The following is a 72,089-nucleotide window of genomic DNA, read 5'->3' as shown; positions in this document are numbered from 1 at the left end:
TTCGAGGGAGGCTGAGATTGCTGGGGATCACCGGAAAACCGATTAGCTGCTGGTGCAAAATTGGGCGCGGATTGAACGCCGAGGAAGATCGGCATTAACGAGGTGTTTTGGCGGCTACTAGGTGATTCTCTGGCCACTTAGACTTTGTGGATTGGTTGAGGAAGGCGACTAAATTGATTGAGACACTAGAAGACGGCTGCGGATTGCCGGAATGGTGATTAAGATTCGCTGAATTGGTTACTGGCGTGAAAACCGATATTAAGCTGATCTGGTTTCGTGTCTGGACGAGGTCACCAAAGCATCGAGCGTCTATGGCAGGAGAGGAGAGGGACTAGCGGAGCTTGTGGACGGTGGCGCTTGGCTAGCGGAGGCTTCGACTAGTAGTTGAGGGCCCAGCGAATGGTGGAGGACGATGAGGCGGTTGGGCGCGAGAAGAGAGAGAGAGAGAGAGAGAGAGAGATTTTGAGAGATTTTCTCTCCAATTCAGATCTTTTTTTTTATAATAAATTATGCCCCCTACTTAGGGCTAAAAATGAGAATTCATATTTTGGCACGCTCGATGTCAAAATTGATTGAATGAGTGAATGGTTAATGACCTTCAGATCAAATGTTGTAAAAGGAACTAAACCTAATAATGACTAGAATAAAAATAATTTTATTTTTAGCCAATTTTAAATCTAAAATAAAAAATTCAGAAAATGAGGTTCTTAATAGATTTACGCAATTTTTTTTATGCTAAAGTCAAATTGGGACTAAAAGGAATCTTTTTGTGTGAAAAGTCAAATTTTAATTCAAGGGTTTGACTTTGGTTCAAAGGATTAACCAAAAATCAATTTGAAAGTCAATCGTTTGACTTTTCAGGTTTTTGGTAAAAACGGTTAGAAATTGCTTGAAAATGATAGGCCAAAGAAAAAGAAATAACAATACACTTTTGTTTGAAAACGGATCTTGTCACGATCAAAAACCCTAATATCGAGTTTTCTACCTTTATCGATATGTCGACTAAAAATCATGTATCAACAATATTTAAAAGAGAGCTTGATCAAAGTGCCGTTAATTCTGCACCCAAGTTCTCATAGAACACCTAAAGGTATTTCACAACTTTAACAAAGTTAATGACTTTTTGTGAAATTTTTCCAAACTCAAAAGTTTTAGACATTGTTCTAAGCTTTCTTTTGATGTCAAGTTTGTTAAAATCAAGTCATGTTCAATAGCTCAAAGGGCCCAATCAATGTGCACCATCATCTGCACCATCCTAGAATTCATTTCCTAAGAACATCAAAATTGTCTCACAAGTCTAGCAACTTAATGTCCTTGTTTGGTATCATTTGTAACTTGAAATTTTTTCTAAGGACACAATTATAATTTTTCAAAACTTGTGTCATTGATTGCAATTTCTCAAAACTTGTGTCATCGCTTGCAAATCTGTGAAAGTTTAGCCTTATGGTTTTATTTCTTTAAGATCTCATTAGATGCTTATTTGAATGATTGGATTTCCCTTATTATGCAAGTGACCCATTTTGGTTCACTTTCATTGGTTGACTAATTGAGAACTAAGGTTTTATTCTGACATACCAGATTTTCAATCCTGTTTTCAATTAAATTAATTGAGCCTTTCATCGACGCACCTATAGGGCTGTTCTCAGAGCTGATTACTCTCGAGATAACTAGACTATCCAGGGAAGCCATTAGGGAATTTTAATGCAATAGACTTAAGAATTCAACTAGGAATTGGCTATTTGACCGTGCTCATCTTTAGATGCCATTGCAGCATAGTTAAAAATTGATCAGGGATCAGAGATAGGTTGGTTTGACCGAGATGTGTGGCTAATCATGGGTGACTCCACTTAATTGGAAAATTCTAATCGACCGGTAGTAGACTAATTTTTTTTTATTGTTTTGGTACTTTTGTGTCAATAATTGAATTCTCGAGATTTTCACGACAACCGAGAGTCGCTAATGTGTCGAGTGGGTTCATTGTGGCTCGAAGAAAATCGACCACGGGTCATTTACACTAAAAATTTCTGAAAGCTACCTAGTAGCCTAAGCCACGCTAAAAACACGCTAGAGTGAAATTAACCACCAATTTGAATTTGATTTCAGAAATTGAAAGTTTTGTCATGTCACAAGTCATTCTAGGAACGTCGACTTAGTCTGAGAAGATTTTTTTGCAAACCGAAACTTTTCGGGAAAAAAATTGGCATAGGGTTTTTTTGTCTAGAAAAAGACGGTGATCGTTTTTGGTCACAAAATTGGGAAATATGTAGGATCAATTGGTGAGGAAAAATACCAATTAGATCGGTGAGGTGTCGATTGAATTTATTGAGGCCGAATTGTGTTGAATTGAGTAAGAACAAGTGTCCAATTGGTGAGGAATTAAGTTGATCGATGATTCGATATGGTTGAATAATTGTTTGAATTATATTGTCTGACAAAAAGGAACTGAGGCCAAGGTAAGTCTTCTAACCCGTGGTGTGCTTAGGCAGCCCTGAAGGCATATTTTCTTCCTAATTGAGTCTTAGAAGGGTAGAACTCGCTAAGATGTAGTCTCGCCCCATTGTGGGATAACATTTCAGGTCCATAGATGGTAACACCTCCACCTCCTCCCGAGCATTTTGGTATACCAAAGGAAATCACTAACATAGGTTATCATATTCCGATACACCATTACCCTGAAGAATTGGAATATATACTGGTGAATCTACCGTTTGGGTTGATGTGGGTGAACCCCAAAAGGTGCCCCACAAATACTGATTGTGGTATCGCCATTACAATAATGGACGAAGGGTGAGCCCTATATCGGAAACTGATGTACCTCTATACATTTTAGAGGCAGCATTCGAGAAGGGGACAACAGATCCTAGGGGTGGATCGGTGGTGGATACGAAGGATCCCAAGCTGGGTGATGATCTTGACTCTCCGGAGTGCTCAGCAGTGGGCTCCAACTGGAGCATGGAAGAAGGAGAGATCGTCGAGGAAGAAGAGGACCCGGAGGAGGATCCAGAGGAGAATTGAAACCCCACCCCTGTCTGTAGACTTTGTTTTGTGAACTTGTTGTTTAGGACCTAGCTGAATAGTTTACCTTGTATATATTTGCACTATGGTTTGCAATGTATATAAGTGTGTGGGTTTTTTAGGTTTGAGATTTTTAGTCCTACTTTCCTAACCCATTACTTTATTGTCTGTGGATTATTTATATGCTTATGCATGCGTACTAAAATGAAATGGGTAGGCGATGCGTCCTGGGACGTTGTTATTTAATCGACTAGTGAGAGATGGACGCGCGCTCGAGGATCGGGGTGTGACATCCCCATTTAAGTGGTATCGGAGTGAAGTTTAAGATTAGAGTGATAAGGTGCGATGGATATTAGATAGTAAGTAGAATCGGCTTTTAAATTCATGCTGGTGCATGTCTATGATAGTTGATTGTTAGAATTGTTTGTTGTTTAGATCACTCTATTTCTAATTCGATGTGGAATTGGAAACAGGCTTCGGTAGAGAAAGCTGAACCATGAGTGATCAAAAGCTAAGAACTCCTAGCAAGAGGACTGTTAGGGCTGTGACCTAAGTACCACGGACACACTCCGGAACCCTCCATGTCGTGTCCGACACTTTGACACGTGTACGACACGCTTCGACACGCGATCAACGGGTGTCGGGAAAATCGACACGCGGTCAACCTTTTCCAACACGCTCCGACACATGAGTTGGAATTTCTGACACGTTACTCCGACACGCACGGGGTTATTTTTATAAATTTCTAAAACTTTGGGGACTAAATATAAATATATGAAAAAAAAAAATAAAAGTTAAAACTTCAGACTTCAGTCACACGACTCACACACGGTTCTAGACTCTCTTCGGTCTTCAGTCGAACACGCCTGAGTAGTGAGCAGAGCACTCTAGTTCTCTTCTTTCGTTGTGAGTGTCGCTGGAGTTGCTTTGCCGACCGCGCGGCCCATCCCACCAGTCTCCGACTCGCCATAGCCCCCCACGCCTCAGCCCCACCGTCGCCATAGTCGCCTCCGACCTCACCTTCGTCTCTCGCAAGCATCAAGTCGTCGTCCTGACGGCGAGCCATCGCCTCTGCCACTCACAGGCGTTGTTGCGTTGCTCTTCTTCATCTTGCGATTTCATCTTTTTTCTCATCTCAGGTTAGCATTTTGGATTTCTTTATAATCCGATTTGGGATTTTTTGGCAAACCCTAGAGTTAGATCGGGGAAAGGGGGATTTCTTTGGAGATCTAAAATCTTGTGGTAGAATTCTTGAGATGCGGCTTGTGCGGTGATCGTCTTGTTGGGAAAGAGGGAATTTTTTTGAACTGGGCTACTCGAGAGCTCTTCAAGATTGGAGATTTATGGGTTTTGGGTACTGTGTTTGGTGCAATTGGAGTTGGAGTGGCTGTCTTGTTCCTATTTTCGCCATTTCTCGTTTGAACTCGGAATTTTTATGATGAGGGTAGTGCATTCCTTGTAGTCTAATTCTTGAACTCCGTGGCTTTTGGCCTTAGCTGAAAAGGGATCAGTTTCGAACTACATTGGAGTTTGTTTTTCTGAGTGATCCATTGAGTTAAAAAATGGGATGGTGTATTGCAATCCCAAGTGATTCTTAATAATCACCTTTAAGTCCACTGCGTGAAGTCACCTAGAGGATTTATGTTTTGAGTGCTATCTGGTGGGCAGAGTCGGTTGGACTATGGAAACATTTTTTAGCAGAATCAAGAGTAATGGAAATTCTGAAACCTAACAATGATTCAGAGATTAAAATGATTTGCTAGGCATCATAAAAATGATTTCAGAGGGGAAGATTTCTTATTTGCTGCTCTGCACCAAGTAGGATTTACCCTGAGTGAACGGACTGATTTTTGTCATTTTATGTATTGAGCGCTCTATTTTGAATAAGTCATCTATGAAGTAAGTGGCATCGAAATTGAAAACCAAAAGAGCATATCGATTTTGCTATGATTTTTCTCTATTTGTATTTCCTTTCCACTTTTGTATTGTGAATACTCATAATGACTTTGGTCGTGTATGTGATGATCTGGAATTGATGATGGAAGTTTGGCTGCTGCTGTTTGCTGCTATTTGCTGCTGTTCGCTGCCATATTGCGGGGTTGGCTGCTGCTGTTTGCTGCTGTTCGCTGCTATTTGCTGTTGTTCGCTGCCGTATTGTGGGGTTGGCTGCTGCTGTTTGCTGCCATATTGCTGTATAGCTGCTGTATTGCTGCTGTTCGCTGCTATATTATTGCTATTCATAGCAGCTCACTGATGTCTGCTACTGCTTGCTGTCATTTATTATTGTTCGTTGTTGTCCATCACTATTTTGCTACTGTCTACTGCTGCTTACCGCTTCCCGCAACGTGCTTTCGGTTGGTATTCAATCTTCCTTAGTTAACTTTAACTAAGAAATCTTATAGCAATTGATAATAACATGTTTATTTATTTATTTTATTTTTTGTAGAATGTTTTCAAGTTCTAACATGGCTAGTAGTACTTCAAGCACACAACAACCTACCTCTAGCAATGAAGTTGTAAAACAATAGTTATGGAGGTATGTTACTAAGTTAATTAATCATACTGATGCGGGGAAAATTTGTCTTGGAAATGCAACTTTTGTCAAAAAGATTATAAGAGTTCATACACGAGAGTGAGGGGCCATTTGATGATGATAAGTGGAAAAGGAATTGGAAAGTGCACAAAAGTAGCAAAAAAAAAAAGATCTTTTGGAGATGGAAAAATTAGAGGAAGATGTAACTACTCTATTAATGAGTATTGCAACTAGAAATGTACCTTTTCCTCTTGCTAGTTATTCACTTAGTGGTGGTGGTGGTGACATAATGGATTTATCATTGAACTCCAAAAAAAGGAAAGGTGGAAGTGGGAGTGGAAAATCACTTGAAAATGCATTTATTATGACTCAACAGGAACGTCTAGATTGTGAGATTGCTAGGATGTTTTATTCAGCGGGCTTGCCGTTTAACCTAGCAAGGAATCCTTATTTTCAATCCGCTTGCACTTATGCCGCTAATCATAATATTGTGAGTTATGTACCACCGAAATATAATTTGTTGAGGACTACTTTGTTGCAAAAAGAGAATGCAAATATTGATAGGTTGTGTGCACCTATCAAAATCATGTGGAAGGAGAATGGTGTAAGTATTGTGAGTGATAGATGGAGCGACTCACAAGGAAGACCGCTTATTAATTTCATGGCGGTATCAGATGGAGAACAAATGTTTATAAAATCGGTTGATTGCTTAGGAAAAACAAAAGATATGCATTTCATTTTTAACTTGTTGAAAGGAGTTATCAATGAAATTGTGCATGAGAATGTGGTCCAAGTAATTATGGATAATGCTTCAAATTGTAAGAGCGTGGGACAACCCATTGAGCAAGAATTTCCATCCATTATGCGGACGCCTTGTTGGTGCACACTCTTAATCTAGCTTTAAAGAACATTTGTGCTGCGAAAAATATGGAGAGCAATCAAATAGTTTATGAGGAATGTAGTTAGATTTCAGATATTGTTAAGAAAGTTATGCAAATCAAACATTTCATCATGAACCATTCTATGAGATTAGCAATATACCATGAGTTTGTTAGCTTGGAGTTGCTTTTTGTAGTGGATACACGTTTTGCTTCGATGATTGTGATGCTTAGGAGATTCAAGTTGATAAAAAGTGGTCTTCAAAGCATGATGATTTGTGACAAATGGAATAACTATCGAGATGTTAATCAAGAAAAAGCTAAGTTTGTCAAGGAGAAGGTGTTGGATGATTTTTGGTGGGATTTGATTGATTATATACTTTCATTCACGGCTCATATTTATGATATGCTTAGAATTTGTGACACTGATAAGCATTGTCTTCACTTAGTTTATGATATGTGGGGTTCGATGATTGAAAAAGTGAAGAAAGCTATATATGCACATGGAGTGAAGAGGCTAGATGAGAAGTCCACATTTTATGAGGTGATTCACACAATTCTTGTTGATCGTTGGACAAAGAACAACACTCCACTTCATTGCTTGGCATATGTCTTAAATCCCAGGTAAGTTCTAAAATTATATGAGATGATTACTTTAGTAGTTATTCTTTCTTTAACATGATAATATAATACTCATCTTATTTATTATTGTTTTCTAATTTTATTTTATTTTATTAAATAAATGTACTATAGTGATCAATGGCTTGATGAAGATCATACTCGAATTTCTCCATACAATAATAAGGAGATCAACCAAGAAAGACTTAAATGCTTCAAGAGATACTTTCCTAACTTGGATGAACGCAACAAGGTGAATTTAGAGTATGTAGATTTTGCAAGTAAAAATGGGGATTTTAGAGATTTTGATTCCATTCAAAATCGATATTCAATGGATCTTAGGGCTTGGTGGGTTAATCATGGTGCATGTGCACCGATGCTTCAAAGCATAGCCTTAAAGCTTCTTGTATAACCTTCTTTTTCATCATGTGCTGAGAGAAATTGGAGTACTTAGTCATTTGTGCATTCGGTGAGAAGAAATAAGATGACCCCAAAACGTGCAGAAGATTTGGTTTTTATTCATAGCAATCTTCGTCTTCTATAAAGAAAAAGCCCACAATATGTAGAATGAGAGACTAAAATGTGGGATATTGGCGGAGATGCATTTGACTCGTTTGAAGATGTTGGGGTGCTTGAAGTTGCAAATCTTTCACTTGATGAGCTGGAGATGGAGTCTTTTTTTTTTTTTTTTTTTCAGAAGAAATGGATAATGTGGATGAATGACTTTTTGTTATATTACTTGATGGAATATTGATTGTTTTTTTGCTTATTGTTAAATTTTAAATTTAATAGTGGAATATGGATTTCTTGTCTTTTCATTTAAGTTTTATGGATTATTACAATGAAATGTAGTTGAATTTGTCAAATTAAAAAAAATGAATGGTATTAACAAATGGAGCATAAATTTTTTCTTTTTATAGATTAATTCTAGGCTCTTTTATTATTATTATTATTTAATTATTTATGCATTTACATATAAAAATATTTATTTAATATTTAACGTGTTGGAACGTGTCGGAATTCTCTACTTTTTGAGAAATGACGTGTCGCGTGTCGTGTCGTGTCGTGTCGTGTCGAGTGTCGGTGCTACCTAGGCCGTGACTCGGGGTAGAACACCGATCAGGGTCGGTACTTGAGGAGGTCGAGGTTGAGTGCTAGCATAGGCTAGCGTGAGTGGAGTGGCACCATCTCCCGTTGGTGCCGGGGTAGTAGCCCTTAGTGATCCCAGAATTGAAGTAATCATGCAAGCGCTAGAAGCCATGAGAGACGTGATGGCACAACAGGCACATAATCAAGCCGTTGTTGCTGTACCATCTATGGCTGCATCTGTTGCCACGCTTGTCGAGATTCAACCTAAGAACGTAGTGGTACAGAGAGAGAGGTCGATACACAAGCTAGTGGAGCAGTTTTTGAAGCTGAGCCCGCCAAGATTTTCGGGTACCAGAGACCCCGAGGTTGCGTCTCTCTGGATACAAGATTTGGAGAAGGCCTTTGCACTCTTGATGTGCACTGAGGCAGAGAAGCTAACCTTGGCAGTATATCAGTTGCAAGGCAATGCCAACACCTGGTGGAGAGCCGCGGAGAGACAGTGTTTCTAGAAGGAGTGGTCCCACTGTGGGATGCATTCCTCCAGGTGTTCAATGATCAATACTTCTCTAAGAACGCAAGAGAGCAGAAGATAGAAGAATTTCCGTGACTCCGTCAGGGGTTAATGACTGTTGACCAATATGGGTTCTAGTTTGCAGATCTATCTTAGTATGCTTCGAGACTGATTGAAGACCCTGCGGAAAAGGCTTGAAGGTTCAAGAATGGCCTTCGACAAGAGTTGAAACAGCCGCTGGTGCCGTTCAACTTGGTTGATTACCGAGAAATCTATCGTCAAGCACAGCTGCTTGAAAGAAGCTTGAATGAGCAAGTCATCTCGTATGGATCGAGGTTTACTTCGCATCGAGAAGGAATTCATCACGGAAAGAGGCCCATGCTTGGAGGAAGATTCTAGGTTCCACCCAACAGGAAAGGTCGAATCGAAAAATTAGGGCCGAGTTAGAATGGCCTGTGTCGCTTCTTTGGAATGCGACATGGTACAGCGCCATGTCCTCGAAGGTTGGGTGTTTGTTTTGGATGTGGCCAACAGGGCCACATGATCAGAGATTTTCCTAACCAACCAAGAGGACAACCGCAGTTGCTACCGCCGCCACCTATGGGACAAATTAGAGGGTATGCACCTTAGAACGCGCTACAAGGAGGACAGCTGAGACCACCAATCCAAGGCATGGTGTACGCCATTATGCAGGGTCAGGCAAAAATTGCGCCTGACGTGATCACAGGTATGGTATCACTGAACCACCATTCTGCTTATTCGACTTAGGAGTAACCCATTCCTTTATTGCCGAACAATATGTTAAGTTGATAGGAATTAGTCTCGTATTATTGGAGTCAGCATTTAGTATATCTACACCATTGAAGGATAAAGTGATAGCTACTTTGCGTTATTCTGGTTGCAAGTTAGCGATTGGTGAACGAGTGAAGAAAATAGACTTGTTAGTCCTAGCCATGTATAACTTTGATTTAATTATTGGCATGGACTGGCTCACCAAGCAACGAGCTATAATGGACTACTATCGTAAGGCGATTCAGTTTGACCCTTTATAGGGTGAGAGCTTCGAGTTTGTTGGAAATCGAGGAGGACCTTCGATTGTCTTGATCTCATCGCAAGAGGCAACTCGTTTGTTAGATGAGGGTTGTCAAGGTTACTTGGTAACTGTCGTGGATACGACAGTTGAGGAACTGAAGATGGAAAACGTTACTATGGTACAAGAATTTCCAGATTGCTTTCCAAAAGAATTGGTAAGGTTGCCACTAGAGAGAGAAATTGAGTTCGTGATCGAGCTAACACTCGGGATAGAGTTGATCTCTAAGGCTCCTTATGTGTTATCTGAGTTGAAGGAACTGAAGTTGCAAATGCAAGAGCTACCGGATAAGGGATTAATATGTCCTAGCGTATCACCTTGGGGAGCACCGGTTCTATTCGTGAAGAAGAAAGATGGTTCATTGCGTTTGTGCATCGACTATCGGCAACTTAATCAGGTAACGATCAAGAACAAGTATCCACTTCCAAGGATCGATGACTTGTTTGATCAGCTGCAAGGAGCGTCGATATTCTCGAAGATCGACTTGAGGACAAGATATTATTAGCTAAGGATTAGGAAGGAGGCCATTCCTAACTCAGCATTTTGTACTCAGTATGGTCATTACGAGTTCACAATGATGCCATTCAGGTTGACGAATGGTCCAATTGCCTTCATGGATTTGATGAACCGAATATTCGAGGAATATCTAGATTAGTTCGTGATTGTGTTCATCGATGATATTCTGGTGTATTCGAGAAGTGATGAAGAGCATGAGAGTCATTTGAGATTGATATTGCAAACGTTGAGAGTTCATCAGTTGTACACCAAGTTCAGTAAGTGTGAGTTTTGGTTGACTCTTGTTACTTTCTTCGGTCACGTGATTTCAGGCGAAGGAATCTCTGTGGACCCGAGCAAGATTGAAGCCATGATCAACTGGCCAAGATCGACTATAGTGATCGAGATAAGAAATTTTCTAGGTTTGGTAGGTTATTACAGAAGGTTCGTGGAAGGATTTTCAGCATTAGCATTGCTATTGACAAGACTCCTGAAGAAAGAAGAGAAATTTGTGTGGACAGACAAGTGCGAGCGTAGTTTTCAAGAGCTGAAGCAAAAGCTGACTACCGCACCTATGCTGACCATTCCATCTGGTCCTGAAGGATTCAAAATCTATAGCGATGCGTTATTCAGAGGATTAGGTTGCATGCTGATGCCACATGGTCGAGTTGTTGCATACGTCTCTCGACAATTGAGACCTTATGAACAGAATTACCTGACGCATGACTTAGAGCTCGTGGCGATTATCTTTGCCCTGAAGATTTAGAAACATTACTTGTGTGGGGAAAATTTCAGATCTTCACGGACTATCAAAGTCTCAAATACATGTTCTCTCATAATGAGTTGAACATGAGATAACGCCGATGGATGAAATTACTGAAGGACTACGATTGTGATATTCTATATCACCCAGGAAAGGCGAACAAGGTCGCCGATACTTTGAGTTGAAAGTCTTCAGTTGCTCATATGTTGGTTAAGGAATGGAACCTAATTGAGAGAGCTCGAGATTCGGTTTCAAGTTTGAGGTAGGCCATCTTTCGAGTCTTATGGCCATCCTTAGAATTGAACCGGATGTCCAGATCAGAATTAAATTACTCCAACCGACAGACCCTGATGTGCAGAAGATTCTACAGGAGGACACTGAGAAAAGGAAGGTTGACTTTCAGATTTCTGATGAAGGAACACTGAGGTTCCGAGGACGTTTGATTGTACTTGATGATGTGGAGCTTAGAGAGGATATTCTATCTGAAGCACATTGTAGTAGTTACAACATTCATCCTGGTAGTACCAAGACGTATTAGAATCTGCGTCAACATTATTGGTGGTTAGGTATGAAGGTGGACATCGACAAGCATGTCGCCAAGTGTCTGACGTGTTAGCAGGTTGAAGCTCAACATTGTAAGCCGAGAGGACTTCTGCAACCTCTCGAAATCCTAGAATGGAAATGGGAGCATATCACGATGGATTTCGTGATCGGACTACCGAAGAGTTAGAGAGGAAATGATTCGATTTGGGTAGTAATCGATAAACTGACAAAGTCGGCTCACTTTATTGCAGTTCGAAAGGACCTTAGTTTGGATAGACCCACATATATGTATGTGCGTCTAGTGGTTTGTTTGCATGGAGTGCCGGTTACAATAACTTCAGACAGAGACCCGAGGTTTACCGCCACCTTTTGGAAGAGTTTACAAAGCACTTTAGGTACCAAGCTGCAATACAATACGGCATATCATCCTCAGATGGACAGTTAGTCAGAGAGGACAATCTAGACTCTTGAGGACATGCTGAGAGCTTGTGTACTAGACTTCAAAGGAAGTTGGGAAGATCAGCTATACTTGGTAGAATTTGCATATAACAATAGTTATCAATAGAGCATTCAGATGGCTCCTTTTGAAGTGTTGTATGGCAAAGTATGCAGAATACTAGTGTGTTGGGATGAAGTTGGGGAAAGGAAGATCACAGGCCCAAAGTTGGTCCAACAGTCAGTGGATGCCGTGGCAGTGATTAGAGGCATATTAAAGACCGTTCAAAGCAGACAAAAGAGTTACGTAGATAAGCACTAGAGATTATTGGAATTCCAAGTTTATGATCACGTTTTTTTTCTGAAGGTGTCACCAATGAGAGGAAACTTCGTGCTTTGGTAAGAAAGGGAAATTGAGTCCGAGGTACGTAGGTCCATTTGAAATTCTTTAGAGAATTGGGACCTTAGTATATCGTCTTGCGTTGTCACCGAGATTGGCGCAAGTGTACGACGTCTTTCACGTGTTGATGTTGAGGAAATACAAGCCTGACTTGACCCATGTGCTTAATTTTGAAAAATTGGATGTGAATGACCGTGTGTCATATGTTGAAAGCCTGGTTCATATCGTGGATAGGAAAGAGCAAGTTCTGCGTACAAAAACATCTCGTTGGTCAAAGTGGTTTGGCAACACCACGGTACTGAAGGAGTAAGATGGGAGACTGCAGAGTCGATGAGATAGTTGTACCCCCACCTTTTTGCTTAAGTATTGTAATGATTTAAATTTCGATGACGAAATTTTTATAAGAGGGGAAGAGTTGTGACATTCCGGATTTTCAATCCTGTTTTCAATTAAATTAATCGGGCATTTTATCAATGTGCCTATAGGGCTATTCTCAGAGTTTATTACTCTTGAGATAATTCTCAGAGCTTATTACTTTTGAGATAATTAGACTATCTAGGGAAGCCATTAAGGAATTTTAATGCAAAAAATTTGAGAATTTGACTAGGAATTGGCTATTCGATCGTGCTTATCTTTAGAGGCCATTACAGTACAGTTAAAAATCGATCAGGGATTAGAGATAGGTTGGTTTGACTGAGATGTGTGGCTAAACGTGGGTAACTCCATTAAATTGGAAAATTCTAATTGACCGGTATTAGACCAATTTTTCTATCGTTTTGGTACTCTGTATCAGTAATTGAATCCTCGAGATTTTCACGACAATCGAGAGTTGCCAAAGTGTCGAGTGGGTTCATTTTGGCTTGAAGAAAATTGACCATGGGTCATTTACACTAAAATTTTTTGAAAGCTACCCGGTAGCCTAGGTCATGCTAAAAATGCGCCAAAGTGAAATTAATTGCAAATTTGAATCTGATTTCAGAAATTGAAATTTCTGTTATGTCACGAGTCATTCTAGGTGAATCTTGCTCAGAATCCCATGCAGAATTTGCTTTTTCTGTGGTGGAGGTGGTGGTGTTTTTGGTGGGTCTTGTAAGACTTGGGATGTAGTACTGGACTCTGGTGATGGCGGTGGTGCATAGGAAACCATGAATTGGTATTTGTCGCTTTCACCAAGAGTGTCGATGGATGAATCTCCTGTATAAGTTCTCCTGACGAGGTTAACCCATTTGAAAAACCTCCGCCTCAGAAGAAAAGGCCAAAGGATAAGTTATACCAACGATACCATGAATGGACCTAGACTTAGAACCAGGGAAGGAGAGTAAATTTTCTACAGGTATGCATCCACATGGGCGAACCTAGCCTTCGGGGACGGCCCAAAAGCGAAAACCACTCAGCCCTTTAGTTCAGAGCCTAGAGACACTCAGAGATGCCAGGATGGAATCGTTTCTAACCTACCCAAGCTGCATTTCTTGAAGGATCCTACCAGGCTGGAGAAGAGAAGGAATTTAGAAAGCCATGGAGATTTTCACAAAGCACACACTTTACTTCAGAGGACTCTGCCTCAAACATTACACCCTCCTTGCCTTATATAGGCAATAAGAGGTCACAAGGACACTCATAGGGACCTAGCTCACGGGTCCGGAACAAACAGGGCACCGAAAGGAATTATTCGAACACATATGAACAAAGACGGTGCAGAACAGTACTTTCCCTAGCCTAGTGCTACAAGAAAAGTGAACAAATGACTTGCTACGGTGAAAATGTACGGACTCAACGGTCTCGTCCGTCTCGGGCATTGTAGCTGCAAACTGAATCATCCGAGTTTTCTTCTAGGAGATGTGCCTCGTATTTTTGTTCAAGGGCTTCAAGGTCTTCTGGTGAGAGGATCTGATTCAGTCTTCGTGATGAGGATGCTTGTTCATGAGCCCAATGTGATGCTTCTTCTTCAGCCCAATTTGTATCTTCATCTTGCTTTGAAGGTTAACAATCTCGGTTGAGGCCGCTTGGATGGTTCGCATAAAAGGATGTGTCCATGCTTTGGAATTGTTCGTAGGGGTCTTGGGACAGGGTCCTCCAAAGCGTGCATAGGGGTCTTGGGTGGATTGGACAATGTCGTCTTCGTTTGTCATTTCAGGCTCTTGGGATGATGATGCTTGTCTCAGTATTGTCCCAGTGCTTCCCTAGCCTCAGTGCTAGGTCATAATGATCCCATGTAGTGGGTGCATTATTCCAAACGTCTTCGGGAATGGTTTTATTTTCCGGCATAGGATTCTCTCGGAGTTCTCGATATTCCCGTTCACAAATTCGAACAGATCTAGGATAAGATTTATGAATCCGGGATTCTCGGCTGTTCAGATTAGGTTTGTAAGTCGTAGTTCCTATTTCCAGAGGTGCATCAAGAATACTACCATTATTTCTGCAAAATTCCAAGGGCGTCGGAAAAATAGGATGGTATGGACTTCGTGATCCGGTGTCATGGATCTCATTCTTTTTCCAAGTCTTGTTTCCAACATGTAGGATGATAGAACCAATTTAGAAATTCTAAAAGATTTCTATCACATTCTTTTTCAATGTTTCTTCCGAGCAAGAATATCCTTGTGAGGTTCGCAATGAATCTTCTCGGTTGGGATTTCAAAGGCTATTAGGTACTTATTGGTTAAGTACCATAATAACGTTTTGAGCTGTTCAGAAAATCATCTTCTTTCCGATAAGAGGATGAATGAATGGATAATTCATGTTTAACCCAAAAGGATAGAGAATCGAACCTCCATTGAACCCGAATAGGTCAGTATGGCTTTGCCACATGAGGTTCTCCAAATTTTCGGTAAGGCTGCGTTCGGATCCGTTGAATAATCTCTTGGGGATATTTCCAGCTTTGCAAATCCCGATGTTCTCAATTTTGTATTTTACTCCATGGTTGAGCATATGGAACGCTGGTCTTTTGATATACATGTTGATCTCAGGCTGGTGCCTTTGGTCTTGATAAGAAATCAGCAAGCACATTCTTCTTTCCGAATATGCTTAGTTTCGAAGGAATATTTTGAAAACCATTCAGCCCATCGAAGCAGCTTGGGAGTTTGGAATCTGTTTTGTTTAAACTTGGTCATCCGAGGGAAAGATGCCATGTCTAATTCTACCAGAAAATGGTGGCCAATGAGGTGGAACTCGAATTTTTTGATTCCATTTTTGACTTGCTAAGATTTCTTTGAAAGTAGAATGGTAATGCATTTCAGCTTGGGAAAACTTTCCACTTTTATGGGCACAGAGGAGTCTCTTACCATCGAGTTCTTCAAAGAGGACAGCTGCCCAGGTATTCATCACCGGCGCGCCTTTGAAGAATTCTTTTGCCTGTTGATGGTATTTGTAATGGTGGGAGATTTTGCATAATCTCCTTAAGTTCTGCTACTGCTTTGGTCTGAGTTTTTCCCCAAGGTGGGGAATTCTTCTTCAGCATGGATTGCAAAGGGATCAGAAGTTTCGCAATATTTGGGACAAAGACCCTGAGATAATTGATTATCCCAAGAAATTGCTGAACTTGCTTTGTTGTGAAATTGTCCTGAGGAAACTTCAATAGTTCTTGAGCTATATGCGACCCTGGGTAGTATGTACCTTTGCTAAGGTGCATACCAAGAAATTCAATCTCTGTCTGGGCAATATTCATCTTCCTTTGGGAAAGCATAATACCATGCTTTTTTATAATTTCTGCAAACTGCTCAAGGAGTTGACAATGTGACTCATCGATCAGAGCGAGGATATCATCAATGTATACGGCCGCGCTTGCTAGAATTGGTTGGAAAATGCGACACATGGCCTTTTGGAAAAGGGATGGTGCTACTTTTAGGCCAAAAGGAAGAACTTTCCATTGGAAATGCTGGTTCGGGATACGAAATCCTGTTTTGGATCTCGTCTTCGGGATGGATGCCCAACCGCCAAAATCCGGCTTTGAGGTCGAATTTGGAATAGATGTGGGCCTTGGTTAAACCACTCAAGAGAGAGTCTCTAGATGGTAAAGGGAATTTATCATCTTGGAGGAAAAGATTGAGAGGTTGGTAATTGATTACCGGTCTCATTTTCCTCTGTTTTGCTCGGCACGTTTATTGACATAAAAGGCTTCACAAGCCCATTGTGAGTCGGAAACTTCAATAAGGCCTTGTTGCAAGAGTTCCGAGCATTCCCTTTGAGCTAGAACTAAATGTTCCGGCTTCATTCCCATATGGCTTGCCTTGGTCGGGTTTATGTCTTCATTCTTCTTAAAAGGAAGACGAACAAAGAACTCGGGTTTTGCCATAAAGGATGAGGGCACTTTTGAGCAAATTCTGCATGGGATTACTGAGCAAGATTCCAATAACTTCTGCATAATCGGATCTAGTAGACTCATTTGGATAGAAAAGAGTCTCTCGGATATTGACAAATTCAGAGAATTGATCTTTATGTCTAAGACCTTTTCCGGAATAATACGAAGCCGAGATTTGAGTCATAATGTCCCACCCAATTATTAGGTCTTTATTGGGAAGGTTAGATCCAAAAACTTTTGCGGTTATGGAGCACTCAAGGAAGAACTGGATAGTTACAGAGTAGTTCGACATTTGTGGAGAAAGTGTCTCCTGATGCAGAATTAGAATCTTTTCTAAAGGATTTAGGCACCCAGAAACCCGACTCTGTTATCCAACAACCTGATCCTTTGAAAAAACAGACTTTTCTTTCAATAGAACAAGCCCTCGGGATCCTCGGGATAATGAAACAGAATCTTCAGTATCCTTTTCCTCCTCTTCGCTGATACACTCCCTATTGCACCAATTACCTCATCAATATTCATGGCTGACTCCCTGACGATGATATGGAATCAGATTATTCTGACCCAGAAATAGGTCAGACAAGCAAGCCCTCTCATCAGGTGAGGAATTGTGTTGAATTGAGTAAGAACAAGTGTCCAATTGGTGAGGAATTCAAGCAAATTAATATCTCCCATTTTGTCTATAGTTTTTGGACCATTTCAAGCGTTGTAAGAAGAGCCTTGGTGGCTGATTTGAGGCAAAGGACCAACTAGTGGATGAGGATGGTCAAGGGGACCAAGAGTGGGAAAAATAAGGCCATGGTAGGACCCTTGTTCCCTTTCTCCCTAAAGTTGCCGTCCATAGCTCCCTCAGCCCTCCTCTTTGCCATTTTCAACCACCACAGTAGCTGAAGAAGACTGCCGAAGCCAACCAGCAGCCCCCGGAGCCATGTGACACCACCACCTTTGCCGTTCGCAGTCTTCACCCCCGTCCGCATGCCGCATGAGCTCGACGTCCCTTGTTGCTTCCAGTCGCCTATTCCGCCGTCCAAAGTGTTGCCGGGGTTGTGTGGAGCTCTGCCGGAGCTGTTCTGCTGTCGGTCTGCCCCCGCCTATACCCAAAACCAACCCTTGTTGCCCGCCGACCGTGCCTCACCATTTCAGCCACCGAAGCCGCACCAACCAGCCTTGGATAGAAGCAAGATTACGTTGTTGGGCTCGTTTTGAGGTCATTCCGGATCTCGAAAGTTATGCTCGCTTTGGAGAAAAGTGAGCCCCGTTGCGGCCCCGTCGATTTGAACCGATCAGATCACTGAGCAAGTGAGTTTAACTCACTAATCCTCGCTTAATAGGTTAATCACACTTAATGATTGATTAGTTTAGGCTAAGATGGAATAGGTGGCTAGATTAGATTAGATTAGTGAATTCAGTTACTTGTCGATGCATGTTAGGTAGTTAGTTAGTGCAATTAGTGAGTAAACATGTTTTAGAATTTATTTAACGAACCTAAGAATTTTTCCGAGTCCGTTTTGGGGTCCAATTAGGTATTACAGGCCTAAGTTGGATTTATTAGCATTTATTTAATATTTTCCGTAATTATTTAATTAATTATTTATTTTGTGGAAATTAGACCGAAATAACTGGTGATCGGAATTTTATGATGATTATTGTGGTGTAATATGTTTATTTATTTGAGCTTTAATTTGTGTTGAATTGATTTAATTGTGATTTTAGGATTTTATTCCTAAATTAATTAATTTTGGTAATTAATTGAAAAATTACCGGGCGTTGGTCTACAGCGCCAAAACTCTAATTTTGGATTGTTGAAAGTAGTGGGAAGATTAAAAGTGAAATTATTATATTTTGGCTAAGGCCAACCGTGTATTCATGCACGGCTATTTTTATCGGGTATGATAAAAATGTGGAATTTGCTATATGATTGGCATAGTATACTAAATTGGCCTAGGGGCCCTAATCTATCAGTTTTGGGCGATCATAGACATAGTATACTATAATAAGATAGAAGAGTGCCAAAGTTCGAGTATGATTTTTCTAACTATCAAAAAGAAAAAATCCTCCAACAATAGGTTTAAATTGCATAAGTACATATATTGATTAAAACTTGTCTCTATTACATTTTCAAATTACTGAGAAATACCCATATTGCAAATTTGATGATTGTTTAAGCCCGGTCTTTTGTTTTACATAAGTAACACTATATGCATAGTTTGTACATAATATGGGAGACTTGAACATGTAAGTTTTGGTTCCTACACTAAAAATCTCGAACCGCAACTACTATACCAAAACTAGGAAGTTAAATACTCATACTTATAAGTTTTCCAAAAAATAAAAAAAAATAAAAAAATTCTCATACTTAAGGATTTATGCGAGGACAATTTGCATACCTTCCTTTTCGTATGGAAATCACTGGAATTTGAACTCAATTCTGAAATGTTTCTCAGCCACTTAATGATTTAATAGGTCAATTATTACTCATATTACTAGAAATTCGATGATATCATATAAATAAACACAATATCTATGGATTCATCATTAGATTCCGATATCATAGTAAGGTACAATTGTTAAATGCACTTAACTTTTCAAGCACTTTCCAATTTACATGGTCCTAGTAGGTTGCAAATTTAGGCAATGTAAACTCATAACAACATCGGCAAATGATTGAGACTCCACTTATAGACATTTTGTTTTTTGATCGGGCATTTATAGATAATACACATGCACCATATAATACATTTACTTTTTATTTTTGACTTCTACTTTTCGGTCGACTATTTTTTGTTTTGTGTTGGACATTCTTATGTTCAAATCATAATTTTCAAAGTTGTTTAGATGAGAAAATCATATATTTTAGAAAGTGCCCCCTCCCCCTCCGGGCCTAGGCTCTAATGCTTTTAATATTTTTTTTTAATCCGATGAAAATCCTGCTAACTTTACTTTGCTAGTTTGAAATTTCAATGCAGTTTGAAATATTCATCTTGCGTGTCTACTTCTGAAATTTCAGATGTTATTCAGAAAAAAAACTTCACAATAAAGAGAAATAATTTTAAGGAAAAATATTTTTTGCCTTTTTCAATTGGGGAACATATTTTCCTTAAACATACATATTTTCTTGGACCATATATGGTTTTCTCTTGACCGATAATTTTTAGCAAAGCAAATGTATGAAAGTTAAAAAAAAAAAAAAAAATGTTAATATCACGAAAAACCCTAAACTGATATACTCGTGATAAATTTACCCAAAACTAATTTTTTAACTATCAAAAACTCTAAACTAGTACATTTAAGACAAATTTATCACAAACTAATTTTTTGATCATAAAAGTCTCAAGCTAGTCTTTTATGACAATTTTACCCTCTGTTAGTTTCCATTAAATTAGATTAATACCACAAAAAATCACAAAATGATACAATTATGAGAAATAGAGGGTAAAACTCCAAACTGGTACACCCGTTAACTATTACATATCATTTAACTTAGCAATTTAATAATAAAATTTAACAGAAAATAATAGAGGGAAAATTTATTGCAAATGTATCAATTTGAGGTTTTTGTGGTATTAACCCTTTAGAAGATTAATTCATGAAATTTTTTTCGCTCAAACAGATACATCTTGCAATGCAATTCTAAATGACCCATTTAAAAAGAAAAACTGAGATATTTTTTTGTTTGAGTGGGAACTATCTTCGTAATCAGTGTATTGCTTTCAAATGTACACATGTACGATATCATCCGTGGGCTAGAGAATAATCTAAAATTAGACATTATTTGAGGAAATGGACATGTGCGCGCTAATGGTTTGCTATGCGAATCTTCATCAGTATAGACTTGGATTTGTTAGTGGGCCCAAATGAATCCATTTGATTGTTAGTGGATTAAATTGGAAAGAGTTCAATCTCTAGCTTGCCCATATAAATTGACTTGTAATTCAACTTACCGCCGTGTGGTCTAATGAAAACCACGAACTGCATGCAGTTATTTGGGTAGATCAATGGCCTCTTTTAATGTCCTTTCGCAAAGTGTATTTAAATGTTATTTTCGATGAAAATTGACCTGACTTTATGTTTCTTATATGCATGCATCGATATTGATTCATGTGATTAATGAGATTGTCTGATGCAATGCCATATGGATTTTGCACGTGTACAAAGTGGTAATTAAGTGTGACATAGGATGAAGTGCTACATCAATTATAAAAGTCACCTCTTTGAGTCTACATGAGACAAAGCGGTACATGGTGAGAGACTGAGCACTACCTCTTCAACCTTTATCCGTGAGGGTACATTTAGACTAAGTTTAGGCTATAAGATGAAAGCATGCATAGAATTTGTATGTAGTCCAAGACTAAAGCGTCAGCATTGATAATAAGGGAGGCAAATGAGATACTCCAAAAGATTTGAATATAGAACTTCCTACTCTAATAAAATGTAAAACTTAATGGAATCGTTGAAAACTATTAAAAAACTTAAATGGTTAGATGGATATTAAATTGAATATTAAAATATTTTGTGGCGAGGGGACTAAATTTGGGAGAAAAATACTAAAAATGTTAAAAATTGTGTACAATACTCACTTTAATACTAAAAATCTTTGTCGGCTCACTTAAGTACTAAATCAGAGAAAAAATGATTATTTAAGTGCTCCAAATGAAAAATTCCTACCAGAAAAATTATGTGGCTTTTGTACTTAAATTTTTTATCTAAGGTGGCAAGTGGTTATTTTTTAACAACAACTGACATTGAAATATTTACTTTTTAACCTGTTAGATGATGTCGTTTAAGGGGTTATATGCTAACTAAGCATGCCGATGAGCCACGTAAAATTGAGAAATTAATAAATTACAGTCACATCAATTTTTTGGCGATCCATATCAGAGTTAGCACTTAAGTAATCATTTTTTAAAAAAGTGGCAATTAAGTGATTCAAAAAAAAAAAAAAAAAAAAACTTATGGCACTAAAATGATCTGTACACAACTTTTGGCACTTTTGAATATTCTTCTCTTGACTAAATTCATAGCATGCATCGTTTCGCAGCATTTGCTTGATTTAACCATGTCTAAGCTCTAATTGAGGTACTTGATTCTTTACTGAAGCGATGATCCACTAATTATTGGCTTCTTTACTTAAGTCGGTAATCAACTCACTCAGGCTATGTAGTATTTCACAGGAGAGAAATTTAGAGGTGCTTGGTTTCATGCCGTTACATATATAGACTTTGTCAGTTCATGCTAATTCACTTAAATGAAGATAATTTACTTTTTAAATTTTAACTTTGATGAGAATCTCTTTAATCTTAAGTTCAAATCTTTGGTAAATTAAATTTTTCTTATTGCAATTTTTTTCTATCTCCCAAATTAGACCAAATCTTTAGAAACTTATTTTTCTTAAAATATATACTTATTTGAGAAAAAATAATGGTTATTTACAGCATAAGTGTTTTTCTTTTCCCACAATCCAATTATCAAATCTTGATCTTATCCTCCCAATAAGAGGTTTATAATCCTTGTTAGTGAGCGCACCCCTCCTAAATTACATGTAACATTCCTAAGGATCATAACCAAAAAAGTCTTAGATCTATTATATAGTGTTCGCCCCTAAATTTGATAATTTGGTTAATTTAGTCTTAAATCTTTTGACAATTGGTCAACGTGGGCCTTCCATCCAATTTTGGGCTAGCAATTGTTGACGTGGATATCGATTATCCTATGTGGCATGACTGGCACTGACATAGATAATCTCTTTCATTTTTTAAAATCTTTATATCTTTTTATAATTTTTTCTTTTTTTCTTCTCCCTTCGCCAATTGCCATGGCTAACAATTGGCTTGTCCAGGGTTGACCTCACTAGACTTAGCCAAGGCTCACCCTCGCTACATCCGATGAGGTTGACCCTCTCTAGACCTCTCCTGTGGCTAGTTGAACGACATCGTCAAGGCCCAACGACTAGCGGAGGAAGAGGGAAAAAATATAAAAATATAAAAATATAATTTTTTTTAGAAAAATTAAAAAAGATGCAAGAAATTATCCACCATTTATGTGGGCTATGCCATGTAAAATGGCTAATGTCCATGTTAATGATCGTTAGCTAAAATTGATCGGAATGACTATATTGGCAAATAGTCAAAATGTTTAAGATTAAATTGACCAAATTTAAAGGATTATGACTAAATTGATATCCATACAATATGTTTAAAAATTATATTGGTAATTTTCCCAACATTTCATCCTCTTGAGCAGTAGAATACCCGAGAGTCAATACACTAATCTTAATAAGTTCGCCTGCATATCAGACATGCTTCTAAAGAATTGCAAAATTCAAAAATCTACCTTAAAATAAGTAATGTCACCCTCTAAAAGATGTTAAGATCATTTGAAAACAAAGGTGATTAATCTGTACTTTGGAGCAAAAAAAAGCAAAAAAGGTGATGCTTGTCACTTGTTCGGTAAAATTGAAAAATCAGGGTTGGATATTTGAATATTGACTATGAAGGTTTGACTATCTTTTAAGTGTTGAAAAAAAAAAGGGTTAATACCATAAAAAAAATCCTAAATTAGTGCACATTTACCTCGAACAAAATTTTACGTTATAAAAAATCCCACATTGATGCACATGTGCCACGTTTACTTCAAACTAGTGCACTGTGCCACGTTTACCAATAAAATAGCTTGGATTTACTACAATTTGGGGGAAATGTAGCACTTTAGATCAGTATGGAGGTAAATGTGGCACAAATGTACTATTTTAAGATATTTTGTGACATTAGAAAATCAGTTAGGATAGGTGTGCTATGGGTATACCAGTTTAAAACTTTTTATGACATAAAAATTAATTTAAGGTGAATTTATCATAAGTGTACTAGTTTGAGGTTAATAATGATATTAACCCAAAATAAAAATAACATTTACTTATGTTGATAGTTGAATATTATTAATGTCTTACCAAACATAAAAACAATTATCATTTAGTATATTTTATTGATATAATGAACTAGGTTCTACTTGCCATCATTTTTATTTTCTGTTGAATGAAATTAAGTAATGCTTACCTTACTTACCAAATTAATTTTTAACATAATTGAGTCTTTTAATTAATGCTAATTAATATAATCTAAAAAACTCAATCTCATAAAGTGTTGAACTTTCAATTTTCAACACTCAATGGGGTTAGGAAACAAAATCTTACACTTAACAAATTCAATGGCACTATTTAGAAGTCTAATGAGTGTTTCTATCACTAGGAGAACGAGGTACAATAAAAGAGGATATCTTGCCTCACTCTCCTCTCTTCCCTTTTGATTAAAACCCTCAAACGAACCATTGTTATTAACATGGACAAAAGATGTGATGTGTAGCCTAACCCATATTATATGTAGAGATATTTAGAATATTTAAAAAAAATTGGATATCTTCCTGATGATTATTAAAAGATAAGGGAATTTGTCATAACGGTAGAGCGGTAATTTATTACGACAACTAGAGTGCTGCTATTCAAAAAGCTTGTAACAATGTTTTCCATAAGCGCATCAAGCATATTAACAATATAATGTTATTTTATACGATAACATGTGCTTCAAGGTACTATAAGACTTATCTTCACAAAGTTCATTGATCAAATTGCTTGCATCTTCACAAAGGCACATCCACACGGCCATTTTCAAGATCTTTTGTAACACCCTTGATTTTGACCCCATGAGGATTGGCCATAAGATCCTAAATGGATCGACCATGGGCTATTGGCCATGGATTGATCAGTTCGATCAATAAGGAATTAAGGATCGATCATGGTTTGATTGATTGACCGACCGATTGACTGGTCATGAAATGGTTGAGGTGTCAGCCATGAATTTTCTATCGACCATACGGATGGGATATGATCACTAGCTTATAAGATGATTTTTTTGATCATGAGGATTGGTCACGGGATGATTTTGGGTTAGCGAATGGTTATGGGTCGATCCAACCAGTCATAATGCCCGGCCCGGGTGATTCTGCCCAGCTATGTACCGATACATGGACGATCCGACTTGATCAAATGTGATCATCTTTTGACAAAAAATGAATAATTTCCTATTTAATTCTTAGTGTCGGAAAGGAGTCTCGAATTGGTGATATCCAATCATGGATCGATAATGCACTAGCCATGAACCATACTAATGGATTGGGTATTGACCGGAATGAGCTCAGGGATAGACCCAGCCATTCCGTCACTAATTCTAAGGTCCATGAGTGCCTTGGCTTAGTGTGAGATCACGGATAACCTTAGGATTAGTCTTGAACCGACCGGAGGACAACCGAATCTTTAGGCAGACCAATCGTCCAAAGGAACAGTTCGGGCAAGCATGGGGCTTGATGGTCAAATCTCGGATGTACATGATTTGGTTTTTCGAGATGCATCTAATGATCATTTCTCCGGCCCCGGAACCAACTTCAATGATGGAATTCTCTAAACCGCCTTCTTAATGAAGAAAATGACAAAAGAGAAGAAAACTCTAGAACACCCTCATTAATGAAGGGGGTGATGTGTCCATTGACTCTTCAAAAGTAATGATGAGGTTGTAGATATTCTTGATGGGCAAGAAGAGGGTGGTGTATACATGGATCAATCGGAGAGTGAAATCCAAACCTCTCATTAATGACCTAAGAAGTTAGACATCAAGTTGGCAATCTTGATAGCCTTATATTTGTACTTCATTAAATGCTCATTAAATGTGGGGTACAAGTGGCCCAATGAAATGGCAAAAAGTGAGCCATCATCAATGACTCCTATAAGCTAGAATATCAACCAAGATCGTTTAGCTACGCCACCTCATCCTTTTAGGTGCAATTATTGGACAAGCAAGCTTGCCAACTAAGGACTTTAGGAGGGACACTTGGAAAAAATTAGAGAGGACCATTTGGCTTGGTAATGATGGCTTGAGATTTGCCTTGGAGAAGAAGTTAGTAATTCATGCTTAGGTGTCCTCTAGACTCTTAAGCTATAATGACCCTAAAATATAGCCTTGGTGAACAAGGCAGAGCCAACCAATTAGAAGAGGATATTAGGCATTAAAGGGGCTTATGTGTCCCTTAGGACCATAGGCACGTCATGAGCCTAAATTGAGCCTTGGAGAGCAAGCCAATATGTGGTCCAATAAGAAAATGATAAGTGTTCTCTTAGGATCCTAGGTGTGCCACCCTGCAAAATAGGCTTGCCACCTTGATGCCATAGCCGTGCCACTCTAAGAAACATGATTAGATCACTTGGATGAGTAATGATTAGTTTGGTGCCTCCAAATAGGGGAGGCTCACATTCATTTCCACCACTTTACACCCTTTGCCATTCACGCCTACCCTCCTCCCCCTTCTCCTTTCTCTTGACCTTGCATCTTCAACCCACAAAGCTGCTTAGGTCGGTTCTCAAGTTTTTCGAGGTAAGTAAGATCCCTATTTCTCCTCTAGGGTGGTAGTCTTCATTGTCGAGTCTAGTTAGGTGCTCACTCGTTAAGCCGTGGGTAAAATGTTGGATCTTTTGCATGGTTTTACTCGTGATTATGTTTGAACATGTGCTTAAGTCATTCACATTCGGAATAAAGCCGAGGTTCACTCGGGTTGAGTTCATCGCAAGACAAGACCGCCCAAGCCATAAGGCCTTGAATCGGCATAAATAGTGTACCAGTTCCAAGTCTCGCTTTAAGTGGGGATCACCTAAGGCGGCAAGGTCCTAAATCGACATTGAGGCATGTCAATTCTAAACCTTGATCGGTACGGGAATTGCCCAAACCCACGAGATCTTGGTAAGGCACAAAAGGGTACCGCTTCTAGGGTTTGGTATGGTGCAGAGACCTTGCGCTTGATGTTGAATCAAACCAAGAGCTGATGATCATTCACGGCACATGATGTGTTCACATCAAGTCAAACCAAGGTCCCTCAAGCTTAGGATCTTCACCTAACCGAGGTGTACCCAAGCCTCGAGGTCTTGGATCGGTATTGACACATACCGTTTTCAAGCTTGTTCGGTGTAGGGATTGGCGCTAAGTGATTGATTCAAGTTATGGACCAATGATCGTTCTTGACATATTTGCTAGTGAAGTATAAGAAACTCATGACACACACAAATGAATGAGCACGCCTTCAGGCCATGCATGTGTTGACTAAGAGAAAATATAAGAATTGGCTTGTATGATGCATTTGTGCATGCATATAAGAGGAAAAAGCGTCCGCTGCCATACATCGTTGGTGGTGATGCCTCGTTCATTGAACGAAATGCATTGGTTGAGTCGGGATGCCCTGGTTGAGCTAGGATGCCTGGGTCTTGAACCCATAAGCCTTGGGAAGCTAGCCCCAAGAAGCCTTGGTCGAGCCAAGATGCCTTGGTCGAGCCAAGATGCCTTGGTCGAGCCAAGAAGCCCAACAAGAAGCTGGAAGCATCGGTTGAGCCGAGAGGGCTTGGTTGAGCCAAGACGACATTAAATGAATCTGCATGAGTGCCAATTATGCACAAGCATGATATGTTGATATATTTATTGATAAGCCAAAGGTAAAAATGTATTGAAGCATGTTGCGATGGACATCTACATGTAGTCGAATGTAGCAACAAGTTTGCTATTGATTTGCCATTGACATTGTTTGCAAGTGTTGTACTTACTAAGTTTTGATGATGAGATATTTTTCTAATAGAGAACTAGGAATTTTACTTACTAAGTTTTCCCTAAAACTCACCCCCTTATCTTTCAGTCTTGTAGGCATGGAAGTCTCATGTTAATGTTGAGAGCTGCAATCACATTAGAGGAGATATGAATTCCCTTGGCCTATATGGAAAAACTTGTAGTGTGATGCAAAAAGAAAACAAGGCCCATAGAGAAAATGCTTGAAAAAGTCTTATTATAATATAAATCAATGTGTTCTACATGATGTATGTCCCAATCTTCCAGCTGTTGTTTGTCAGGAGAGTTATATGGTTAGTTTCTGCATGTGTATGATAACAAGATAAAAAAGAATTGGAACGGCAATGAGTCTGGGATGTCGCGAAAATAACCCTTGTCACTCGTGACCCTGGAGATGGGGTTGGGGTTGTGACATCTTTTCTCCGAACTCCACTTAACTTCTCTTACCTTACACCTTGAGTTTGAGGGGATGTAAGAAATATTTAGGATATTTAGGAGATTCTAGATATTTTCATGATTGATTGTTATTGATATAGTAATTTCTTGTTACTTTAGATAGTCATCCTGCAAAGCATATAAATTGATTCATATACATAATAGATATTTTTATATTGAAATATGCATAAAATTCTCAATTCTCTCTTCTGCATAATTCTTATCTTTATAGAAGGCTTGGGAACTAAAATGGATTATAGATTCTATAGAACAAAATGCCAATTAATAAAGTGAAAGCTTCCGCCTTTATCATACTCCTTGATGAGATATTGACCTATGATAATGTTTAACACGCTTACGAGTTAATAGGATGTTATCACCAATACATCTCCTAGCCAAAAAAATTAGTTGATTGGCTCATACTTACAAAACCAAGGAGGACTTGACTCAATCTGCTGGTTGAGATCTAAGTAATACACTTGCATGAAATGCTACAATAAGATGTTGCCTTAGGTATACATGTGAGTTGTGGTAAAAAGTTCCACCTTGGGTGTCTAGTATGGGTTGGAGCAACTAATATATCTAATTGACTGATCACTCAATAGTTTAAGGGAAAATAACACAAATAATTCATGAACTTTGGCCAAATGTACAATGTCATCTTTTAATTTGTTTAATATAATTCTTGAACTGTTAGCAGAAGTTCAGTGTGGTCCTTTAGTTTGCTCAAATGGCACATTAGTCGTTTATTTGATGACGTTGATTATTATATGATCAATTAGGCTTTTGAAAATGATAGGTCAACGTGTCTATTTTTTTATCCATCTACTTTAGAAAAGGAAAAAAAATTAGGGCTTTAACATGTCTATCATTATTTGATGACGTGGATTATTATATCTTAACGCGATATAAATATCTTGGATAATTCATATGTAACTTTTTTTTTTTATTGCTTACCATTCAAACTTAATAGATTTGAAGAAAAATCAGCAAATTTTGTTAACTTGAATTAACCGAAGAACGACATTGAACATTTTAATAGTCTAAGGACTAAAATGAATATTTATCAACGGTTTCCGGACCAAATTGAATAAATTAAAAGTTTGAATATGACATTGTAAATTGGACCAAAGTCTAGGGACCATTCGCATTACTCTCCCTTAGTTTAAACTTTTAAGTGAATGGTTGGGCTCAAACTTGAACATTCTTTTAAGATATAAAGACATTAGAAGTATCAAAAGTTTTCAATGCATCACTTAAGTGTTACTTAAAAAGAAAATGATCACTTTAGTGTCAACTTTGATTTAGACTATTGGAAACCTAACCTGACAATATTTTAATAATAATATCCCTAAACAATGTCGCCTACATCTTTCCCCATATATAAAACCGTAATTTTTGTTTTCAAACAAAATTAGGCCAAATTGGTTTTTTTTTTTTTTTTTTCAATTTGCAGATGATCAAAGAAGAAGAAAATGTGAAAGATGACGAGGTGCTAATGAAAATGAGGAAGGTAATGAAGGCGATCACTTCAATCAAAGCCATATATGGGCTCGCGACCTCTTGGATCGGGCTCATCCCCAATTTCAACTCATCGATTCTCAACTTCCCGGCAATGAAGAGCTCCATCTCCATATCAAGAGGAGCACGCTGTTAGTCCTTCAGATCTGCAGCCATGGCAGGGCGGTTCACGAGGGCTTCCTTGCTAACTCAATTTGCCCCTCCACAGTGCACCCAGTGGCAATGAAATTTGGCAGACAGTAATAGATGGGGAAAAAAACTCGGCTTCATGGCTGGCTTGCAACGAGAAGAATGACTAAAGTTAAAAATTGGCTCATACCGCGTAGTTTATGGAGAGTCCAGCTACATCATAGTCCACATCGGACTTGTTTTTTAATTAAAGAGAAAATACATATGAATTATCATTTAATTAAAAAAGCCAAATAGAACTTATATGATTGTTTTTTCTCCGCTTCTACGTTAAAGTGAGCTGGCAAAATTTTTTTGTATTAAAGTGAAGACCAAGTGAAATTTTTGACAATTTTAGTATCCTTATACCTTCCTTTGGTGATCCCTTTAGATAAAATTATCAAAAGTTTTCCGGACCAAAATGATCACTTTTGTTGCATTTCCTAATAAAGATACTATGGAGGTATTAGCTAATATAAGCACCAGGGTAATAGCAACTGCAGTTATCTTTTTAAGCGGCTTGGATAAATACAAGAGGTCAACTATAGCTTCACAAGAATCCTTCTTTGTAGCAGACCAAGCAGAAGCGTAAAATGAAGCGAAGAAACCATCGGACACTGGGCCATATATGGGCCAAAGTGCCTCTTTAATCTCCTACCATTTGAACAAGACTTTGCTGAAGTTCGCCACGAATATCACCCAATAAGAAGAAGATTTGTGCGTGCAGAACGTCATCCAACTCTATTCTTTCGAGGTCGAATAATATACAAAAATTGTTAGTCATGTGAGTGTGACACAAGCCTATTAATGTAATTTTTGTCGTAGAAGTATGAAATTGAGAAACGATGTGGTTTACTCTAGGGATAGTGACTTTATCTGCTAAAAGAGTATGGAAGCAACCGAGATCTACGGTTCAGACGATGGAGGAGTACCGCTTATGATTCCAGTGCTTGGTGAAGAAGTTCATGAGCAGACAGCTTGTATACTTATTGTTTGTCTGTTTCTCAGGGGGGATGGGGATAGGGACGCGTAAGTTTGCGAGTGGGTTGCGACTCCCACGCCCTGCAAGAGGCAGGGCACAAGTCCGCAAGTGAGTGTAGAGTAGGAATAGAGTAGAGATCGACAAAAAAAAAAAAAAAAAAAAACTCACTTTTTCAAAAAAAATTTATAGAACGTGAGAGTCGAGCTCCATACCTAAAACAAAACGTTCTCACCTTCAGCCTCCCTGAGAAACCACCTCCCCCTTTTTATATGGGAAGGGTGGCCTCTAGAGGGTTGACAGTTTATATGCCGAGTTCGAAATAGGAAAACCCATTTGAATTTGCTTTCGGTGCGGTACTCTTTTCCGCGAAAATGCATACGCAGGCAATCGGCAATTCAAACAGTGGAGGAGCGCCGCAAGTTCGGACAAATGTCTGCGGGCCCAGCCGATTTAGCACTAAAGTCTCCAACGAGCGTAGATAGGCAAAGATGAAACACGAACCGAGCACACATCGTGCTGGTTGCCCATAATCAATTGGCAGACCAGGACCACTTTAGTCTAAGAAGACCAATTTTTCCAAGCGGTTTATGGAGATCATTAGTGCAAGGACCATCATGTTGAAACCCAGGGAAGTCAATGCAGATTGAGGCTGAGTTGAATGGGTGTGCGTTCACACGTCACGCACAAGGTAAAGTCACGCCACGCCACGCCACGCCCAACTGCAAGGAAGTTGCTAGCACCGTGCTTGAACGAGCCCAATTTCGAGGAAATTAAGCATGAACTGACGTTATCCTTCTCTCAAACCCCGCGTGGAAACGCGGCTCCCGCCGTCCATCTTTCTCCGTTTCAGACTTCGCGACTACACTTTCCGGGTCAATTCAAGTTTATAGCGAGGACGTCAGCCTTTTGTGCGCTTTCTTTCTCTCATCAGCTTCCTGGACGGAATGATGTGGTAATCCACTAAAGAGGGAAAAAGTATGAAACGGTACGAAAGTGGATTCTGTATTCTTTGAAGCTGTTGATTTTTTGGCCGGTGGTGCCGAATTATTCCAAACTCGATAAACTGTAGATGGGATGGCCTTCATGTTTTGTATTTTCACAACACACCTTATCTTTCATTGCAAACGTCGTCCTTGCGGTTGTAATGCTATTTAGGCTCGTTTTGGATTGGTCAGCTCGGATTGCGGATCTCCCGGGACATGCCCGGTCTGGACCCTGACATTTTGAGACAAATTTAAGAAATATGGCCCCAACGTTCTTAATTTTGACACCATACAACCTCCTTATTTATTGTTGATTTCGGATGATCTAACATAACGGGATAACTACCAAAAATAAATAAATTGAAATTTATTGTATGAATGGCATAATTTTTTCAAATCGACCAATTTAATCCTTAGTCTCTTGATAATTTGACAACGTAGTCATTCTGTCCGATTTTGATAAGCAAATGTTGAAGTGGATGCTTGGTGTCTAACATGGCATGGCTAGCACTAATGTGAACAATTTTTAAATTTTTTTTTAAAAATTATGAACTTTTTTCTTCTATTTTCCTTTTTTTTTTAACTAAAATCCAGCAAGGGCTGCAAAGTCCTCGCTAGTTGTGGGCAATTGTCGAAATGACCAATAAATATATATTTTTAAATTTCTTTCTATATCTAATGAGTGAATATTTTGATAATTACACTTTCTTTAGGATTGTCTTAACAAGGAGATTATCATTGATAAATAAAGTTTACAAGTTGAAGTGGAAAGAATATATGTGATGAAGGTTCTATTAATTGTTTAAGTTTAAAAATAAAAAATTTAATTCAAAACTATTGTTAAGTGATCAATTATGTTTGTTGTCTTTTTTTTTTCAATGTGGTTAGAATTTGAAGCAATCTTTTATAGATGGATAAGAAATAAAGTTCTATAATTCATGTTCTATGTTATGGGTTTTGAACTCTATACTGTTTGTTTTATTTTACTCATTCATCTTTTATGGATTGTTGGTTTTGGTGAATGGGATATTTTGCTATTGTTTTATATTTCATTTTGCATGACTAAGGGATGAGTTGGACACTTCTATAATTCGACTTGTTCTGTACCGTACTTGTGGCTGGTTTTTTGCTCTACTAATTTGCCGAATTGCTATTTATCTCGATTGTAAACAATGGAATGTTTTACTAAAGTTTGTCCTTTCAATGATTTTTTTTTTTTAAAAAGGGAATTGACCAATTCCCAGGTAGATCTTGAAATCAAATTGGACCGACAAGGTCAATTTCTAGATTTACAAAGTTGGTTCCAAGTTCCAAAAATTATGAATCGATCTTGACAGGGAAGATTCCAAGTTCCAGAGCTAGAAACCTACCCACCCTAGAACTACTCACTCCTAGTTACTTCATTTGGCCCAGAAAATTCATTGTATTACTTGCATCTTTTTACTTTATGTAGATTTTTTCTAGATGGAAAAGTTAGATAAACACTTCTAGAATGTCTATGTTAATTTTAACTTTAGTTCGAAAGAACTATTGCCTTGCATCATTATGATGGTATTTGCCTCTGACTTATTTACTTCATTAAAATTATTTTCCTAAAGGAGTTTTTATTGATGATTTGAATTGATGTTGACTTTGCCTAAATTGGTAGTTCTTTTTCTCCATCATAAAAAAAAATTGGTTAAACACTTCTAGAATGTCCATGTTAATGTTTACTTTAGTTCAAAAGAACTATTAATTTGCATCATTATGATGGTATTTGCCTCTTAGTTTTTTTACTTCATTTGAATTATTTTCCTAAAGGAGTGTTTTTCAATGATTTGGATTTTGATGTTGACTTTGTCTAAATTGGTAATTCTTTTTCTCCATCATGGAAAATTTAAATAAACACTTCTAGAATGTCCATGTTAATTTTTACTTTAGTTCAAAAGAACTATTACGTTGCATCATTATGATGGTATATGCCTCTGACATATTTAGTTCATTAAATTATTTTCCTAAGGGAATGTTTATCAATGATTTGAATTGATGTTGACTTTGCCTAAATTGTGTAATTCCTTTTCTCCATCATGGAAAATTTAGATGAACACTTTTAGAATGTCCATGTTAATATTTACTTTAGTTCAAAAGAACTATTACCTTGCATCATTATGATGGTATTTGCCTCTGACTTATTTACTTCATTTGAATTATCTTCCTAAAGGAGTTATTATGGATGATTTGAATTGATGTTGACATTGCCTAAATTGGTAGTTCCTTCTCTCCATCATGGATTTGGATTTCTCTCTCTTTATCTTTTGTCTTTTCTTCTACAAATCTCTACTTTGATTTGCTTTGTTACCACACATTTATGTCCGCTTCTATCGATTGGTGTCAGAGCTAACTTCTCGGCTGATATTTATGTTCAAGAGTTCCATTACTATTCTGAGTTACATGGCATTGCATGGCGCACCTATTTTAGCCGAACATTGGATAGTTAATGACGTAGAGCCATGTTGGTGTTGTTTCTGTTAAGAGGGCCCGTCCCCGTAATATCCCACCACAAACTAATCTAGTATGACCCTCCTTAAATTTCTCCCTTGAATAACTTTATCTTTTATTTTTATTGGGCCGTTTTTTCCTCCTATCATATTTTTAACTAGTGAGTTATAAGTATGGATGTCATTCATATTTAGTTCTGATTAAATTTGCACATGAGTGATATTCATAACTTGTAACCTATCAATAAAATGGATGTTTAGAAGAAATTTCTTCCAATTTTAATTGGAGGATAATAATGTCCTTTTCCTACTTTGCTATATTTAGCACCAATCCCTATAGCCTGTTTGCAGGCTTTTAGTTACTTATGAATTTCTTTCCAAAAAAATGAAAATATCTGGAAATACTTCGTGTATTTTAGATTAAACAAAAAAATCAAAATGTGAAGAGGGTTGCAACCCTCTCCTAGTTCTAGTGAGGGCCGAGAGGCCCTTGCCTCTTGTCAGTGATGAGGCAACAGCCACAGGCCGTGGAGGGATCCTAGTCCTTCTACCTATATATATAGAATTAGCCTTTTTTTTTTTCCTTTTGTGAGTTTTTTTTTTTTGAAAAAAATAGAAAAAGGAAAAAATAAAGAACAAAAGTGCCCTTAACCAGCCAATGAGGTCAAGTCCTTTTTTGAGATTAACATGGTCATTTTAGGCCATTAGTTTAAATAATATCCATTTTAGGCCCTATTTGAAAAAAAAAATAAGGGCACTTAAGGTCCTCATTTGAGATAAGGTTTACTTCAAATCTTTATTTGAGAAATTGAGAGTAATTCAGGCCATTATTTGAAATTTTCTCAAAGAAATTGAATTCCCAAAAGATCATTGGAGCTTACATTGGGCCATTTTTGTTTGATAGGAGTAAAGACAATATAGTAAAATTGAGCCCTCATTCTTTATCATTACAGTGCTTGGTTTACTTGAAATGGAGAAAAATCAAAATCCAAATTGGGAATAAAATAATTTATTTTTTAAACATGGAATTAAAGAAACTTCGTGTAGCCGTTCTCTAATTAATGAGAAAGAAGTAAACATAAACTAAAAGGAATGGATGTGACTATAACCAAAAAAATAATATATATATATATATATATATATATATGGCATGGAAATTTAAATAATGACATGATATCTCTCTCCTTTTCTTCTTTATTCTTTGACAAGTATATAAAGTAAGTTTTTATTTATTTTCTCGAAATTTATGGTAAATTTTGACCATGTTTCGTGTAATAAAACTTTTTATTCTGATTTTATTTATACACTTGATTTTCTTTCTATTCTATTATATATATATATATATATATATATATATATATATATATGTATATATATCTCGTATTTATATAGAATTTAGTATTTATTACATATTCTAGGTATATTGAATAGTATTTTAGGTATTTTAATTTAGTTTATTAAATAAAATACCTATTAGTAAATACTTTTATTACTTTGTTCCATGGTATTACGAGATAGGGTAATTTATAAATTATTTACCATTCTCTGAGCGTTAGGTTCCCAGCCAGTTTAATCTCCCGCGGTCTTTGTTGAGAGAGGCAGACAGACGAGGAGGGACAATGACAGTGATGCAAAGGCCAACGACGGTTGGGATGCAACAGCTACGGGGACAAGACAGGAAACAAGGCACGACGCGGGCAAAAGGGGTTCGAATTTTGCGGATTTGCGGCGAGAATGCGCGAGTGTGATTTCAAGGAGTCCAAAAGTGGACAATTTCAAGAATTAGAAAAGGTTAATGCATGAAGGGAACTAAAACGGGAACTATGACATGACATCTATCTTCTTTTCTTCTTCATTCTTTTTGTAAGTTCCAAGAGAATTTTCATTTACTTGCTCAATTTCCTGGTAAATTTCAATTGTGTTCTAATTATAAAACTTACCGTTCTAATCCCAAGGTGTCAAGAGATATCAGAAATTGCTATCATCAGATAGTCTTAGGCTGTCTGGTGCTGACAAGGACGCCAGCAAGTGTCGGTCATTAGCCAATGCTAACGTGGCAATTTTTTAAAATAATTTTCATTTTATTTTATTTTTTGAATTTTTTTGAATTTTTATTCTTTTTTTTTCTCTTCTTCTTTCTTGGACTTTCCCTATAGTGGCCAGTGAGGCTTCAAAAAGGCTTGTCGGCCACTGGGAGAGGTCCACGAAACCCTTGCTAGCGCCTTGCGAGGTTGTGGCCCTTGCCCGACCTCGCCCAGGGTCGCAAGCTAAGTAGCATCTATATCGACATGCAACATGTGACACGCGACACAACACGACATGACACGATACATTGGCACATTGTTTCTCAAAAAATAGAAACTTTCAACACATTGGAACACGTTGTGTATTAAATGTATATTTTTATACATACATAATTTTTTTATGATTATTTCAATCAAATTAATTTGATTCAAATTCACCAATAAATAAATAATAAAAAAATCTAGAAATAATTTACACTAAAAAATTAATCCACCATTTGTTAATATCATCCGTTATTTCAATTTGATAAATTAACTACCATTCCAATAATCCATAAAACTTGGAAGAGAAAAATAAGCAATCCACATTAATCCATAGTCTGGACTCGCATGTCAAAATGTGTCAGAAGAGAAGTAGGAAAAAACAAACTTAGGAGTGAATTGTATGTCATGGGAAGTAAAAGTTATAAAAGAAGAGAAAATTAAGCTTTTCTTCTTTCCCCCTCTATTATTTTTATTATTTTTTCACATATTTATATTTTGAACCTCCATTTATTGAATTTTTTTTTTTAAAATTGACCTGTGCATGTTGGAATTCCAAACTTGAGTATTGGGAAAATTGATCAAGTGTCAAATATTCTAAAATGTGTTGACCGAGTATCGGAGAGTATCAGACACGTGTTGAAGTATCCGACACAACACGAAGACCGTTGAAAAGTGTTGGTACTTCCTAGGATGTGGGCAAGGTAGCTTCGCCTAAATCTAGGTGAAGTCGCCTCATCTATAGCTTTGGGAGAAGCTGCTTGCCCATTGCCCTGGGCAAGGGCCGCGATCTCGCTGGAGCTCACTCACCATTGCGAGGACAAGAAAGAAGAATAGAGAGAGAGAGAGAGAGAGAGAGAGAGAGAGAGAGAAGAAAAAGGAGAAAGAGAAACGAAAAGAAAAAGAAAAAATTAATAAAAAATTCAAAATGAAAAATTATTTAAAAAATTGCCAAGTCCACATTGGTTGAATGACCTACATCGAACAGACAAGACCGGCTAGCATCCACATCAGTGCTCGCTAGTCAAAATTGGCCGTATGGACTGCATTGATACCAATGTGAATAAGGCTTAAAATTGAATTGACATCAATATAATAGGTTTATGACTTTTTTAATACTTTTCCCTATGTGGGTGTAACCAAATCTTTTTGATGAACAATACCTAATATGCTTAGAACTTACTGCAACTTTTAATAAAAGTTTTATGACTTGAGTAAACTAATTGAAAGGTTTATAATTCAACTGTACTCTGTAGATAAGATTTAGGGCTTGTGGTGTGATTTTCTCTACTGAAAATGATTGATTGAGCCTCCTAACAAGAGGAGATAAACTTGAGTTGCAGAAGGTAAGTTCCTTTTAACCCTCGAAATACCACTGTTGCCATTTTAATCAACCCAATTCGAGCTAGCTCCATGTCATATGGTAACTCTGAGAATGCCTTTTTCGTTTTTGTATTTCCATGTTTGTAAGTTGTTCTACGTATATCCCTTCACGATAGTATTAATAAGGGTTAATACCTTGAAAAACCCTAAACTAGTACACCAATGACAAATTTACCAAAAATTATTTTTTTGATCATGAAAAATCTCAAACTAGTACACCGGTAACAAATTTACCCAGATTAATCGTAAAAAAAAACCCTAAATTTGTACATTTATGACAAATTTACCCCACACTAATTTATTCGACCGCAAAAAACCATAAACTGGTAAATTTGTGACAAATATACACTCCATTAAATTGGATTAATATCACCAAAAAATCACAAAAATTGTAAACAGTGACAAACAGAGTGTAAAATCACAAATTAGTATACTAGTCAACTGTCACGTGTCATTTAACTTAGTCAAAATTTAACAAAAACTAACAGAGGGTAAATTTGTCACAAGTATACCAGTTTGGGGTAAATTTGTCAAAGATATACTAGTTTAGGGTTTTTTGTGGTCAAAACAATAATTTGGTATAAATTTGTCACAATTATACTGATTTAGAGTTTTTCAGGGTATTAACCCTATTAATAATTGCTTACATGAGATGACATAATGCATTAATAAGTGTCGTGCCCACTACTTTGTCGGTACTCAATGCACAGATGTCCTCGAACATGGTACACGAGGAGGACCATCGATTGCATCCCCGCTTTGTCCCACCACGCTTTGGAAAGTCTAAGTCAACTGAATGGGTATCCTTCCGTCCCATTAATACGTGTGCTCCAATTTTATTTTTATTTTTTGCCTAAATAAAAACTTTCATCTGTAAACGAAGTATATCTATTTACTGAATTGAAACTTGTATATATATCAACGCCTAAATTTAACTTGTGTAAAAAATTTCTCCATACCGTGCGTATGTGTACGGTATAAAAAGTACATCTATCTATTGAAATTGAAACTTGTATATAACTCTTTCTTGTGTAACGCCTTTTTCCATTCCATCCGTATGTGTACCGTATAAAAGAAAAGTCCCAATATAAATGCATTTACTTCAAAAGGGTGGCGCAATTTCCTTGGACTTTCGCGCGAAAATGGCACGAAGGTGACCAACTTGTATTCATCCCCTAAAAAAGGGTAGTTCCCTTTCCAGTCGCTTCTTCTGAGTTTCGAAGAAACATGTCTTTCCCCATTATGTCCCTCAAGTCAATAAGAAGTCAACCATTACAAAAAATCTATGTCCACACCACGCCAATGGATATGGATGCCGATTCGGGCTCCAACTTTGAACGCTACTGCCAATTATCACCTCGTTTCGCTTTCATCCTCACATGCGATTTCGAAGTCATCGATTCCGCCAATCATGAAGCACGACGCGGGGGTCGCGAATTTGGGATTTCGATGGACGGCGGAGTGATCGCCAGCCACACATGTGCATCAGGCTGGGCTCGAGCATACCAGATTTTTTCTTTTCCTGACACATGTCACTTTGATTCTGCGCAGCTGCTGATGCATGCATGAGCTGGAGAGGTGATGTCAGAGAAAGAGCAAGGCAAGTCAAAAGTTTTTAAGTCTGGTAAAAAAAGTTCCTTGCCACAGAAACATGCTTCATTTCCCATGGCGAAAGGTCTTGGCCTACAACTTTTATTCGAGATTCGACAGTTGCCACGAAAATGTGGGCATGGAATAAATTAAGGTAAAGGGGCGAATTGCCAGCGAATAAGGAGGTGTTTGATTTATATTTTCATTTGAAATTGATATATTCAATAAATTTCCAATACAAAATTCACTTTTTTCCGTCCTTCCGAAGATGACACATGATAGCAATATATAACTTTTTCATGATTTTCTTAAATTTTTTTAATAATATTATAAAATTTGATATGAACGTAAAAATTTGTGTTTTGCTTTTGCAATAGTGAAAACGATTGCGTTGTTAGAGTCATCACAACTCGCTAATACAAATTGGGATTACACAATGCCAGTTTCCATTGTGGCTAACCTTCTTTGAATATTTTGTGCAATAAAATTACTCATGTCGGACGTCAAATGCGTGTATGATCTCATGTCATTCATCCATGAGTCATTACATGGGTGTCGCGATCCTCCCAATGTGATATTCCTGAGGGAGTTGACAAATTGTTAAGTAGGCATAAATAGTCCATCTTGTGTGATGGCGCCTATGCATAGCACAGACCTTCTCAAAGCCTATTGATTCCAACTTTGTTTCGTCTTTCAAATAATTAATCAATTTGCTTTGAAGCTACCATTAACATTTTATGGGCTGATTAGAGACCCAAATAGGACGTAAGAGTCCATCTTACTCTTACAAATTAGAGATTCTGAATATAGGAATTTGGTTACGCTAGATAAATTCGACACTCTTTTAAGTATCTCCTCTCTATATGAAAACATTTAGTATGCGTTTTCATCAATTTCATAACCTAAAGCCTTTAACTTTTGGAATATGATGATCGTGCATGATTCTCAAGCAATAATAACAATAAAGTAATATTCAACCAATAAGGGTACAAGGTGTTAGATAGTAAGGCTACAGCTAGCAGAAATTTCCTCCATAATTATTTCCCTGATTAGTCTTTGTATATTTTCTGTATATTTTCTATATTTTGTTATTATAATCGGAACCCTAGCACTGCTCCTCTTTCTTGTATTTATTCTCATTCATTCTCTTACAAAAAGATGAACAAAATATCATTAAACACAATATAGGGAGCAATTATGGCTACCTTTAGCCACCACACTTGTTGTCTAGGCTATGTTTGGTCATCTGGATTTTTAATCGGGATAGGACTAGATAGGACATGATATGAAATCATAAGATTTTTTTATATCATATTCATTATTTGGTGAATCGCAGTATTAAAGTCGGATATATTTACATCATATCATATAAATTTTTCTAATATAAATGGCATGTCATTATAAATGAACATAAATGTTCATAAACAGAGATGGTGAAAATATCTTGCAACACTATTCCTTAATTTATTTTTATTTTATTTTTCCTATTTTTATATTAGTTCTTTTTTCCCCTTTCATCATTCTTTAATAAAATTTTATCAAATAGTAAACTGTACTAACATACCTAAAATATATAATAAATATAAATATCTAATTTATAGATTGAATGTTTATTATAAGATATAATTAAAGTTGAATATATAAATTGAAATAAGATTAATTAAAAATAAATTTGTTTTTTATTTTTTAAATTATAATTCAAATATTATTATATTGAAATATAATGTTAATTTTGTTAACTTAATAAGTTTGTTATTCGAGAAAAATAACTTTCCTATTATGGATATTAGAAATCATATCCATCTTTATCTCATCTACCCCATGGGATAATTTTATCCTACATATATCCCCATTATATCCAACTTTATCATGTCCTGAGCGAGCACCAAACGTATGATAGGATAAATCATATCATATCCCGAATTTATCCTGACTACCAAACGCAATCTTAAGATATTAATTTCTTGAGGTTTTTCACAAGGAAAGTAGAACTGGGGTCATAATAGGCGAATATTGAACAACTACACATAATGCACATTGGCTGAATAAAAGAAAATCTAATCTTATCATAACTAAATTTTACCATGAAACTCACTCAAATTAGGAGATCAACCTAAACTAGGAAAACCTGCTTAGATCGGGAATATTATTTGAATGAGGGATCCTATTTGAAATAGGAAACTTGTTTGAGTTATGAATCCTGTTTGAACTAGGAGTCTTACTTGAAATAGAAATCTTGTTTGGACTAGAAATCATACTTGAATTAAGAAACTTACTTAAACTAAGAATTCTAATTCACCTAGGAATACTACTTAAATGAAGAGATCTATTTAGACTATTAGATTAGGAAATCTATTCAAACTAGGAACCCTACTCAGATTAGGAAACCAATTTAGATTCAAAAACCTACTTAAGTTAAGAAACCTAATCAATACATGGATCACAACCTATGCTCACGACATTATGAATCAAAGGAAAGAATCAATAATCCCACTCTTATTAGGATTAGTCTATAAAAAAATCCTACATTTTGAAGGAATGAATTACAAGCAAGGATAGGATGCCGGTGAGGGATTCTCGATGTGACATCCCTAAATTAACTCATTTGAAGTATTGTCCACTTTTGTCATTCAATACTGAGTCTCATAGCTTTATTCTTTGGTGGATCTGTGGGTATTTTTTTAGCATCTTGGTAGTGTTCTTACATGAACATGCTTAACATTGAAGTTCTAATGCTAAACGTCATCTTTATGTCAAAAGATGCCTCTTCTTATAAGTTAATCCCATTTTGCATATATAATTTAGGAGTGCTCTCTCTATGTTCAATATGCAATTTCATTCATTGCAATTCCCTTTACCATCTTAGAAACCCATCGGGAGCTGCTTCTTGTCTACACCCTCTTGGCTCAATGACCACTTCCCGCCATTGTTGGGCCAGGTCGTTACAAGCCCATCAGTCTTCGTGCAGTTTGTCCTTAAATCATATGCCTACTAGAGGTGGTCCCGCTCTAATATTACATAATGTGATACCTCTAGATTAAATAACTTGAGGTCGTTTCTACTTTGACTAGTGCAATATCAAGTTTTAAGGTATTGACATTTAGAGTACATGTAGGCACTTTTCTAGAATGTCACTCATTCTGGTAGTGCTCTCACCTTAACAAGCTTAACATTAGCATTCCAATGTTAAATGTTATCATTGTGTCAAAAAGCACATTTTATGAGTTAATTCCAATTTCACATGAACATTTTACCCCTATTCAATGCACAATTAGGTTCAATCCTACCTCTTTCACTATCTTCGAATTTTGCTGAGACTGGAGAGGGAAAAACTAACACAAGCAAACGAGCATGTATATGGTCTGACATACACATAAAAACAGTAATACAACTCTCTCCCTCCCTCCCTCCATTTGACCCCTCGCCGCCGCTTGTCGAGGTACGGCTGCAAGTTGTCGCCGCCACCACCCATTATGCCACCCTTCATGGAGTTTTCGTAGCCTATTTTATTCCTTAAATTTTAATCATAACCTCAGTCATGGCCGTGACCGTGGCTAGGTTTGAGTGACCGAGTAGCGGCAACGATGAGGCCCTCATCACCAAGTAATGGCATGGCAAGATCTGAGGTACTAACAAGACTAGACGACCTTGTTCATCACTGTTGCTTAGATCTGATATATGACCGTGACCAATCGATCGTGCCGTTGCTTTGGCGTGGTCACGATTGTGACTTGGCAAGCGACCAGGGTGTACCATGTCATGGTCTTAGGTGGCTAGGTTATATTTTGACATCCAAAAAATTCCTACATCAATTAATATATAAAAATGAATGCAATAAATATCAAAATTGGAAATTTCAGTTGGATTAATAAGTTGTAGTACTCAGGGGATTCAAAATGTATTTTTATGTCTGTTGTTTTTGGAAAGTGATTCCATTAGAATTAAATTTATAAATTTGCTCTTGGGTCAATTATATTTAGTGGCAATGAAACATATATATTGGTTGTTAACGTAAACTGATACACTCCGAGATTGTGTATTGGATGAGTAGTAGGTTGGAGATTTACTAAGTTGAGTCTCTCTTAGTGTTCGGTAATTTTTGCCAAACGTTATAATGGGTTTACAGTATTATTCCGTATTATCAATGTTTAGAATGGGCATTATTTTCCTTATTCACGTACTGATTTACTTTGGAACCATATGATTTGAGTCATTTGTCCCTATTTAATTTTTACCACCTCTCTGTCCCTTTCCACGAATTATTATAACCCACATGCAACATTGAACTTATCCTAGCAATGATATCATGTATTATATCACATATTATAACTTTATCCCATTAATGCTCTAGTTTAACTCTCAGCCATTCATTTTACTTGGTCGAAGAATAAGCTGTCTTTTTTCAATCAAAATATCTCCTCATAGCTACTCTTCTTAGGCCACTTCTATCGACCACTTGAAGCTTTTGGATTAGAACACCTATACACTTAAGCTTATGTTTTTTTTTTTTTTTTTTTATTAAGCAAGCCAAATGTGGCCAAGAGTAATATTTTTTAAGTCACATTTCCTTCGATTCTTACCATGTGTCTTTTTAACTATGTGTAATATTTTTAAGTCACATTTCCTTCGATTCTTACCATGTGTCTTTTTAACTATGGTGTGGCTTGCTACATGCATTCTATTCTTCTTGGTGGAATAAATGAAGAATTATTGAACTCTGCTAGTTTCTATCAATGGGTTCTGTCGATTTAAAGACAAGAGTTGTTAATTTTCTGTTTTGTTTGTTTTACCTGAAGTTGACTAAATTTTGGGTTGCTCAAGTCTTTTTCATGATAAGTGAAACTCTAGGGATTAATCTAAATTGATCTACTTAGTACTCTTGACTTGGTAAATTAATTTTAGATTTTAATGTGCACATGACCTTAACTAGAAAGAAGAGAATAGAGCAGAAAAAGAGATAGAAGCATAAAAATTGGTAAAAGAACACTAAAAGTATTAAAAGTTGTATACAACACTCACTTTAGTGTTAAAAGTGTACACCGGATCACTTAGGGTGCGTTTGTTTGCGTTTCTGTTTAAAAATTGTTCAAGGGAACATAAATAAAAAAAAAGTGTTTCTGTTCGGGGAACAATTTTTGAACAAAAAAAACTTGTTCGGAAATAAAAATAAACAGAAACACGTTTGGTAAACTTGTTCCGGAAATAAAAAATAAACAGAAACACGTTTGGTAAATTTGTATAATTTTTTTTCTTTTTTTTTTTTTTTTCTTTTTTTCTTTTTTTTTTTTTTTTTCTTTTTCCTTTTTTTTCTTTTTTGGCCGGTCGCCGGCCTCGGCCATGGCCGGCGACCGGCCGACGGGGCCCGGCCTCGCCCGGCCACGGCAAGGCTCGCCGGCCCCCTCTCCGTCCCCCGGCAAGGCCGAGGCTCGCCGTAGGCCGGGCGAGGGTCGGCCTTGCCTTGGCCGGGCGAGCTCAAGCTCGCCCGCATCCGGAGGGCCGAGCTCGCCTAGCGGCCGGCGAGGCCGCGCCGCCGGGCCACCGCCGGCGACGCCGACTCGCCCAGATCCGGTGAGGCCGAGGCTCGCCGACCGCTGGGCGAGCTCGGCCTCGCCGGATCTGGGCGAGATCGAGCTCGCCCAGGCCGGCGCGAGGTTGGCCTCGCCGGATCTGGGCGAGCTCGCCCGCCCAAGGCGAGGCCGACCCTCGCCCGGCTACGGCGAGCCTCGGCCTCGCCGGGGACAACGAGGGGGCCGGCGAGCCTCGCCGTGGCCGGGCGAGGCCGCCGGCCCTCGTCGGCCGGTCGCCGGCCATGGCCGAGGCCGACGACCGACGAAAGAAAAAAGAAGAAGAAGAAAATAAAATGTGTTTCTCAAATGTGTTTCTCAAATGTGTTTTAAATAAGAAACACAAATTTTGTGTTTCTTATTTCTGTTTCTTTTTTTGTTCCTGGGAACAAAAAAAGAACAAAAAAAAAAAACGCACCCAAACGCGTTTTTGTTCCTTTTTTGTTCCCAGGAACAAAAAAACAGAAAAAAGTGTTTAAAAACAAAAAAAAGAAACACAACCAAACAGGCCCTTAAGTGCCAAATTGGAGAAAAACGATCACTCAAGTGTCAACAGTGAGAAATTCGAACGAAAAATAAAATGCGTGGCTTTCATAATTAAAAATTTTATATGACTTGGCATATCATTTAATAAATCCAGTCCATATAGCATTTTCAAGTGGTGTGCTTGACATTGAAGTAATCAATTTAAACAAAATTTGGTATTCAAACAATCATTATTTACAATTTTTAGACAACATCGTTTATGGGTTATATGTTTATTGAGCACGCCGGCAAACCACGTAAGATTGGGAAATTAACAAAATATGGCAATGTCGAAATTCCGATGACCTAAATCGGAGTTGGCATTTGATTGATTGTTTTTTTTTAAGTGGAATTTAAGTAATCTGAAAAAAAAAAAAAAAAAAAACTTTTGATACAAAGTGAGTTTTGTAAATAACTTTTGGCACTTCTAGTATCCTTATCTTCATAAAAATCTATTTTGCATAATTATAATCTAAGATTGTTTCTTGAAACAACACTTAAGAAGCCTTAAACTTTGTGCATGGAATGCCATCAAGTTGAAAGCCTCTTAACTTGGGCGATCAAGTTTTAGGTCTTTGTTTCTAAGTATTACGATTAGGTCTTTCCTATCTTTACTTTACCAGCGATATTTCTAGCTGAATAACTTGTATGCACTTAACTAGAAAAACCCGATTGGATCAATTGAAATCAAAATGAATTTAATTCAAGATGACTTTAATATTTCTAGCTGAATGACAATATGCTTTTTTATCCTCATTGGAGCTCCGATGTGTGCAGACAACCGTCACTACTAATTGGTACATAGCCGGTCCTTCCTTACCGACCAAGCGATGAGGCTTGTGACCCTCATCTTAGATTTCGCAGGATTTGCAACCCTCGCCTGCTTATGATAGTGAGGATTTCCGATCCTCACCACAAACATGGGTTTGCGGTCGTCGCCAGACGACTTCGCTGATCGTCAGATGATGGCGATGGTTGGCACTACAGCTAGCGCCTCAAACAAGGCTTCTATCTATACATCTTTGGATATCTTGAATTTGCTTCCACGCATTTGCTTTGCCTACGCAAATATTTAGTTACTTTTGTACAGAAAGTCTTTCTTAAAATATGGATGTCTAAAAGTCATCGTAGACATTAGAGAACTCCATGTTTGATGTACCAATTGCATAGATGAGATCAGTTCTCTTTTCTCTTTAATTTTTAATTTGTTATTGCATGGGAATGTTAATGAGGTGCAATTTTTAGTGGTGATTAATGTAACCACTTGTAGTGGGCTTATTTGTAGAGAAAATGATTACATCCAACGTATAATTTTACCCCAAAATTCAGGATAACCTGTCATCCCTTTTATTTATTCAATAGTTATTATAGTCGTTTAGGGGGATAAGTACACTATAAGTGCTATAAGTTGTGTACAATGCTCACTTTGATGCCAAAAGTTTCCGTCGGATCATTTAAGTGCAAAAAAATTTGAAAAACGATCATTTTAGTGCCAATTTCGATCTAGTTGGCCAGAAATTTGACATGACACTTTTTTATTAATTTTTAAAGCTAATGTGGCTCACCGAAGAGTACCGTTAGCATTCAAACAACAAAACAACGCCATTTGGTGCGTCTCCCCCAATTCAAAACCCTAAATCTCTGGCCAGTCGCCGTCCTCAACAACCCCCACGCTTGGTGGCCGCAGCTCCGACCCCGACCCCGACGACGGCCACTCGGCGACCAAGTCGAAGGCCGTAATCTAACCAATGCTCGAGGAGACCGCTAACGAGTGCACCGCCCCCGATCTCTCCCTCTCCATCTCTCATCTCCCCGACGAGTGCTTGGCCTGCGTCTTCTAGTACCTAGGCTCCGGCGACCCAGGCCGGTGCTCCCTCATGTGCCACCACTGGCTCACGATCGAAGGCTAGAGTTGCCATAGGCTCACCCTCCATGCCCACTCGGAGCTGCTGGACGCCGACCCGACTTGAAGAAATTGAGGACATTGAAGCTAGTGAAATGTTACCGAGATTGGGACACGGTGCTACTACAATGGAGGCCGAGCAACGACAGTCGAGCGACGGAGGCTGAGTGACTTTGGCCGAGTGACGGTGGCCAAGCGACGAAGGCTGAGCGACTTTGGCCGAGTGACGGCGGCCGAGCGATGGAGGCTGAGCGATGGCAGCCAAGCAACGGTAGTTGACATTGGGCAAGGATCGGACAAAAAAACCCTAATTTCAATCCCCAAATAAAAAAATAAAAACCCAAATGAGTTGTGCGACGTCATTTTCCTAAGGAGGACAGAAAACGACGTCGTTTAAACGCCTTGTCGATTTTTTTTTTTAAAGCCATGTAATCATTTTGACTTGAATCTCTCACCGGTGGAACCAAAGTGATTGTTTTTCCTCCGATTTGGCATTTAAGTGATCTGACGGAAACTTTTGGCACCAAAGTGTACTTCTCCCTCGTTTAGGGGGTGGGTACCAATTTTCATAATTGGTTTCATGTATATTATAGTATATTTGCAAATGAATAACTACTTAAAAATTCATAAACCTATTGCACGATGGTCAACTTAGTCATAAATTTTTCAATTATACCAATTTAGTCCTAAACATTTTGACGATTTGTCAATTTAGTCATGCCATCTAATTTTGGCCGAAAATCGTTAACATGGATGCCAACCATCCTAGTGACATGGTTATCGTGACAAATATAATTTTTACAAATTTTTAAAATTTTTAAAATTATTATTTTTTATTACTTTCTTCCCTTTTTTTCTTTTTTTTCCTTGTGGTTGGCCATGAGGGCCACCCAAGAGAAGGTAGCAATCACCCAAATGAAGGCGGCCTTCGTTGACCCTCACCTAAGTGAGGCTACTCTCGCTAGGCCTCGCTCTTGCTAGATTTAGGGAGGATAGTTAACACTCCCCTTGCCAGATTTGGACGAGCGGTAGCTGGTAGGGGCAAAAAGGAAAAAAAAAGAAAATAATTAAGAAATTATCCATATAATCAATGTCTGGTCAAAATTGATCGGAATGATTGGTTACGATAGATTTAAGAACTTTTGGATAATATTTGCTCCTTACATTCATGCATATTTTTAACATATCTCGTTTTCATTATGTGTCACATCATTCTTTTTGTTTCTTTGTGGCCAATGTACTGCCTATATACTAGCATGGTGCCGATTAGGCCCCATAGACATCACATGTGCATCTCGTGTTAAACACCGAGCCGCCATCGCAATGTCATCAATTCAGTCAAACTGATTATGATGGGTGATGTTAAGTGCTCAATTGCGCTATTGAGTACACATTTTCTTTCTTGGTAAATCTTGTTTCGAATAATAACACAAGGCATTTAGACTTTTCAACTCAATTAGTCCTTTAGAACAGACGCAAACCAAAAGTTGAAATTACCCGGAGAACTTAGGTCGTGAAAGGGACGAGGGCAGTGTTCATGATCGGATTGTTCTTTGCGGCTCTCTTTGGCAATTCTTGGCAAGTTTTGAAATCGTGATAAGGACGACAGGAATGTTATTTGATTTTCTTAAAGTGCCTTAGTTATTAGCAGAAAATAGATCATTTGGCTAGTCATAAATCGGATTGTTTTTTTTTTATAAGCACCAAGACGCAATGAATGGTACATTATCATTGTCCCTAATAAGTCGTGGGCAACACACCGGAAAGGTGTAGCCTCAAGGGGTAAAGGACGGCACTGGTGGAGGACAATGTCTTTTTCTTTTCCAGGAAGCCTTGGGTTTTGATCTTAATATGCCAATTCTCTCACCCTACGAAATCCGGAAATGGAAAGAAAAAGAATGCTGATTTTTAAAGAGGAATGATTGGGTGATAAAAAAAATCAAATAATTATAAATTATTATAGAATTCATTCATCAAAGAATTTATGACTTCTAACAAGCTGTTATTCTTATAGTAAGAAAAAAATTATTATGTTAGCAAAACCCATTTTTAATTAGATGTCTCCATTTTTAGAATATTTGACTTTTTTTGTATCACTTCACGTTTTTTTTTCTATTTATTCTTTATTTATTTTTCTTTTTAATTTCTTTATTCTATATATTTGATATATTTATCTATCTATTTTAGATATTTTGAAACATATTAAATTATCTAGGTCCACTTCATGTCTAGAGAAAATGCACCCGTTTAGAACGGCTTCCATCTAATTTCTAGAGAAGTACAACTATGTATTTGGCCAATCATATTAGAGAAAGTACAACTATGTGAAGATATTTTGCTTTTTGTCAATCCATGGGAAATTGCGCACGATACTTCTAAAAATAGGGAGTAGCACGTATTTCCCCTCAGCTTTCGTTTTGCTACGACCTTTAATTTTTCATAATAGTTTTCGTTAGCACGAGCCATGGACTTGAGTTTTAAAGGGTAAATGTGTGTTTTGATCTCAATTTTTTTTGTAAGAAATCGATCTTTTACCGTTGATTTATGTAATTAATAAAAATAAAAATAAAACTGGAGAAATAGAAATTAACTATGAAATTAGTATAAAAATAAATAATACTGATATTATTAAAGAATAAACATTCTATAATCAATGATTATATTAATAGAACTAATATTATACTTTAAGGAGAAACACAACTAAGTCAAAAACAAAAAGATCTTAATAACAAAAAGGTGAAATGACAAAAATTGGATACTCATTATATATTTTTAAATGGTTGATTAATGAAAAAACGAGTGATCAATAAAAAAGTATTTTAAAACCTTTAAAAAGTAGAGTGAAGTGTGTGTACTTGTAAAGCAAGTTACAATCCCTCGTTGAGAGGCAACTTCATTTGCAAATGCTGTCAAAAGCTTCAAATTTGGCAATGGTGGATCCCAACTTTATTGTTAGGCCATTAAAACAGGGGAGAGTAGGCCAAGTGAAAAAGACAAACCATTATAATTTTGTTTACAATAACTTCTATCTCTTATTCTCTTTACATTACTGTTTATTGAAGATATCTGTTTTGCATAACTCTACAAACACTTTGGATACTCTACATGTTAGGTTGCATGAACATATATGAAAAAGGTCACCACAACCAATTCACCCTCTCTTGGTTGTTAAGTTCCAATACATTACAAGGAGTTTGTGTTGGGTCCAAACATGGTAAGGATGCTAAAACAAAGCCCCAAAGTGAAAATCAGATTGTCATTCACGTGGATTGCAACTGTCTTAAAGATCAGTCTTCAAGGCATGATTATACAAAACTTCATTCAAAGTCGATTCATGGCTCCCCCATTATGCATCTAGAAGTAAATAATAAAATACTAGGATAAGTGAATCAGAAGTCCTAAAATTTTCAAGAAGTACGATCGACTCTTAAAACTTATCAAATTTGTGCAATAAAATCATTCCATTGACTTCGTTAATATAACTAATGAAAAATGCTAATGCTGCCTTCTTTTATTACTATTTTGTTGCACATGATGTTGATGTGGTGCCCACCAAGTGCCACATCAAGAAAAGAAATTAAATATTTAATAAATAATAAATAATAAAATTAACAAGCTCGAAGCTTGCGACTGTGATCGTGAGCTCCGAAGTAGATCTGAGCTTGAACTCAATGTCATCTAGGTCAACCTCTGCTTGTGGCTTTAAGATTAACCTCAAATCTAATAGTCAGGCTTCACTCATGGTGGTAGCTTAAACTTGAATCATTCCGTACTTGTAACACTTGTGAGTGGTGCTCGGGGTTATCGAGTGAAGAGTAAGGAGGCAGAAAGGACGAACACAACTGGTTCGTGGGAGTGGCATTAGGACGGTTGGTGTTAGGGGTTCTAGGATAGAAAGACTATATTACTTATAAGCTCTGAAGGCAGAGTTGGCCTCCCGTGCACAAACTGGTCGGGAGTTGATGTCGCTCTCCTAACGAGGCCATGGCAGGCCGAAATCAATTATTGTACCTAAAGAGATCTGCTATCTCATTCGATGGACTAGAGGCCCGAGCGAAGCTGGGCGTGGTAGGATCTTGTAGGATAAATTACCGTATTGTTCGTGGAACAGCTATAGAAGAAAGGCTGGCTTGGCGAATTCCGCTCATTAGGCGCCACACGGGCCCTTCCGCGGCCAAGGAAACTCTCGGCCCATGACACATGGTATCAGAGCAGGAATCCCTTCAGTAAGTGAGCGAGTCGGAGAATTGGACTCCTCGCTCTAGTGAGGGTCAAACAAATAAGTCCTAGTGGGACCGGTCCTAGTGGGCGGAGAGGAATTTGCCGTGGCCAAAAGATGCCCAAATGTAGCGAGGCTCTCAACTCCTAGGATGACAATGGGTACTGGGACGAGTCGATTTGTTGCCGAGCGGATAGCGAGTCTGAGAAGAACTGAATTCTCACCGAATGGAGATAACATTCTTGAATCGATCAGTGAATTCGAAGAAGAGATTTACTGCCACATTTTCAACAAGGAAAGAACCTCTATTTGGTCTACTGGGGTCAAAGAAGCTGTGTAGGCCAAAAATGGTGCTGCCAAAAGATACGGTTAGCGAAAAATGCCACACTTGCCAAAGAAAGCGCAGGTGATCGAGAAAGGTCGAGCAGCTGAGATCAAAAGAGGCTACTGATGGAGCAAAAACCTATTTTGTTAGGCGAGCGTGACTATTCGATGTGAAATCCCAAAAGTGGTACATTAATGGTAAAGGGATGCAAGGAAGCGACAGAGCATATCGCAACGAGGGTGTTGCAAATTGAGTGAGAGAGAATGTCATGGTCCGTGAATCCTTCCGTACTCGTGACACTTGTGAGTGGTGCTTTGGGTTATCGAGTGAAGAGTGATGAGACAGAAGGGACGAACACAATTGGTCCGTAAGAGTGGCGTTAGGACGGTTGGTGCTAGGGGTTCTAGGATAGAAAAACTATATCACTTAGGAGCTCTGAAGGCGGGTTGGCCTCCCGTGCACAAACTAGTCGGGAGTTGATGCCGCTCTCCTAACGAGGCCATGGCATGCCGAAATCAGTTGTTGTACCTAAAGAGATCTGCTCTCTCATTCGATGGACTAGACGCCCAAGCGAAGTTAGGCGTGGTAGGATCTCGTAAGAGAAATCATTTACTGTATTGTTTGTGGAACAGCTATAGAAGAAAGACTGGCCTGGCAAATTCCGTTTGTCAAGTGCCGCACGGGCCCTTCCGCGGCCAAGGAAACTCTCGGCCTGTGACACCATGCTCCACCAAATGTCAAGCTCGACCTTGAATTTGGGCTTGAGCTCTACTACAAATCCCTTATTCACTTGAAGAAGGAGATGAGCAGTAGCGACCGGTGCACAAGAAAGGAAAAAAGAGGAAGAAGAAGAAGAAGAAGAAGAAGACTTGTTGGCGCCATGTGTATTTAAACAACTTATGTAAAAGCCACTTTAGCATTTTCGTTTAAAAAAATTGAACATAGTTAACGTACGAATTTGATTTCATCGATTTGATAAGTTTTAAAATTTAATCTTATTTTTTAAAAATTTAATGATTTAATTGTATTTTTGTAATAAGTCTTAAGACTTCTGATATATTTATTACTAAAATCTTTATAATCTATCCATAGACTGTTGATCATAATGAGACACGCTTTGTATGCTTCCGCCAAAATTTCAAACTCGTTTCGACACGCCTTTTCTTCCACTCTTCGACGGAGCTCGTTCCTTTATTACACGTCCTCGTTCCGCATCAAACCCTTGTAACCATTGCCCTCGGCGCGAGGGGGCGTGTGAAGATGCCGCTGGAGAGCGCACATAAAATTTAAGCCCCCGCAATTTCTGGGGGAATGCGGGAGCACATAAAGTAAGGGGCACCAAGGGTCCAAGACTGAAGGGGAGTCAAAATGAATGGCGCATCGAGTCCTTTAATCAGACTCTCTCCGAGTGGGGCTTACCCACGTGGGACTCGGGAAATCCAACCAAAGAAGCATTCATGTTATTTCTTAGTACCCTGAGGGAGACAGGCGTATGGTGACATGTGAAACTGCGATCCATGTCCCCAACGTCCACGCGGCTCGAAGACTAAAACTCCATTGGTCCTCCCCATTTTTCTTCTTCTTTTCTTTTTTTTTTCATTTCTTTTTCGCGATGTTTCACGGAAGAAGAAGAACACGACGAAGGAGAAGAGCGATCAAGAAACAAATTTTAATTCCCCACGTGACAAAAGTTGGGGACGATGGTGCCATCCTTCACTCCCCTTCCTTGGAGTCTTGCTCTCTCTCTCTCTCTCTGCGTATATATAGCCTGCCCTCCCTTCTCTGGCGACCACCTCATAGGCTCTCTCTCTCTCTCTCTCTCTCTCTCTCTATCTTTGATACCCAAACAAAACACACGGAAAAGAAAAACCCACAAGCACGCCATGGACAACAATGTTGAGGAATACCAGAACTATTGGGAGACGACCATGTTCTACCAAAATGAAGAGCTCGACAGGTTTCATCTCTCTCCTTCTCTCTGTCTCTCTGTCTCTCTCTCTCTGTATACACACACCAGAGCACAACCAGTCAATTAATCAAGGCCTACCCTATACTTGCCTAGATCATCACATCAGAAAAGTTTGGAAAATTATGGCAGTTGGGTGGACGAGGCGATATCCGGGTACTACGACTCGAGCTCCCCTGACGGGGCGGCGTCGACCGCTGCTTCCAAGAACATCGTGTCGGAGAGGAACCGAAGGAAGAAGCTCAACGAGAGGCTATTCGCATTGAGGGCGGTGGTGCCCAACATTAGCAAGGTGATGACCATGATCCCCCCCCCCAACCCAATCAATTGCAGTCGCAAACCGCACAGGATTTTTGGTCCGACGTCACACCCCCACCTCTCAATAATTGAGACTGGAGAGTGATGTTGCTCTGTTTTTTGCTGAACTCGAGACTGTACTCATGTCTAATTTCGGATTAAATCCGATGGGTACGGTGCTTTTTATTTTTTGGGGTACAGATGGATAAGGCATCCATCATCAAGGATGCGATTGACTACATCCAAGAGTTGCACGATCAAGAGAAGGATCCAAGCTGAAATTTTGGAGCTCGAATCCGGCAAATTGAAGAAGGGCTCCGGCGGCTACGACTTCGATCAAGATCTTCCTGCCTACTTGAGATCAAAGAAGAAGAGAACCGACGCGTTCTACGACTCCGGGGGCTCCCGAATCTCCCCCATCGAAGTGCTTGAAGTAATCTCTCCTCTCTCTCTCTCTCTCTTCACCCCCCCCTTAAAAAAAATTAAAAAAAAAAAAAAAAAAAATCGCGATGTCGATGTTGTTGTCCAGGCTGATTCTAATTCTGGGCTTGCTTAATTTTCAATCTTGAACAAAAAAATGATTAGTTGAATTCTCCCAACCTCGGTGATCTGTCTCAATAGAGGAGCGAATCCGAGAGTTTGCCCCAATTGAAATCCTCGTGGGAATTATAATAAGCGGGTGGGACAACAGGCCAGCCGGAAGAACATTAACAAATACGATATGGCTGGATACGTGGGTGAGGATGTTGGTGATGGGAATTGGAAGGGTCTAATAAAAGGAATTAACAATATATGCAGCTGAGGATCACATACATGGGAGAGAAGACACTGGTGGTGAGCTTGACGTGCAGCAAAAGGACGGACACGATGGTGAAGCTGTGCGAAGTGTTCGAGTCTTTGAAGCTCAAGATCATCACCGCCAACATCACTTCCTTCTCAGGCCGGCTTTTGAAGACGGTCTTCATTGAGGTCACTCCTCTCTCTCTCTCTCTCTCTCCCCCTACAATTTCAGATTTTAAATAGAGGAATGAATCGACCCGTTTAAGTATTTCGATTTCCAATAATAAAAAAGCAGGGTAAAAATCGGAGTCGTGAATATTGAATTGCATTCTTTTTTTCCGATTTAATTGGTAATTTTTTACCCTTCATTGGTCTTGGGGCAACTTAGTCTTCGAATTCGAATCCCGACCCGGGCACTCCTCCCTCTATTTTCTGACAATGAATTAAAGTAGATCATTGATGGTTTAGTTAATAGGTCTGATAAGAAGGATGACGTCATAGTTTACTAATGTCTTAGTGCTAAAAAAAAAAAAAAAGTTAAGGTAAATTTTGCTCCTTGTATTTCACAACCTACAATTACCGTCCTCATCTTTTAATTGGATTTCAAATTGCATCTTCAATTCGTACACAATTGACCAAGTTTCCATTTTCTTCCCCAAGTTATCCCTTTCTTGACGTTGGATATCGTTTTCAAGGTTTAAACGTGCATAAGAACAAATAAGTCCTTTTAAGCTGCGGGGATGCAAACTACAGGTTCTGGAATATAAGGCCAATAATTGATACAGAAATATCTAGTTTCACGAGAAATCCCAACTCATATGTGTAAAGACTAAAAAAAGAAAAAAAAAAATCTTTTCGATCTCGAGAAAGATTTAAAATTTATGTGATCTCAATTTTTTATTTATTTATTTAAAAGAAGAGTAATGAACTTTGTTAACGGAGCACACTCTTTTGTCCATTTTGTCCATTAACTTATGATGATGTTCAATTTAAAAGCCGACAGATAAATTAAGAAAACCTTCTTGCCCCAACTTACTAGAATCATAATGGGGCCACTTAGAAGTGGCACTGTTGATGTGAAGACAATCAGATTTTGGCCAGAAAGAAACAAAACCACTAGACTATCACCATACCAACCTCTTCCTTATCTCCATATTAATAAGCAACATAGATATATATATATATATAATTTTTCTCTTTTCGTTGGGTATATATACACAGTACCCAATGAAAAGATTCTAGATGGTTCTCATTCATAGGGAGGGGGTATCAATGAGGGATGGTGGGTCCGCTGAGTTGGGTACAGATAATGACTTTTACTTTATAGTAAAGTGGGGAGCTCCATAATTGGATGTCCAATTTAGGGCAAGAACACGTTAGTTTATTTCGTATGGTCGGATGCTAGCTGGTCAGAGGAAAGAGAAAAGGTTAATTTCTTCTGAAAAAGGGGATGTAACATGGCCCCCCCATCTAATCATATTTCCACCTTAAACGGCGAGGTTCTCCCCTTTGCCTCTTTGCAAGCTCATCGCCTGTTGAGGTTGGGAATTCCTCCTCAGTTGCTCTAAGAGCACACGAGAAGGCGTTCCTCTGCTCCGGGGCAAGGGATCTTTCCAATCGTAATTCGTGATATAACGCACAAAAAATTTAAAAGATTTATAATTAGTGAGTGTGATTTATTCTCTTTTTTGATGGGACGATTTCCGAGGGTTTGAAATGCATTCTCGAAGGATCATATAAAAAAAAAAAAACTCTTTGATGCTCTATCGATCCGTGAAACATCATTTTAAACAACATTTTTTTGTCCTTTTGTATAGAATATGTATTTGGTGTTGGCACCTTTTCACGGTACTGTGACACAACGGATTAGTACCCAACATTAATAATTTTTTCACAATGTTTTTAATAATCTAGTGTTACTCAATATTATTCATTATTAAGTTTAGCAGCTTTTGAAGCATCTCAATTAAAAGTGATAGTATAGAAACGCTTATTGTTATATATGAGATACAGAGATTTGGAGGAAATATTGGATGCAAATGATGAGATTCACATCTCGCAGATTTCCACCTCTTAAGTAAGGCCCATAGCTTCTTCTTTTCTCCTTTTCTTTTCTTTTTTGGGTTTTGAAGGAGAGATCTTGAATTTCCAAATCATTAATTTTGTGTCCAATGTCAGTCGAAAATATACACGATAAACAACAATTACACATCTATTTATACATCAATTGTTTGCTTGATTGCTCATCTGGTGGGTTAGATTGATGTTGAGCTAGCTGCAAGACTTCAATACTCCATGTTTTTCTTTTAGAAGGATCAAATAATTACACGAAACGACCTCTGAATTTAAAAGACAAACTAAGATTGTCAATCTACTTATAAGATCACATGACTTATCATTAAAAAAATCATTAAATGGTTGAAATTTCAGCTTCATAATCTCAACATATTATTATTATTATTATTATTATTATTATTATTTTTATTATTATTATTATTATTATTATTATTATTATTATTATTTTTTGCTGTGATATCCCATTACAATTAAAAGTTCATTGCCATACAAAATATTATCTCAAAATCAAGAGAGATCAGTCATGATCTCAAAGTCAACCGATATAAATTCTTTTTTGTTGCATGTGGCAAACAGAACAAAAACTTAAAAAGAAATTTTTTGGGTGCTTGATAACGTTGATAAAAACTTTCGCGAAAAGACAACGAGTTTTCGCGAGCCTTACACGGTCGCAAGAGGGACCAAGTCACATCTGAGAGAGAAGGTAAACCCATGATTTTCCCTAAGACCGATTTTTTTTTTTTTTTAAATAGTAAGAAGGAAGGCAAAATAATATTAATGTTAAATTCAAAGTTCCATCCGTTTAAATATGATTTAGATGCGCACGAGGAGCTCGTGCTGGTACTAGAAACGCGTAGCGAAGCGTGTGACCAATTTACTTTTTGGCCATATTATGAGTGATTTCACTATTTATTAATTTAACTCGAGTCCCACGCTGGTTATTACGTCTCCTCTTTATTCATTACGTCTCTTTCACACGCTTCTATTTCCCGCACGTTCTCCACATTATCTGGGTGCCCTCATCTATGAGCCACCTAACTTTTATGTCAAATTGCCAATCATTTCCTCGTCTTTCTTCATCATTGCGCTACGATCAAATTGCATCTTCATTTGCTTTGTGAGGAATGAAAAATTCAAATTTTTTTTTAAAAAAAATTAATTACTTATATCGTTTGAGATAATTAGTCAATGAAAATACTTTCATTATTGACAATAATTTTTGTTTGGGCATTTCTTTGAACGACGAATTTTTTTTTTGTTAATGCATTTTTATAAGTGATACAAGCGATTGATTTTTGGAAAATATTTTTTCTTTAAAAAAAAGGCCCTTAGAAAAACTGAGCTGTGATCTGCTCCGGCATTATTAGCTCTTCTCCGGGTCACCTAAGACATATTATAGATAAATAAGTGAATAAATTAATGAGTCATATGGGACACTTGCCTCTTTATCAAAAGAATTAGATGGTCCCGCTTGGATCCCGTGTTTTTGTATTTTTGCGCTTTTGTACACTAGTTATTGCGCAACTGGAGGGCCCATTGCTGAATCATGCGAGTACAAAAATAGAAGCAGAAAATAATCTAAAAGAAAAGATTTTGATGCTTGGTCATGTAGACATTAAATAATTAAGCCAGCTTGTAATATCTCATTGGCCCTATAGAAAAATGCGCAGGTAAGATCCACGTACCTGTATCTGTCAATAATTGAATGCTTGAGACTCCAATTATTGAGTCAATACGACATTAGGGGCTCCTTAAGTCTAACATATTTACCAACATCGTGTTCTGTCCGCTCTTGTTGGCCGGGGCTTCCCGCGGTTGACCCACCCGGATTAGAGAGCTTGAACGAGGCCGGTAGGACTTCGCAGGTCATCCGGTTCCATTTTCAACGCGCTTGATTTCGATGATTTAAATTGAGTTAGGTCGATATACACGTATAAGAAATCAGGATTTTTAATTCACCCAGTTTTTATGTGTTCGTTTGATGCAGGCGGATGAGAATGAGAAAGAGAATCTGAAGACGAAGATCGAGACGGCCATCGCAGCGCTTAACGACCCACAGAGCCCTATGAGCATTTGATCGAATGGCATGAGAAAACTTGCCCGAGAAACTCATCTCTCTCTCTCTCTCTCTCAATCTCTATCTCTGTGTGCGTCTGTTGTCATTGTTCCTCGGTATTCTCTCATCCGTGCCGCGATGAATGTATTACCAGTTCCGTTACTATAGTTACTCAAGAGTCGAGACTACTTGTATGTTGCTCAGCTTGTCTTTGCAAATCCCGAAGAAAAGAAAAAGCGAAAAAAGAGTGTTTCAATGAATACAGAGCGTAGATTAGTTCTTCTTGATATCACATCTCTACTACTACTTCTTCCCTTGCAAAACCTACCGCAAGGAGGCCCGAATAACTTCGTCTCAGGTTCGAGACTCAACACAGAGTAAGAAGTCAGAAACACCGCCTAATCCACAGAGGACTCAATAACACCCAATGCATAAAAAAAAAAATGCGTCTACACTCCAATGCTAACTGCGCGACAGACTGTCATGGCCCCTTCAGAGCAGATTGAGAGAAATGATTTTGACACAACTAACAAAATGAAGAAACCTGAATTCGCATAAAACGCCTTGACCGCTCAAGAATATGTTCCGCACTGTGTATACTACTCTGAAGTTCATCCCTTCGTGCTTAAATAACACAAACCTGACGTGCATAACTACACTTTAACATGATAGCAAAGTGGAGTAGTTTTTACAGCTACCGATTTTTGTAGAGAGAGGAACAAACTCAAGTAAACTTTACACATACTTCCCCAAAACTACAAATAATTGAAGGCAGGACGGATCCGATAGGAAGCAACAAGGCAAATTAAATCCGACACTTCAAAGCCTGAAGCTACTGTAGCCTCCTAAACTAGAACCATAGCCTCCGTATGGCTGTGAAGAGAATGACGAAGACGTGTAAGAAGTATCACCCAACTGAGAATATGACCTCAATCCACTGTCTATCTTGCCGTAGCTGCTGGTGACTGGCTCCTTATGACCATTAATAAATTCCTGAAGACAAATGGATTGATTTAGTCTTACATTTGGCACCATCATATTATTTGACTTGGAACATTTGAAACATCATCAAATCAGGATTTATGCGATCTTTCAAATTCCAAAAGCTCTATATAAGAGCACGAGACAAAAGAACAAAGGAAACAAAAATAGACAACATCGACATGGTTGGGCTATCAGGATTCCTAAAGGCCTCGCACAGGATCACAGCTGGTGCAAAAGGAAAGGGCATTCATATTATATAAATAGGCAGATACATGCGAAATTTACCATACTATAGTTCTATATAAGATATATCAACCACAATTAGACAGCATTGTATTAATATGTTATATGCACACCTTTTTAAAAAGAACAACTTTAATAATGTGGACAACTTAAGAACCAAATACAAGTTAATTAAAGAATAAAACAGCATGTAATCTTCACATGCCACTTACCTGAATCAGTTGTTGTGCTGTCTGAACTTCAGATGTAGTGCCTTTTATTTCCACGGTTATTTCATCAGGTAGTCCTCTGCTCTCCTGCACAGTTAATATGGCCCCACTAGTTCGACGGATATATGCAATGTTAGCCCCACCAATGCCAATGATGTCCTCAGCATAAGTCAGTGGTATTTGCATTGTTTGCACAACCTAAAACAGGAGAAAACATTTAAACAATACAACACCAATAAAAAGGAAAAGACAAGAATAGCTTACTGACTTCAATATGAACTCAAAGTTTTTACTTTTGCAACCAGCCAAAGATTGAATCTATTATGCAGTAGATATAGCTCACTAGTCATTATAATCTTAGATTTTCAGAAATCTAAGCCTTAAGCCACATAGAAGAGCACAGAAAAAAACTCCATTTGTTCTTATCTGCTAGCATATACTCCTTCCATTAAAAGTCTGGACAACTACACGTCTAAATATTAACTTAAGCATCAAAGCAGAAAGAAAGCCTTTGGCCTGGGAAAAAAGAGCAAGAGACAGAATTTTCAAGCAGGGATTCACTCTGAAGAATAACAAAAGGTATATCAACTAAGAAACTGAGATTTTCCAAAGCATCTGTACGTCATATGTCATAGCAAAACAATCCTTGAGCACTTCAGAGATGCTTCTAATGAGGAATAAGGTGAAAATGGGGTGAAGTAAATTGGAAGTGACATTAAGGTGGGCATGCCTGATGAGCACATCTAAGAGTGCGCGCGCGCGCGAGAGAGAGAGAGAGAGAGAGAGAGAGAGTAGTGTGAGTAGTGTGTAGGATTGTGTGTGGGTGTCATTATAAGTATTTTGGTGGGCCTGCGTGTTTTAGTTCTTGTTACAGAGGGAACTGAAGAATATTCCAATATATAGAAACTTATAAGAGAATCCCGACATCCAGAAATCCAAGAAATAAAAACATGTTTAGAAAGGGATGGCTGGGAAAATGAGCTCCTGCTTTTCAATTATTGTCAGTGAAGTGGCAGCACCATCTCAATCAGTGAAGTGGCAGCACCATTCACAGAATTTAGCCTAATGGACCTAGGCCATTACAGAGAACTTCACCCAACAGAAAGCATGCATGTATATCAGGTGAACCCAAAAAGGGGCAAATAGAAGAAGCAACTTTTTCATTGTGCCTTTCTTATATTTTTCCTTTTGCATGATACTGAGTATTTCGTCATCTTATGGTCAACCGTGACCCATGTACTGACAGATCCTTGCGAAGAGCAATTTCCAACAGCTCAAATTCACCAAGGGGTTACAAACTTAAGTGCTGCACAAAGTATGTGAGGATTCACAAATCAGGAAGTACAAAAAATCTCCTATTCTCTAAGGCATTCATGCAGTAAATCAAGCCTAAAAATGATGTCCACTATCAACATGGTGCATACCAGGGACGTCCATCAGTAATATATGATGAAGGGCTGGAAAATAGGTCCATGGAGGTGGATTATAATCACTCCCTGACAAAGCAGGATCACATTCTTCTATTTACTACAATGGACCAGTCAACATTAGGCCAACTCATGGAGTTTAGTATGTAGAGTCCATTATCTAGACTCTAGGCATCTCCTCATTGAGTCAGGCTTGTAAAGAAATGGCTATCTTCAGCCAAATCTAGTATCTTGTCATCCTTCTTTTTCCAGTTATGGAGGTTTTGTATGAAGGAGAGGAAAAATTATCGAGAAACTGCGCACTTCTGGTAGAAATTTGTTGATGAATGGATGCCATGCTTTTAATACAGCAGATAAGACGTTTGTATAGCATAAATCCTTTTAAATATGCTACATCTAGGTTCATTCATATAAAAAGAAAGAGATAGCTAACTAAATGGGCTAATGCGCCCCATTGATGCCTAAAACACCACATGAGTCCTAAAAAGTAAATGAAATTCAAAAATGATCACATAATGCTTCAGAATAGACTAGGTTTCATACATATCAGCATTACAAGAGAGTTTTGCAACAAATCAGGCAAAATTAACTAAAGAAGCCAAAACGGATAGAGAAAAGAACTTACCTGAGTGACAATAGGAGCACCTGCACGACCAAATCTTGCCGATCGGATCGCAGGTATGGAGGGATCTTGTCCATAGAGTGAAACTCCAGTACGTGCAATCTGCGGCTCCAACTGACTTTCACGATCAATATAGAGCGATTCTCTCTTTGAAGAGAGTGGATAATCGGTTGTCATTCCAGTTGGAGCACTATGCAATACCGACTTGTCACTCCAAGTCTCAGATGCACGATCTTGTTGGGCTGCATTATTGCACTAAACGGGTGGGGAAAAATTAGTACTTAAATGCAGAAAAATATAGGCAACAACTCAGCTTATAGGTAAATACTACAAAGTACAACTCAACATATAAGGACTTACGCTCTTCTCAAAAAGAGGAAGAACACTATGATCAACCAAGAATTTCCTCAGGTGTTTAACTACTGCTTCTACGGCTTTAAGAACCTTTGATGCCTCTCCTTGCAACTCCACGATTCGCTCATCTGTAGAAGCATAAATTGGCAACTCACCTGCCATCGAAGATATTTCAGAATAATTGACAGTGCAAAAATCACTGTTCAAAACTCAGCCCGGAGATAATGTTAAGAAAAAGGCACTCGAAAAAAGGAAATACTTGGCCCATAACCATTAATTAAATTTCATCAAGGAAAAAGGAAACAAATGAGACAGTAAACAAAAAATGGGGGGAAATAGAGAGGGAGAAAGGAAGAAAACTGGTTGAGTTGCTGCACTACCTAATTGAAATCAGACAAGAATGACTTATCTATGAACTTCTATGGATCAGTCAGAAGACAAATATAACATAACCAGATAACACTAACCTAAATCATCTATTAACTCCTCTCTGGTAACACTAGAATGTTCTCCGATAGTTCTTGGCATCGTGTCTACAGTCGACTAACATTAAAGGATGATTACCACCAGAGGAAGGAAGGGGCAAATTAGTACAAAGATCGGTGATTCAACTACAAAGAACCCTATGGAAGGATGATTACCACCAGAGGAAGGAAGGGGCAAATTATTTCACAATTCCATACTAGAGATCATGTTTCCAGAGAGAAAGTTTGACTAAAATGGCATCGACATCCCAGAATGACCCATGTACATGCTCTGAATGTGTGAAAATCTCAGCTTATACTTATGTATCTCTAAATTCCAGCCCATTAATGAAAATCATGCTCTGCTTTCATAGTCTTAGGGAACAAATATTATATAACTCCACAGCCCAACGTTATTCCTCAGCCATATACTAAGTAAATACAAATAAACTACCCCTGCGGTTATAACTCTATAAGATCAAACTCAAGTTTTGAAAATGCAAATAAAAGACCGAGAGGCAGATTGCTTCATCATACAAAACCATTTGACTAGACCACTTCACTCAGTCCACCAGAAGAGCTTTCTAGCACACAAGGTTTCCAAAATTCAGGTGTTGGAGAGGTCCAAAAGAGAGGGAAGAGAAGGCCACTTTGGCAGGGCACATCGGCGAATGAGCAAACAAAAAATATTGAAATGAAGCCTATGAAAGCTTAGAAGCAAGACATTTTGTGCAAAATGAATAGGTTGCTCATTTTCTCATAAAAACAATAATCTTTGACCTAAGAAACGAACTCAAGATCAAACCCAGGCCAATGAAGACACAAGAAAATGGTAAATGAAAACGTTTAGACAGATGAGATGTGACTGGCATCAGTATGATCCTTCTATACAATGGCATCGAGAAATGAGTTGAGCAAAATGCAAATCCAAAAACTTCTAATCTACTCTGTATCATATTTACCACGTAATAATGCCACAATGACAAATTATGGTCATACAGCAATATCTCCATTCCTGCCGTAACTGCGACACATGTTTCCGTTGACAAGATCAGGAAGATCTGGATGCTAGATACATCAATTGCACATTTCATATCAGATAAGTGTTCTTTTTATTTTCTCCCCAAATTAAATTACCCTCTATTTAACATCCCTAAATGACTTAATGCTTCTTAATTACAACTAATTTTAACAGTGAAATTCATATTCAACATTTATTCAAGATATTTTATTCCAGATGTTTAAAAGAGAGCTAGGAGTACATCTAGACGTAAGATTGAACTGCCAAATAAAACACGCAGTCATAATTATCAAGTAAATTTTTTTTTTCCCATTCTCCATTTATAAACATGAGTCACGACAAAGGTGGCACCGTCTAAAATTCACAGGTATGCACAAATATAAAAGCATACCTTCAGGTAATACTCTAACAGAAGCTCCAGTACCCTCTTGTATCGATTTGATTAGTGAACCTTGCTTTCCAATCAGATTTATTGCTTGAGTGGAAGCCACCAAGAACCGAATGGAACAAAATGCAACTCCAGCAGCTCCAGACAACTTAGCATCACCCTCATTCTCGGACAGTCCACAGACACGTTTAAAAACTCTAATTACAGCATCCATTGCAGGGGAAAGAGGCACCTCTGGCTCTTCTTTTCCAGATATCAATACCTGCGAAACATTACATAGCAAAGGCAAGAAGGGGAAAAGTACTTTGCTTAGCAAAATTTGCCATGGTCTGCACTACAGAAATCTTAAAGTTAAAGCAGAATACATACAATGAAATTTATTCATAACAGCATGCAAGTAGCTTGAAAATGGAATACTGCACTCACACAATCAAATGTAATAGAACAAATGATGAAGAACACGGCAATGGAACCATGGCAATCAGATTGGCATGGAATAATCCAAGAAAACTGCCACTGTCTCAAGTAATTTCTGCAACATAAACCAAATAAAGAGGTACAAAGCCATACTACAAGATGCAAAGTGACAATATTGGAGTTCTTTACAATTGACTCCAAAAATGTGAGGCTATATGAAAACCCAAATCGTTTTCAGGATTGTGCTTCAGTTTAAGATAGATTTAAATTAACAATCTCAAAAATCTAACTGCTAGTTCGTCTCAGGAATAAGTAGAGCCTATCTCCACACAAGCCTTCTTTTATCTACTAAGGTCATATTTGACTCATGCAAGGGAATGCATCCAGAAGAGGATAACTGTTCCTCTGGGATAGAATTAGTAGGATAGTAATGGAATAGGTATTCTCTTAACAGCCTTCTCTATTTACTTGGTTCACATGCACAGTGGAAGCAAGGATATGTGAGGGTAAATTATTTTTGTATTCATCCAACTTTGTCCTGACTTTCATGTACCTTCCTGGTACTTCTTCTTTTTATCCCAACTCACTCAACTTTGATTATCTCTCAACCAAGCCACTTCTTTAGGTTCTGCCAAATTTCTCTATGATTTTGCCAGTTACTTACTTATCCATGAGTTTGCTAACTGTGAGGCTATTATCCATGAGCCAAAAATCAAATCATAGGAACTCTAAGCCCCAAATTCACCAATTCAATACATGACATGCTTCATAACCAGTATGGAAAGCAATGGACCACTGGCTTCCAATGAGAAGCTCCTCCACTGTGGACGGCAACATTATGGACATGATCCTTAAAGAACAGAAAGCTGGAGGCTATGATGATGATTGTGATAGTCAACGTAAAGAACAGCAATGGAATTGTAGGCTGATGGCACTCTAATCAAGTTCACATTGCGAATTTTAAGGAAAAGTTGAGGACCGTTTCAGAAGGACAGATGTTTGAAAGATAAGAGAGGAGCTATTCCAGTAAGGGGAGATATTTAAAAAGCGGGTCCGCAGTAAGCAGGGGAATGGACAGGAAAACACCTAAGTGGTTAATCTTCTCAACCAAATAGGAGAAAAGCTATAGCATTTGGGGCAAATCTGTAATCCAAAAACTATTCATCAACCCAAAAATGAAGTTGGATGCAGGTTTTATGAAGTTAAGAACAAAAGTTGCCATCAAAGATGTTCTCTCCTCAATCACCACAGAAACTAGAAGACGTGAATGACACACGAAGAACGAGTAAGAGCACAGCAAGCGAATATATCAAATCCATAGCCCCAAAAGTGTAGCCAAAGAACCCTAGTTCAGTACTCCCTTCACCTCCTGACTGCAGGACTCCGAAAGAACTAGACGTCTTCAATTCAAACTCGCTCAACATGAGTAAACCTAGTAAACGAAAGAGCCAACCCTAGGAAACTTACGACGCGATCGGGAGTGCCGACAGGAGCATCAAGCACGCGAATGCGAGCGCGAGTCTCCTCACACATCTTCTTGATGAGCTCCCCCTTGCGGCCAATAATGCTCCCGACCTTGAGAACCGGCACGACGAGGCGAAAGACGCAGTCGCCGGGCCATCCCGGCCACCTCTTATCGGCTTCCGCGGCGGTGGCCTGGGGAGCCGATTGGGTGTCGGCCTCCGCCTGGGGCGGCTCAGCGGTCGTCGTCTGATCAGCTCCAGCTCCAGCTCCAGCTCCAGCTCCGGCTCCGGCTCCGTTGGTCGACGCGTCCATGATTTCGCAAGGCAAGGCGTTCAAATCGGTGACTCCGGAGGCGGAGAGCGGCGGCGATTGTGGCTCGGATTCGAGGTTGTCGGCAGAGGGGCTCTCTGCGGAAGCAGCGGCGGCGGCGGCGGCGGCCATTGATGCGGGGAGGGCTGAGGGCTGAGGGCTGAGGGCTGAAAAAAAAAGGAGGAGTCGAGGGAGCGACGCGAAATTTTCTGCCAATGGCCTACCGACGACGGGCCGAGGAGGTGCCGAGTTGTGATTTCGGGATTTCTGGGGAGTGGGGGGGTAAAGTCGGAGGAGTTGTTATTCTTGGCTTAGGGTTGAAAGAAAGTGGAGAAATCTGCTTCGCTTATTTATCTTGAAAACAAAAAAAAAAAAATTCACAAACAAGCTTATCGGTGAAGAAATTCATTTATCTTTTCCATTGGGACCGGGTTATGATGAATTTTGTTATGGATTGTCTTGGTGATGGAGGAAGGAGATAATTGTTTGATTTTCAATTGTCTTTGACGACGGGATATCTTTCCATCGAATGTCATTTTTCGATTTTTATAAAAGAGGATAGACTTTATGATTCTTTCGAATAGGATATATTGCTGAAGTAGAAGGAAATAGATATACGTGTTTCAAGGGGAATTTAATCAATGTCAAAGTACATAATATTTTGCCAAAGTTTAATCGATAGTAAAGCAAAAGATGGAGAGATACGAATACCGAAAGTTTCAATTAAGATACTTATTGAAATTTAATTGATGATGAGATATTTGAAAACTACAGTCATGATATAAAAATTAAAAGATAACTTATATAGATAACAAGTTTTGCCTATTTGTTCGGGATTCTTATGATGCGTGTATTAGTATTTATAAAATTTACAATATAACTGTCCATAAGCACTTCTCATGCAATTTTAACCATGTATTCACATTTCAAAAGTTTTTGACTCTAATATCTTCACGTCGCCACAACATTTTATCTCTAGGCAGTTAATCATGTCTTGATTCAACATGTTTTTGCTACCTTGACTTACATCCAGGTCGATACTCCTTCCAATTCACGTTCTAATCATGATTTTTTGAGCTCCATCGCCTTGTCCAAAAACAATTTCAAATTCAAATGCCATTATGCTTGGACTTCGCAGCCAATTTTACTCACAAAACAGTTGGTTTTCAAATGATTTCTTATGTCCAATCAATGTCTTTCAATTCGATATCTTTGTCTTCCCATTATTGAGAAACCTCTTAAAATATTTTGAAGTTGACATATTCATAATTTTTTACGAGCTTTGATAAATGCAAGAGTTGTTTATATTTCAAGTAATACTTGCTCTCATGGGAAATCACATGTGCAAAGGAAAAAGATTTGAGGCATTTGGCAATCATTCTCAAGGGGCATTGGGGGAAGGCTTGCATTAAGAATGCTAAAAACTCAAGGTAAATGGGGATTTGCTTTGAACTTTCAGCATTTTAGAAATGTTGAAACCTTTCATTAATGAAATTTGGCCAATTTCCTTTCCTATCATCAAAAACTTATTGCAAGTCCAATTTTGTTTTTATAAAACAAAACCCTCCTTTGCTCCTCTCCTGCCCCTTGCTTTCTTCCCCGCGACAACTGCACTTTGCTCCTCGCGATCTCTCTCCTTCACTCGCTCGACTCTCTCTCTCTTCTCTTCTCTCTCTCTCTCTCCCCCCCCTGGCCCGACTCTCTCTCTCCCTCTTTCCCATTGCTCACATCTACTCTGCTTGCACTGAATTGCTCTTGCTTGTTTGCTCACTTGACTGCCAAAGCTCGCAAATGGTCTGCTCGAATGCTCCTCGCTCGATTGCCCTCCTCACTTGCTCTCTCCCTTACAACTGCTCCTTTGCATGTTTGCTGTCTCCCTCGCCATTGCTTTTCCAGCTTTTTGGTTTTTGGCTCCAAATCATTGTTGCTGCCCTAATCGTCTGCTTATGTTACTGCCCAAATTTGTTAATGCCCTTATCCGCTCCTTATTTGGTGTATGTCTACTTAATCTAGCATTCCAGTTGGTATTATGTTGCAGCAAATTTGTTGCTATCAAAATATGTTAGTGAATTGGTCGCTAGTAATACACTGTTGATTACACTAAAATGAGATTGCCAAACATGGAAAATGAGATTTTGTATGCATAATTAAGAAGAAGAGATGAAGCCTGATATAGACCAGAAAAACGCTCATTCTTATTCTTGAATATCACCCTTTCATAGGTGTCCTCCTATTTGTGCTAATGGTGAGTTATGAGCTGGACTTTTTGTCGCTAAGATCAATGGTGTGTGTTGGTCATTTTTTTTGTTCTGTTTTTCAACCTGGTCTTTTGTCATAAAACTCATTCGTGCTAGTCGTGAGTTAGGCACTGGTCTTTTGTGTTTTGCTTCACAACACGGATGTTCATGGGCAACTTCACAATGTTTTGTTCCTGTTAAGGAGTGCTGGTGTTCCTTGTGAAAATTGGTTCCGAGTTTAACAGGAGATTATGTGGATAGATAGGCTTGGGGTTTGGAGACTTTCTTGCTCTTTGTTGGCTTGGAAGTTGAGTTGTCATGCTGCAAATGTGTGCATCTCTTGATCTACATGTGTTATAGGCATGGAAGTTGCATGATTAAGGGAAGCTAATGACCTTAGTAAACACATCTCTGGACGGGGAACAGCATAGGTAAGAGGCATGCTTATTTATGAAGATTGGTCTTCTCTGTGCACAAGGTATACCAAGGCTTCGACCATCCATGTTGACTATCGTGAAGATGCTGATGGGCTTAGCTAAGGTTAATGACAGTGGAATATCAAGACCTCAGTCACTTTCAAAGTTCATGAATCTAATTGCCGAGGAAGGCCTGGAAGCTCACTCAAAGGATTCATTTTCCACTTCATTTGGGGAGTCGAGCAAGCCAAACAAATCATCTTTGTGGTCGAAAGACATGGCACCTCATGTGCTACAGTGACCTTCAATTCTATCTATGACAAGCATTCGAACTTTTATGCAGGTTTTGCATGTAAATAGAGAATAGATATTTGAGAAATTGTGTTGTATCAAGGTTTGTTGTACATATTATTCTGGCTTGATCTAATGGCTCTAAGTTTAGGAAATATTTAAGGATGTTTGTAATTTTAAAAGATAATGAATTTCTTTCCTCGGGGAATATGTTATCCCGTTTATTGTAATAAAGGTATTGTTTTTTTTTAATAAGAAAGAGACCACTTTGATGTGAATTTTTTCCATTTGATGTTTTTTATCATGTTGTCAAAATTTAAATAAAAAAAGTTGCATAAAACATATAAAATTTAAAAAGCTAATATTAATTACCCAAATGGGCTTTTTAAGTATGTTTTTTTTTTTTATTATCAAACAACATGTTTTTTTTAAAGTTGCTTTTCAAAACATAATTTACTAAATAGTTTTTGCATTTGCCCAAAGCCCTTTAGGCTAAGTTGCTTTGTGTTTCCCCAATAGACTTTCAAAGTACCAAACCAAACGCACCCTTAGAGGTACTATGGTGAACAAGACCACAAGATCTACATTTTTCAAGTACTTAAAGTGGCCCTTAAGACGAGGTGGGCTATCGTTGAGAAATTTGATATAACCATAAATGGATATTACCAGAAAATCATATATAACCAAGAGCTACTAATATTAGCAAAGTTACAAGTTCATCACATGCTTTGGAGTAACATGTAAAAATATTCCATAAATAGCTAGTGATATGACTTGGATTATGAAGAACTTGATTGGTTATCAATCTCAAACAATATTTATGCAGAAGACATCGATGATATATTGATTGATTGACAATCGCCTTGAAGATAGATCACTTTCCATAATTGAAGTTACTATATTCTTGGAAATTGGAAGATTTGATTGTAAGGGCAATTGAGTTTCTGGAATCTCATATAGATTGACTTCAACGACTAAATTGATCTACTAAATTGTTCAACAATAGCTTGGGGATTGATCCTCATGAAAATTATCCAATAGGAAGATTGGATGCAGAGGAGTATAAAAGGAGATCAATAAATGTTGAAGAAGATAGATCAAGAGAGGCAACCAATCCATTATTAGAGAAAGCTTTAAATTCTTATACTATCTGTTGCGACCTAACCCTCTAGGCTTTTGATCCCAAGGAATAGGTTTAGAAGCATTTGTTTAAAAAATTTATCCAAATGGTACATGCAAAAAGAAATCTCAAATAAAACACCGTTTAACCCCGCAAACTGATGTATAATACAAATGGTACATACGAATGGCAGTTCCCAATTTGCTAACACCCTAATTGGATTGTCATTTTATAAACCTAAGTCCTTTCAAATCATGCTCTGTGTGACGATGGTTCTTTCTAATTTTTTTGGACAACCTAAAAATGTTAACTACGAGTCGCCTCTAGCCTTTTATTGGGGGCTAGCTGGGAAACCCAATCAAGGGTTAAGAGACCACCTTTGATTTCCATGGAACCGAAATTCCATGGGTTCGGGGATTTAGGTTACACTGAAAGTGTCTATTAGCACCCTTTTGTCGCGACCTAAATTTTTCGGGTGCACCACCTAAAACTAGGTTAATGGACTACTAAGTTTTTTTAAACTTAGCTCGGGCTCTCCTAAGCCCATACCAAATCGCGACTTAATGTTCAATTATTTAACATGCAAATGATTAATATCTAGGAGTCGCCACTAATCAGTTTATGGTAGGTCGATTAGATACCTAAGTAAAATAAAGGGAGATTTATTTTACTTCTACGAACCAGAGATTAAGGGTACGGGGACTTGGTTACACTAAAATTTTCTAATGTCATTTTGGTACCATTTCTTTTAATTTTCAAGATATATATTTTTTTAGGCAGCTTGGATTTATTTTAAGCTAAATCATTATAATGCAAATGGTGACCACACGGGTGCTCATCCATTATTAAAACATTCAAATAAAAAATAATAAATAAATTGCATCACACAAAGCAAGCAATCATTTTTTTTTTTTTTTTTTTGGGTTTTCTTAAAAATTAGAATTCTTTTATGAAAATGCATTTTTTAACTAAATGACTTAATCTTATTAATATGCAAATTTTAATTAAATGGACCTATTATGCAAACTAATTATTATGCACCTCATGACCTAACTTCACTAATTAACAAGTTCTGATTAAATAATCCTATTATGCAAACTAGTTAACATGCACCTAGTATTTTTGTATTTTTTTTTATTGAAATTCAGAATTTATAAAGATCCTAATTAATCTATCTAAAAATGGATAATTTTCTAATTTATTCTAGGGATTAATTTGACTTAAACCCTATCCTATCTTAGAAAACTATTGTTTAATTTTTTTTAAAATTTTTTGTAT

The 72,089-nt window shown here is 38.0% G+C and overlaps 2 protein-coding genes across 2 annotated transcripts; one reads left to right on the top strand and one right to left on the bottom strand.

Annotated features, from left to right (window-relative positions):
• The first annotated feature begins 53,446 nt into the window (after positions 1-53,446).
• Positions 53,447-59,132, top strand: LOC104437326 (transcription factor bHLH35). The gene is given in 6 exon segments (XM_010050263.3): positions 53,447-53,627; positions 53,769-53,928; positions 54,135-54,199; positions 54,201-54,366; positions 54,732-54,902; positions 58,777-59,132. Coding segments are annotated over 6 exon segments (726 nt in total). The 5' UTR covers positions 53,447-53,553; the 3' UTR covers positions 58,867-59,132.
• Positions 59,133-59,380: 248 nt separating this feature from the next.
• On the bottom strand, positions 59,381-67,063 carry LOC104437325 (RNA-binding KH domain-containing protein PEPPER). Its single transcript, XM_010050261.3, has 6 exons — positions 66,442-67,063; positions 64,561-64,819; positions 62,691-62,839; positions 62,334-62,585; positions 60,285-60,479; positions 59,381-59,838 (listed from the first exon to the last, which is right to left on the bottom strand). The coding sequence occupies exons 1-6, from the start codon at positions 66,877-66,879 to the stop codon at positions 59,665-59,667; spliced, it is 1,467 nt and encodes a 488-aa protein (XP_010048563.1). The 5' UTR covers positions 66,880-67,063; the 3' UTR covers positions 59,381-59,664.
• Positions 67,064-72,089: the final 5,026 nt, after the last annotated feature.

Source organism: Eucalyptus grandis, chromosome 3 (assembly GCF_016545825.1).
Source record: "Eucalyptus grandis isolate ANBG69807.140 chromosome 3, ASM1654582v1, whole genome shotgun sequence".
Classification (NCBI taxonomy): domain Eukaryota; kingdom Viridiplantae; phylum Streptophyta; class Magnoliopsida; order Myrtales; family Myrtaceae; genus Eucalyptus; species Eucalyptus grandis.
Note: the sequence above shows the minus strand (reverse complement) of the source record. Positions and strands in the feature narration are given on the sequence as shown.

Excerpts from the sequence above, each read along its gene's own strand:
- LOC104437325 (XM_010050261.3), bottom strand. The coding sequence starts at position 66,879 with ATGGCCGCCGCCGCCGCCGCCGCTGCTTCCGCAGAGAGCCCCTCTGCC. Across the intron at positions 64,820-66,441 it reads TCGGCACTCCCGATCGCGTC|GTATTGATATCTGGAAAAGA; the intron begins GTAAGTTTCCTA and ends AATGTTTCGCAG. Across the intron at positions 62,840-64,560 it reads TGTTAGAGTATTACCTGAAG|GTGAGTTGCCAATTTATGCT; the intron begins GTATGCTTTTAT and ends CTTCGATGGCAG.